Below are 72,089 nucleotides of genomic sequence, written 5' to 3'. Positions count from 1 at the left end.
CAGGATGGAAGCACCTCAGTGGATCAATTCAACTAAAAAAAAAATCTGTCTTTGGGTGTATGTATTGATTTTAATTGCAGATAATAGTCCAAGTTGAAAAATGTGGTAGTCTGACCTACATATGTTTTATTTTGTTTAATTCATTCGATGTGTGTGGTCATTGTACTTCCAAAATACAGTCCAAGTTGAAATGTGTGCCATTGTGACCGAACTCTGTTTTTCTTTTATTGAAACCATTGTTTGTGGTTCAAGTTGACTTTTTTGGTATTGTTACCTACTTATGTTTCATTATACTGAAAACATTCGATATGTGTGGCCATTTTATTTCAAGATAATAGTCCAAGTTGATATTTGTGGTGTTGTCACCTATTTATGTTTCATTAAAATGAAATCATTCGATATGTGTGGCAATTTTACTTCATAATAATAGTCCAAGTTGAAAGTTGTGGTATTATGACGTACTTATGTTTTATTTTATTCAAATCATTCGATGTGTGTGGTCATTGTACTTCAAGACAATAGTCCAAGTTGACATTTGTGGTATTATCACCTAAGCAGTGTTTGATTCTATTAAAACCACTGGATGTGTGGTCATTTTAATTAAAAATAAGACAAAATTGAAATGTGTTCTACTGTAACCCAACCCATGTTTGATTGTATGAGAATATTGACTATATCAGAGATAAAACGCTCTGGATGTTTCCAGAATGTCTTGTTTTAAACTCTTAATGCCACACAAAAGGTGATCTTGTTTTGAAAGTAAAGCTCAGACTAACCCTCTGTAACTATTTTTAAAACCCCTGCAGTCTTCTAAAGGCATTTCGCTAGACTGAAATTGTGTCTAACGATAGCTGAATGTGATATGACAGAATTCGAAGGTACCAGTCGAGTAGTTCGCGAGCACTCCTGAACAACCTATTGATCTGTTGCCCACAGTCATTTTTATTCCTGATATATGTGGACACTTGACTTCCATGATTGCTATTTTTTCTAATATGACGTAAGCCATGTTAGGTTTTATTTAAGTTACTGAATACATGATTTTTTGTAATTACCACCTGATCGGTTTTATCATTGATTTTTCATTTTATTTATAATCTAATACTATTGAAATCCTAGCCGTATGAAAATAATGAAATATGTTTTTTTTAAATATGTAATCAATTTGTTGAAAATACGTTTTCTTCTTCTTTTCATTCCATACTCATTGGTTTTGAACGAATTCAAATATATTTTTTTAATAATTCAGCATTTTATTTTTCATTTTCCCCCATAGACTTTCCGACAGTCTAAATTAGAATGATTGCTATTTTTTCTAATATGACGTAAACAATGTTAGATTTTATTTAAATCATCGAATACATGTTTTTATGCAATTCCCAACTGTTTTAACAATGATTTTTAATTTTATTTACAATCTAGTATTACTGAAATCCTAGCCGTATGAAATTTGACTACATACGCTTTAAAAATACGTTATAGAATCAATAAACAACGGTTTGTTGAAGAGAATAATGTATTTGTTTTTTTCTTTTCATTCGATTCTGACGGAATCCGAATAGAAACTAATAATCCAGCACTATCTTTTTTTTTCCATTCCATCATGACCTACTTTTTAGAAATAAGATCCGCCCGTAAACGAACAAATATAATTGGACTGTCCTAAGAATGACCTTAGCCCTTGTCCTGCACAAGTAGCCCAGGTAGCTGATATGCATGTCTAATAAATAAGTGTAGGAAAATGCATACACGATACCTCTTACTGGTATTCAGGGGCGGGATGTAGCCCAGTGGTAAAGCACTCGCTTGACGCGCGGTCAGTAGGTGGGCCCATTTGCCTATTTCTTGTTGCAGCAAGTGCACCACGACTAGTATATTAAAGGCCGTGGTATGTGTTATCATGTCTGTTGGTGGTGCACATAAAATATCCCTTGCTACTAATGGAAAAAAAATGTAGTTGGTTTCCTCTCTAAGACTATATGTAAAAATTCCCAAATGTTTGACATCCAGTGGCCGATAATTAATAAATCAATGTGCTCTAGTGGTGTCGTTAAAGAAAAAACAAAAACAAAAACAAAACCAACACACTGTATTAGTATTCAGTAGGTTCAGCCTATTTGGAGGCAGCATGGTTCTTCTCTGACAATGTAAACCAGTCACCTATATTGTATTATTTGCAAGTATTAATCTCTTCTTAACACTCCCCCCACCCATAATTTAATATTACAGCTGAAAATTACATTAGCGTTGTGATGCTCAGCATATATTATCTGCAATAAAACATGTTTTCAATCCCTCTAACGAAGTGTAAGTATATCTTAGACTCCAAACAGCTAAAATTTAAAATTCGCCAAGTCATGTTTGAAAATAAATATTCCTTTTGTGTACATAATTTGTATTTAGGATCGATTACCGTCGGTGGGCCCATTGGGCTATTTCTCGTTCCAGCCAGCGCTCCACAACTGATCTAACAAAGGCCGTGGTATGTACTGCCCTGTCTGTGGGATACTACATATAAAAGATCCTTTGCTGCTAATCGAAAAAAGTAGCCCATGAAGTGGCGACAGCGGGTTTCCTCTCTCAATATCTGTGTGGTCCTTAACCATATGTCCGACGCCATATTACCGTATATAAAATGTGTTGAGTGCGTCGTTAAATAAAACATTTCCTTCCTTCCATAATTTGTTTGTCTTATAGTCTATGATCAGACTAAACTGAAATATAATGATCTCAGTACAATTTAGTACAAGTTTTTTCTCTCTTCTTTTGAAGCTTAAAAACCCCACGGCTATGCAACCACCTTTCAAGTATGCAACGATTCCGAACGGAAGTACGGAGACGAACATTAAAAACAACCACAAGGATATCTACCGATACATGAAGAAGTTTAACCTGCCCACTGTGGAGGAAGGAATCCTTGCGTTAAAACACCAGTAAGAGCGCTTGGTTATTTTAAACAATTACTGTATTGTACTGTATATTATGAAACAATTTTTTTATGAAACAATTATTGTATACAAGTGTTTCTATATATTTGTGAAACTTAAAGTAAATGAAGAGCTTTGTAGAATGTCGTCAAGGACTGAATTAAAAATACACATTGGCTATTGGATGTGAAACACAGATACACAGGCTATGAATATGATTACACACACACACACACACACACACACACACACACGCGCACGCACGCACACACACACACACACACGCACGCGCGCACACACACACACACATTTATATAACACATATTAAACTTTAAAATTAATTCTGGATGAAATATAAATTACTTTATTACATTTCTGTTTAATCTATTCATCCACATTGTACACATACACATGCCCATGCGAACTATTTGACTGGTTTCCGACGTGGCCATTTTGTTTAATGTGATGCGAACGTAGGCTTGACTGAACTTGTCCCAGATATATACACGAGGTATAATATTATATTTGACCCAACTATTTGTTATTTGTTGGAAGGGTTTTGCTTTACTTATTAACTTCCAGCGATGCAAATTGCCTCACCACTTCATATACTTAATATGTGTTATCCTACAGAAAAATCCACGCGTTTATCTACGACGCCACTGTGTTGGAGTACTACGTGGGTAAAGACAAGGGCTGTCGTCTGCGGACCGTGGGCAGCTGGTACGCGATGACCGGGTACGGCGTCGCCTTTCCGCGCGGGTCGCCGTGGGTCAACAAAGTCAACAGAGTTCTACTACAGCTCCAGAATGATGGTAAGTAACCAGGCCCCGTTCTTCTAACAAATAAACCTCCGCTGTCCTGGAAGGAGAAGCCGATGAAGGTCGACACCTGCGCCCATGACAGGCGTGTGCTAAAAGAGCTTGCTCTGATTGTGCACGTTAAATCCTATGATCTGACCTGACCTTAATAGTCTCAGCGCTCGCTTGAGGCGCGGTCGGTCTGGAATCGATCCCCGTCGGTGGGCGCATTCAGCCATTTCTCGTTCCAGCCAGTGCACCACGACTGTTATATCAAAAGCCATGGGATACGCTATTATGTCTGTGGAATATCAAAATAACCAAATATTAGACATACAATAGCCGATGATTAATAAATAAATGTACTTCAGTGGTGTCGTAAAAGAAAACACAACTTTAACTATTAACTTAATAGTTTCAGTGCTTAGGATTTGAACATCGATGGTGAGCAAGAAATGTTCTCCTGAAATTATGGTATGTGGGTGGGGGGTGGGGGGGGGTGGGGGGGGGGGGGGGGGGGGGTGGTGGTGGGGACTGCTCTCGGTGTATACATTCACAGTAATTTTTGACAAGGTGGGCTGTGTTTTGTTTGCAAACGCAGAAATAGTTTTGCTCGAGTAATTGCTTGCATCAAACCATTTCATTTCATTCAACTTATTTCCGTGCTTATATCCAATTACGTTTCAAGCACGTTGTCCTGGCACACACCTTAGCTATCTGGGCTGTATGTCAAGGACAGTCGGCTAGTTGTTAGTGAGAGAGAAGAGGGTGTAGTGGTCTTAAAAACTCGCTATGGGTGGGAGCCGGTACCAGGCTGCGAACCCTGTATCTATCAGCCTTATGTCCGATGGCTTAACGATAACACCACCGAGGCCATAAGGACTGGAATCTGAGAATACCAATTGTATCCGTTTGATATCATCAGGGTTTTGCATCTAAAAAGTAAAGTTTTATAAGCACGGGTCCAGGCGCGTCAGGGGTGAGGGTTGTGGGTGGGGTGCAGGGGTATATTTTACGATGTCTTTTAATCCCTTTTATGTGACAAAAATACAATTCTAATAAAAACAGTTATTGGTAATTGCAGCTAATATCGATTATCAAAAGAAACTTGAGATCATATTTTGAAAATGTCATTTATTTTTCTATTGCAGGTGAAATGGAGAGACTTCAGAAATTTTGGCTTGCTGGTGCATGCCACAAAATGAAAGAAAAGAAGGGGGTCTCAAGCCACACTTTAGGGATATTGAATTTCACAAGTGCTTTCATTTTACTGGCGTGTGGCATGGTGCTAGGTGGGATTCTCTTTAGCACTGGAACACTGCTATTTTAAGTTCGGGCGAGACTGCATGCGCAAATGTAACAAGTCTGGATGCTGCACGTTGATTAGTTTGGTAAGTAGTATTCTACATTGCAGTAGCTTTTGATGGGAAGTGAGGAGTGCTGCGTAGATTGGGTGGACAATGTTTTGTTTGTTTCAAGACACCACTAGAGCCCATTGATTAGTTAATCATCGGCTATTGGATGTCAAAGATTTGGTAATTCTGACACATAGCCATCAGAAGTAACCCAATACATTTTCCTACTGCAGCAAGGCATGTTTTATGTGCACTTTCCCACAGACAGGAAAACACATTCCACGGCCTTTGACCAGTTGTGGTGCACAGGTTGGAATGAGAAAAAAATAAGTTGAATGAATCCACTAAGGTGGTTCGATCCTGCGACGCAAGCATCTCAAGCGAGCACTCAATTGACTGAGCTAAATCCCGTCCCCGATGGGTGTGTGTGTGTGGGGGGGGGGGGGGGGGGGGCAAAGAATGAGACACGCAGAACATGGGAAGTTTGAAAGCAGATCTGTGAGGATAGTCAGTGATTAATAAACCAACGTGTTCTAACGGTGTCGTTAAACAAAACAAAGCTTAACCTTGTTTATGAACCTGCCATGATTGACACCATGTCGTGTCTAGGTGAGTTTACAATGTATGTTTAACGACACCCCGGCTCAACACTAGAGATCGGCTATTGGGTATCAAACAAAGGTAAGTTTACACACAAAAGCATTTAGCTGCTATTGGATGTACATCAGGAGTGTTTTTATTGGTCGAATGAAAGGTCATCAGGATACCAGATACTACTGACTTTGGTCAGATGTTTTTGTACTTTTGTACTGGAATATAGTGGTAACAAAACCACAATAATTAATTGAAAACGTAATATTAACTTTGTTAGAAAATTAACAAAAGTATACACAGTTTTGTTTTATATTTCAGAGTCTAGGAAAATCTCTAACTTTTGAACAGTCTGTGATGGAAGCTATAGATCTTCATAAGAAGACCCGATGTAAGAATGCTATGTGTGAGACCCAGATGTGGAAACTGAGACATGAACTCGACCTGGCCCTTCTCAAGATAGACAATCTACAAAACTCAATAAGGTACACAGAAATCAGTCCGTCCAAATTGAACGAATATATCTTTAATGAGATCCCAGCACAAACAAAAAACTCCATCCAAAGATATGCCAATCTGCAAATCCTTAACCTGTAGTTAATCTGAATGACAAAACTATTAACATTTTGGGAATTGATTCTCTGCACATGAATGTTTCTCGCAAAACCATTACTGAATTAGGTCTATGGTGCGATATTCCACTATTAGGAAGACTGCCAACCATAAGATTGGTTAGACAAGTCTAAACATACACAGAACATTACAGAATGTTTTGAAGGAGCGGATCTTTGGAGTTAACGTCGTTTGGATTCAAGAGACACGTATGGGTTTTTTTTCGCATTAACAATGATATTTATGCATTCGAAATAAAATAAAATATCAAATCATTATATATGGGTTACATGCCTGCAACAAATACGATTCTGGACTGTGGTATTGGAGTCAAGTAAATGCTTACAATAATAACAGAGGCGGACCAAGCACGTCTCTAGGGAGGGAACGCAATTCTTTTAAAATGACACATACAGTATTATCAAGTAGTAACATGCATTATATGTAGCATTAGATCTTATCCAGAAACGCCAGCTAAATAAAATACACCAGTAAAAGAAAAACAACAGGGTTTTTCATGGTAGTTTCAAGTTCGGGAAGGAGTGCCCACCCCAGAACCCATTCTCCGGATCCGCGACTGAATAGTTTTATTAATATAGACAGTTAAAAGAAAAGTGACACACACGCACCCCCACTCCCCACACTCACACGTATATCTTAATGACGCATTTTAAACGTACGGCTATCTAGGTGTGTAACAGAATGGTTATTTCGACACTTGGTCTTAATGGTGGGAGTGGACACCTACTACTTCCATCATATCAGCTATTTGTACCCAGTACCAAGAAGCAAGTCCATTAGAACAGATTAGGGGTGGTGAGTAGTCCAATCTGATGTCACTACACCGTCTATTCTCTCAAAATAGGCCCACTGGAATCGGGATGGGGATTGAGGTGTATTTCTGTCATAAACATATCGTTCGATATACATGAACGTCACAGTGTATGGTTTGTTCCATTTTCAGAAAAGAAGAAGACAACGACGACGAAGACAACAACAGGGACATTATTTTAAGAAGCAAGCAGCAGCAGCAGCAGCAGAGACCACGTCAGCCCAATGGAGTCCCAGGACGTCGTGTGCACTACGACGACGACAACAGAGTGGACCGCCACCCCGTCACCGGGGCGTACCACGTGAAAAGAGCCAACCCTTCTAAGAGGGACAACCTTAATTTAGTCAACAGACGCAGCCCAACCACAAGAAGCAACTACGATCCTTCCAACGGCATCGACTGGTCTGGTCCTCACAGATCCCCATTGTTAGAACCTGCCAACAGACATACTCTAAGCGACGTGTCGCCAACCTCCAAAGCTAATTTTAGGCGCTCACCAAGTTATGTGTCGGCGATTAGTGAAGACAGCCCAAACTCTGAAAGTGCGGATTTACAAAATAGAACTAGAGTGTATGACGGTAAACTATACTTTGGTGTGGATTGTAGTGACAATAATTGTGAGGCTGAAAGTGAATTTTAAAGTGTTACTGTTGACATTTCTATTGTTAGTATTAGTAGCCGAAAAAACTCCCGATTTTGTTCTTCAAGAAGAAAAGTATTCATTATCGTGTGTTTATACAATCACATATTTGTAAATAAAGTTAGTACTGAGACAACGTTTCTGTTTATAAGGAAAGGTGAGTTCGTATTTATGTGTACAGACGATGAATTTTGTTATAATATTCACAATATGCAGGGGATATTTGTGATATAAGTCAGTAATATGACAACAGCCTACAATGACCAGACTTGAGTCCAGAGCGTTCCCAGTGAATACACATAGGGCATCATCAAGCAACATCTTCTGGCCAGTCTTGAGTCTAGAGCTTTCCCCATCGAATACATGATGGACATCATTAGGCAACATCTTCAGTAACATGCAGAGTTAGGCGCCGTGGTATAGAATTGTGACAAGGGGATTCTGCATATACTGTAAATCAAGCCTGGCTTGACAGAATCAACGCTATTGACATCTACGTGTATACTGTTCTAGTTTGGTAACCACAGAACAATGACAGAATCAACGCTGTTGATATATACGTGTATACTGTTCTAGTTTGGTAACCACAGAACACTGACAGAATCAACGCTATTGGCATCTACATGTATACTGTTCTAGTTTGGTAAGCACAGAACACTGACAGAATCAACGCTATTGACATCTACGTGTATACTGTTCTAGTTTGGTAACCACAGAACACTGACCGAATATTGGACTTGAGGGTCAATCTCGACCCGGACCCGAGTACCCGACATTTACTAGACCTTATAATGATAAAGAGACTAAGGAATACATTAAACCAGCATTATGCATCTTAATTCCAGAGCTGAACATGAATGCCAAATCATGCCATTGTATTTAGAAACCAGTTGATACGTTCAGTATTGTGATGGATAGCCAGATTAAAAAAAGAAATTAGCACATGATCATATAATGATTAGTTACTGCTGAAATGCATGTCCTATATACTGTCTCACTTGTACGGGTACTCGAGTCCTACAAACGGACACGACCCGAAAACTGCTACTGGATGATACCACGCGTTTCTAATGTATTAATCGCATAATTGCCCCCACCTCCCTCCCCCAAGCATCAGTCTTCCATCCTATCTTGGTCTGGTTCAGGTGTATCTTTATATCCTGGCATAAACATTTGATGACCATGTCATGTCACATCATTGTTTCAGCTTTGCTATTAAATACAATTATTTAAGATACGACTTTGTTCCTATTGCTTATACTATATTTGAATATTCCCTAGTTTCTTTCAACATTATAATAATCAACCCTGGCCATTAAGCAAATGGCAGCTGCACAAACTACTGTGAAAAACAACTGCCATGGCAGGTTTACGATTACTATTTAAGAGGTTTTTAATTTTGTCGATAATACCAAAAAAAAAAAAAAAAAATTGAAAGAAAAAAAAAAGGTGGCATAAAAAACTGAATGTTTCACGGCAAATAAATGCCGCGAAAATTAAAAAAAAAACGCGGCAGTCTCCACGGCATTGCTGATTGCTGTTGTTAATTGCCAGGGTTGTAATAATATTCCCCCCAACCCCACGTGTTTGATCCTTTTTACCTAGTACATGTCTCCAATAAGCCTAATCGTATATTCGGTGTGGGCTGAAACAAGTACTGTAATGGCAACCACCACCACCAACATAGTCCTCACCATTGGTCAATGTGGGTTGGGTCCGATACTGACACTCGAAATCAGCACCCGCTAGCCATTTATACAGATAACTCTGATACTGTCTGACCGGCCTCGGTGGCGTCGTGGCAGGCCATCGGTCTACAGGCTGGTAGGTACTGGGTTCGGATCCCAGTCGAGGCATGGGATTTTTAATCCAGATACCGACTCCAAACCCTGAGTGAGTGCTCCGCAAGGCTCAATGGGTAGGTGTAAACCACTTGCACCGACCAGTGATCCATAACTGGTTCAACAAAGGCCTTGGTTTGTGCTATCCTGCCTGTGGGAAGTGCAAATAAAAGATCCCTTGCTGCCAATCGGAAGAGTAGCCCATGTAATGGCGACAGCGGGTTTCCTCTCAAAATCTGTGTGGTCCTTAACCATATGTCTGACGCCATATAACCGTAAATAAAATGTGTTGAGTGCGTCGTTAAATAAAACATTTCTTTCTTTCTGATACTGTCTGCTTCACCTTTTTTTAGAAACTAACTGCAAGGTGTTTTGTGTCATTTTTATATAAAGCGAACATCCTAAGATTGTGGAACGAAGCCCTTCCCCTCCCACCAGGACAGGCTCTTTATCAATTACTACACTTTTCTGTATGACCTTTATAATAATGTGGGTTACATCCATCAAAACCTAATCTGAGTAAAAACGACAGCTGTGATTGCAAGCACGAATTATGTACAGCAATTGACGTTGCCTTTGTGTAAGTTGCTGGGTCTCATTTATCAACGTCACCGACCTACATTATATTAATTTACATTATATTTCAAATCCTAGATCCGATACAGGCACATGGATTGGTAGTATGCAATATGCGTGTTATTACATTTTTTTTTTTAAAAGGCTCATGTTAAAGGAACATTCCTGAGTTTGCTGCATTGTAAGATGTTTCCGACTAATAAAATATTTCTACGATTAAACTAACATATTAAATATATTTTCTTGTTTAGAATATCAGTGTCTGTATATTCAATGTGTTTCAGGTCGTCTTAATATTTGTAAGAAGCCCAAACTGGATTTGACATCAAATAATTTCGTACGTACGAAAACATATTTTTGGAAATAAAATTAAATCTAACCTAGTACAAATATTAGAACGATCAGAAACACGTTTAATATACAGCCACTATTATGTTATGCAGAAAAATATATTTGATATGTAATTACAATCGTTAAAAAGTCTCTGTTAGTCGATAACATATTAAAAATTGCAGCAAACTCAGGAATGTCCCTTTAACGGGATGCGGCGCACGCGTGCTGTCCAACTGTTGCGTCTGATGGATCTGCGGGTTTCGTTTTGGTTATATACACCATATACGATTATTTCATAGCGGCTGGTCGCATGGGATTTCAGCGGCACGCAACGCACGCAGTCCAGTCTAGACACTGTCATTGTAACTAATGTATTTAGATTAATTTGTAGCGGGACCGCACGCATGCGCCGCATCTAGACTATATGAGCCTTAAAGGTGCAGTTCCAGTTATCAATGCTGAACAAAGATACATGTATTGAGTGTACAGTTGTTATGTCATTTTGGAATCAGTATAGGATGCAATTGAAAAAACAAACTAATAATAAAAATAAAATAAAAAAACAGCTAGTTAAATTTGTATTTTTTTCCAATAATTTTTTTTAATATCAGTGAAACCTAGAAGAGAGGAGATAATTCTGAATATACTGGAGATGAAGCCTGGCTTGATAGAATGAACGTTACTGACATCATTACTGTTCCAGTTTAGAATCCATGGAACCGGTGAGCAAATCAGGACAGAGGGAGTTGAGCATGTTATGTACAACTTAGGATGTTATGGGAAGTTTCTTCATAATGAATATGTCTGTTCAGGAATACATAGAGAGAGAAAAGTTAAAGTTTTGTTTTGTTTACGACTCCACTAGAGCACATTGATTTATTAATCATCGGCTACTGGATGTCAAACATTTGGTAATTTTGACATATATACATAGAGAACAAATCCGCAAATGTTTTTGATTAGTGGCAAGGGATTTTTTATATGCATTATCCCACATACAGGATAGCACATACCACGGTCTTTGATATACCAGTCGTGGTGCACTGGCTAGGACCAGAAATAGATCAGTGGGCCCACCGTTGGAGATCGATCCTAGACGGACCGTGAATCACGTGAGCGCTTTACCACTGTGCTACATCCAGCCCTCTACATGGAGAGAATGCAAAACCAAACAACAATTGGTGGTCCCCTTGCTCACTGGCTCTCTCCACAGAATTCAACTTCCACTTCCGCGTTTCCAGGGTAACAAGTACACATTTGATCCAGAGATAACTCTGTTTACTTTATGACACTACTCTGAAAAATTCTCCAACACTTTTTTTCAGTTAAAACAACCCCACACAGCTACACCTACACATACAGCCTGTCTGAGGTAATATGGAAATCAAAAATGCACATCCCCACGTACTAGGTGAGTAAAGGGTGCATAAGTCCAACATATGACAGCAACGTCAAAGATGTTCACTTAGAACATTTTCGAGTCACAATATTAAGATAATAACCACTCACACGTCAAAACATTATTCTCCAGTTCAAAATCACAGATAAAATCGAAAACACAACCCACTGAACACTTTGGCAGGTAATGTGCATATGTATTTTGGTATTACCCACTTGCCAGGCGACCTAAGCTGTTACTATTCGGACAAGGCAACAAAAGCTCTTAATAGAAACTGCGACTTACATTAATAAACGTAATGATCACCCACAAGACGTGCTTCATGATCATGATAAAAGAGAAGTCAGTGGACATTATCTTATAAATCTAGTTCTTGAGAACCCTATCCGCCAATGCATATAATTATATCCTGTTTTAATTCATTTGTGTGTGTGTGTGTGTGTGTGTGTGTGTGTGTGTGTGTGTGTGTGTGTGTGTAAACATCACATTTTCTGTTTGTTTTACAAAGTTTTATATCGATTTAGCTTTGCTGCCATATACACCAACATAATATATTAATGTGAGCAGAAAGAATTAAGAAAGAAGAAAGAAAAATTACAAACGCAAATATCATTTTCTACGAAAATAGTGTAGCTAGTATAATATTCATTGTTAAAATTTGCAAAAAATAAACATATAATTGTTTCCAATAGAAATTGATTCTGCATACACTGTAAATCAAGCCTGGCTTGACAGAATCAACGCTATTGGCATCTACGTGTATACTGTTCTAGTTTGGTATAGACAGGAATGAAGTGGCGAGGATTATGTCAGGATTACTGCACAAAGCTCTAAATCTGAATGAAAAAACCGTTATTCATGGTCAAAAACGTATCTCTTCATGTATCTAAATACATTTCCCTAGTTCAATAACCACAGGGTTACATCTGAACACACAGCCCACCAACGACGATACAGAGGGACAATTCACCGATTAATGGATGCTTATGTTTCTGTTTCTGTTGTTGTTTTGGTTTTGTTTGTTTGTGTCATTATGAGAACAATCTTTTCTATTGGTTTCCCGGAGTTTTATGTAGATGAAACTTTGCTACCTAGTTTATCAATAGACATATTCGCGCAAAATAATGACTTGCATTAATGAATGATTTAATGAATGATTTAATTTATATCATTAATGTATTTGTATTAATTTAAAGTGATACACAAATAATGTTGCTAATAAAATAGTGTTACCTTACATGCTCTGTTTTGTACGGAGCCCCGGAGATGACAGACGAGAAAATAATTTCATTATGTTCCCTCGTAATAACATTATGTTCCCTCATAATAACATTATGTTCCCTCATAATAATATTATGTTCCTTCACAATAAATATTGTGTTCCCTCATAATAACATTGCGTTCCCTCATAATCATATTATGTTCCCTCATAATCATATTATGTTCCCTCATAATAAATATTGTGTATCCTCATAATAATATCATGTTCCGTCGTAATAATATTGTACTTCTATAACGCGATTGGTCCAGGTGGGTATACCCATTTATTGCAATTACTTACTGGTCTATGTATCATGTAGACACATACGACAAAACAGGCACGCGCACACGCACACACACACATATTATATATATATATATATATAAGTGGTGTTTCGATTAATCGAGTTTGTCGTGCATTACTCACTACTCTGCATGTTCGGCATTCTAGTCAAAATTAGGCCATTCTGCTACCTTGTAATAAATATGTACATTTATTTTCATTCAGGTTGATGAAAATGTACTGGTAGTTATTTCTGATGAAGATCTGGCAAAATATTTGCCTAAATATGGTGACAGACTAGCATCAGGCAATTTCGCCAGAATACATTTTACAAAGGACATGCCCCAAAGGAATCAAAGGATGAAAAAGCTGGTGAAACGTCTACCAGATGCGCTAGATGGTACACACAAAAAAACACCGCAGAACATAAAGAAAGATTTAATTCAAAAATTTGAAATATACTCTTCAAAAGAAGAAACGCAAAACCACATTGTCGTAACATTTGGAGAATTGATTTAATTATTGAATGGTGAGTCCGATAATTACCAAATGTTGCAGGATTGTTGACAATTCACTCTAGTCCATTGTGAGTAAGTGATAGGACACACCACCAAGGTCAAGGTCATCTGGAGTCAATACCGGGTGTGGCCTCCGCGTGTGTTGACAACTGCCTGGCACCGCCTGCCCATTGAAGCAACCAGAGTACGGATGACGTCCCGGGGGATGGTGGCCCACTCGGCCTGCAAGGCTGCTGCCAGCTCGGGCAGGGTCTGGGGCTGTGGTTGTCGCTGTCGGAGGCGTCGGTCCAACTCGTCCCATAGATGCTCAATTGGGTTCAAATCCGGTGATATCGATGGCCAAGGAAGGACATTAATGTTGTTGTTCTGTAGGAAAGCCGTTGTGAGACGTGCTGTGTGAGGCCTGGCGTTGTCATGTTGGAACACTGCGTTGGCGTTGGCCATAACTGGAACGATGTGTGGCCGGAGGATCTGGTCAATGTAGCCCTGTGCATTCAGGTTGCCCTGCACGTGGACCAGGTCAGTTCTGCCAGTGTGTGAGATGGCTGCCCACACCATGACACTACCCCCGCCGAATCTGTCCACTTCCTGCACGCAGTTTGCCGCATAACGTTCACCACGACGCCTATACACGCGACATCTTCCATCATGACGTCGGAGCAGAAATCGGGACTCGTCACTGAACCACACCTGTCTCCATCGCAGTTGAGGCCATTGTCGATGAATCTGGCACCACTGCAGTCGGAGTCGACGGTGTTGTGGTGTTAAGATGACACCTCGAACTGGACGTCTGGCACGAATTCCTACCTCACGTAGGCGGTTCCGTACGGTCTGGTCGGATATCCTGCGCAAACCTGGTATTGCTGCGGCTGTGGAGGTGGCAGTAGTCAATCGTTCTCGAAGGTGGCGTACCCGGATGTAGCGGTCCTGCCCGGGGGTAGTGACCCGTGGTCGACCGGATCTAGGGAGGTCACGTGTTGATCCATGTTGCTGGTAACGGTCCCACAGTCTGGAGATGGTGCTTGGGGACACATGGAATGCCCTGGCAACGGCCGTTCTGGATTCGCCTGCGTCTAGTCGGCCGATGGCATTGTTTCTCTGCGGTTCACTGAGACGTGGCATGTCCTGGATTGTCAACTGTCGGCCAGATACAGAGGCCAGGCAAGCGAACACCCTGCACTTTTATACTGTCGGTGTTCATGTTGCACGTGCAGACAACGCACGTGCAGTGGTGACATGGTTTGCACGTGGCTGCGTTTTTGCGAATATTCACATTTTGGAACTTTATTGTACAGTAGCTGCGTTTTATCGAATGTAACCGTGGGAATGTGTTTGGGACATGCAATGACCTTATATTCACAAAGCATGAACCGGTAGGAAACATAAAATCGGAGTTATAACCCATTTGTACCCTTTTGCGTTTCTGTTTTTGAAGAGTATATATACACAAAACGAGAACACAGGCGTATAGAACTGGGCTGGATGGATTACAGTGAAGATATGTCGGACTACAAACAAGGTCGCAGCCAAAAGGGTGGGGGTACTCGGCAACGCACCGTAGCTATATGAAAACGAGCCATAGATTTACTCAAGGAAGCAAAAGAGTAGTTGTTTCCCTGGAGGAACGTCTACAAAAGGACCCGAAGGTAACTTTGAATGTCATATTACTGACTTTTGTAAACGAAAAATCGACGATGAGATCACTGTTGGTTAATTATATGAGAATACAAGAGTCAAAATGCTACGGTTATACATGTGTACACAGAAACAGCCAGGAGGACATTCACAGGACAATGCCATGACTATAGAATGTGGACCAGTTCCCAATGCAACACAATAAACACCTTGAATGACACAATACCTTTGCAACAGCCAGTCACCGAAGTAGTACATACAATAGAAATGAATTTCATGAGTTACCGAAAGAAGAAATTTGGAAAGAGTTGCCAGAAATATTGAATTGCACTGCAAGAGAAAGCTGTACGCCTAACAGTACCATTATCAGCACTGAAATCGAACACATAAAGTTGGCGCAGATGCATCCGTCGTGTCACGTGAGGTATACACAGCGTTTTGGAAAGAGTTCATTGAGGTACAGACTGAAAGGGAAGGCATTCGCGTGCCAGCACTATCTCCAAAGTCGCAGTCAGAAGAGTGGATGGTGCTAGGACGAATATTACTGAAGGGATTTCTTGATCACAAGTTTTTCCCTCTACGCCTTGCTTCAGCATTTATTTGTGCTGTCGTTTTTGGTGAGGATGCTGTGCCGAGTGACCTACTACTGAAGAGTTTATTGGACAGAGAACTACTTGAGAAGTCAATGTCTGGAAACCTCATAGAAAATGAATCCGATGAGATGATTGATTTCTTTGACCAGATGAACTACAGAGGTATCCCAACTAAAGAAAATGTCAAAAATGTTCTTTTGCAAATTGCCCATGAGCAGTTCAAACAAAAAACAAAATATGCATTATACTCCATAGCAGCTGTATTCCAAACTCCACTAACAAAGAACCACTTTAAAACTGTGCAAGAGCTCAAATCATTCCTCGAAGAAAGGAAACCTACAGTCCCACGGGTGATAAATCTATTTAAACCAACACTAAAGAGCCCTTGCGAAATAACAACGTTTCGATATTTAACTCATTATGTGAAAGCTCAAGACAAAAAAGGTTTGGCACGGGTTTTGACATTCTTCACAGGTGTGAAACACATTGAAATTAATTTTTGCCCAACAGACGGCCTTGAAAGACGTGTCATAGCACACACTTGTGGACCACTTATGGAAATACCAATCACCTACTCATCCTACAGGGAGTTTCGAAACGAAATGGACAATATTCTAAAGTCTGAAGAAGCTTTGAAAATGAACATTGTATGAGTTCAGTTGTGGACTGTGTGCAGTAACGTTTGCGTTTCTTCATTATATACTACTTAATTTATTTTCGAGTCACCACAAAGCAGGTGGTAGCTGTGCATATACCTTTTGATAAATGGATCATCGGTAAACTTTACGTTGGAACACATGTCATTTACAAATTAAGAGAAGATACTTCAGTTCATTTCAGTAGGCACTGGTATTTAGGTTCATTTTTTAGAAGTCGGCCTAATTACATTTGAAGTTGTAAACTTATGCTCCTTAAAATGGCTTAATGTTATCAGTTTTTCTCTCGTTTCATTTCCCTTCATGCTGTTTAAAATTATATAAATTAGTCAAGCGCTCTATTTTTCAATATGTGGGTGACTGGTTCTCTTGAATCAATTGTATTCAGGTTTACACGAGCAAGTTACTACGCTTAAATAAACAAAATTTTAGTTTTCTTCTTTTAATAAATATTTTGTTTCTATTTAATTATGTTAATTCAAACACAGAGCGAGTTTCAACGGCTCAGTGGTTAGGTGTGTGACCACTACAACTACTTATCTCTCACTAACCACTAACAGCTAAACCAATGTCCAGCGGCAATAACGGGCTCCAAGATAATATTAGCCACCTATAGGCAACAAAGATAAAAAAAAAAAAAGTTTTCTTTGTTCGTAATGTCTGGTGATAATTTTGTTGTTGGGTTTGTTGGAAGAGAAATTATTATAAACACTTACAATTAGCAAAACTTAATTAGGCATAGTGAAAAACATACAAGTACATGTTTTTGTTACCAATATCCATGTTTGAGATGCTCAATTTGCATTGGTCAATGCTGACAGAACCAACCATGTTGAACAAAGATTCCTTTCCTTTTAATACATTTATGAATTATGCTCTATTAAAAGAAGGATATTTCATGAATGGTTAATTAAGTTACTGTTTCTGAACTATGACCCTGACCCTGCCACTGATTAAGTATTATGCGAATTGTCATTAAAACATTCCTTGCCTTTTAAAATCCAAGGTGGCCACCATATGCTTCATCCTTTGAACTTTCAATTAGAAAATAATGAACTCTGCATACCCAACAACATATATGTACATGTTTTGGCACTAAAATCTGTAATGTTCGAGATGCTCAGTTTTCATGGTCGATGAGCAAACATTCCTTTCCTTTGAAAATAATATCGGTAGTCTGTTTGAAAGCTAATGTGTCTGAACTTTGATCTTCTCAATGTAGCTGGTGAAATAGTATAATAGTAACTGTAGTGTCTTTAAACTATTTTTTTTTCCTTTTTATAAATTGATGCATATGCAAAGAAAGTGTTTCTCATCTCATCCATTTTGCAGCTGAAGAAACAATGTGCTGGTTTGCCTTTCCTTTTTATAAATGCATGTATATGGTAAAATATAACAACTTGCTGGCTCTTTTAACCTTTGACATTTCCAGTGACAGGAGCGTTGACAAGTATAAACAATTGCTGAGCGTACAACATTCATGTGGCCAAAAACCGTGTATGCGTTTATACAGACAACACCATCACCGACTGTGACTGGATTCGAACTGAAGACGCCCATCTACAATTGCCTCAGAAAACGTGAACGCTAACCAAATGACGGAATTACGGCACAAGCGGATAAAAGGTGTCTAATAGATGAAACAGTTTATTTGTCATACCACATTTCGGACGCGGAACAATTATTTCAAGCACTGTATACAAACTACCTTAACAAGTTTATTCTCTAGACACGAGGACGTGTCATTTCGTCGGGCGGTGGATAACTGTCACAGTCCTAAACTTCAGTTTTATAACAATACGGATTATATCTTTATTTTTACAAGTGCATGACTTAGAATTAGTTACTTGATAATCTGACGTCTGCCATGGAATTCCACTTAGTGACTTGTCAATCAAAGCAATTAGTGTCAATACCTAATTAAATATGTAACGAGCAATGTGAGACAATCCAATTTAATTGTTGCCACCAGCTTATCAGCTAAGGACTAAAACCCATGGCAATTACGAGTCAACAAACATATCTATCTTATAAATATTCGTTTTTCCATACATGAATATATAGAGACCCATAGACAGAGACCGTAAAGGGAAGACCCTTGGGGTCTCAGTCGCAGTGTCAACTCTATCGTTCACCTAAGAGCTTAGAAATATATATTTTATCTGTATCACCATGTAATTCACTTGTTAATCATGTATCATGTTGGAAAAGAAAATACAACAACCTACATTACCAACTTGCGATTTCTGTTATTTCATTTAACATTCATAAGAAAAACTACGCTGTGTTAATATAATCTACACGCCAGGTGGATTATGATACACTTCAGATTTATTATAATACATATAATCTACACTCCACATGCTTTATTATACACATGATTTACACACTTTTCTTTTATTATACATACAATATATATATAATCTACAATGCACATTCATTACTATATATTTATATATAAACGGAATGTGTTGTCTATAATAGTGAATGGGGAGTGTAGATTATACGTATAATAATGAATGTGGTGTGCATATTACGTACAATAATGAATGGGGTGTGTACATTATATGAATAATAATGAACGGGAAATGGAGATTATGTGTATATCAATAAATGTAAGGTGTAGATTATATGTATAGGGGCCTAATATTTAATGGGGAGTGTACATTATATGTGTACTAATTTATGGGTAGTATAGAATGTTTGTCTAATAATGAACATAGTGTAGAGTATGTATTTAAGAACTGACCGCAATGATTTTTTGGTTCATGCAAGTATGAACCGAAAAAACGATTTGCACACTGTATGATCCCGCGTAGGCGTGGCTTAATTTGTTTTGGTTCATCGAGATATGAACGGAAAAAAAAGCACCTCTGGACCAATGATATTGCCGTAAAGTGTATAGACGCAAAGAAAATTTAATTATATAATAATGAATGGGGTGTGTATATTATACGTATACTAATTAATGGATAGTGTGGTGTGTATAGTAATGAATAATTAGTGTAGGTTATATGTATAATAATGAATGCTGAGTGTATATTATATCTATTATAATGGATGGGTAGTATAGATTATATCTATAATAAAGAACGCGGAGTGTATATTACATTATTAATATGTATAATAATAGATGTAGAATATATCTATATTAATGAATGTAGAATGTAGATTATGTGTATAACAGTGGATTACACTATAATAATGAATGGGGAGTGGATATTATATGTATAATAATGAATGTGGAGTGCAGATGGTGTGTATAGCAATGAATGAGCAGTGTAGGTTATGTGTATAATAATGAATGGGGAGTGCAGATTATATGTATAGCACTGAATGTTGAGGGTAGGTTACATGTATAATAATGAATATGGGGTTTAGATTATGTGTATAATAATGAATGGGTAGTGTAGATTATATGTATAATAATGAACATGGAGTATAGACTTAATACTAATAGATGTGTAACAATTAATGTGAATTCCAGGTTATGTGTATAATAATGATATATTTATTATCACGCACTGAACTTAATAAATCGTGTAGCATCAACTCACTGTTCCTAGAGTTGTGTAATCTTTAAAAAAGTGTTTAAGGACACGACTAGAGGACACTGATGTATTAATTATGGAATACAGGATGTCGAACACTTCGTAATTTTGACAGTCTTAGATTTAGCAAACCTGCTACATTTTTCGATTAGTGGATGTTTATGGTGCACTGGCTAGAACGAAAAATAGCCGATTGGGCCCACCGACGAGGATCGATCCTAGTCCGACCGCGCATCAGGCGAACGCTTTACCCCTTGTGCATCGAGATAATCATGAATGTATACGTTATACATGTAAATTGTATACATGATTAGTATCGTTACTTACAACTATAGTATAGAACTATGGCATGTGTATATTATTGTTTTATACGCCGATATTCATATATGAACATGCACCAAAATTAACACTCTAATTTAAAATTAGCTCCACTGGTTAATTACTATTACCTGTGGATCTAACAGCACCCCGATGGAGATCATGTCCAGTTGATCTTTCATTCGACCAATCAAAACCTTACTTCCAAAATTATGCCAGTGATTTGAAAAGAATTTGAAAACATTCGGGATTATGCCGAGGATATACGAAATGATGAAGTATGCCGGAAACTAATTTCAATATAACATTTTATATAAAATTCGTTTCAAGGCGAAAAATAAAACCCGTGATGGTATAGTAATAAAATCTGTTTATACTAGTATACAATCCAGAGTTTATTACTGCACTTTTCCCCCTGTTCTTTAATGTTGAAATACACCAACAAGTTCGCTTATTGCATAAATAGCCTCGCCCGGTATTTTTAGAATTTGTATGCTCCCGAATAACGCTATAAAAGGCGAGGTTTAATTCGTCGATATTGGTCGATATGCAGATTTCCCACTAATCCTCTGAAATCGGATACTATAGATGTTGCCAGGCCATATTTTATGAGCATGTGTCTGCGCAATGTTGATAATGGATCCAGATAGGCCATTAAGATTGTTCTGTGCATTTTACCATAGACAATATGTGCGTCTTATATGATCCATTATCCACAGTGAGATACCGACATTGGCAGAGTGGTGTAGTGGTTAACCCATCAGATTTGGTAGGTACTGTGTTCGACTCAATGGGTAGGTGTAAGACAACTACACCGACTTCTTTCTCACTAACCACTAACCCATTGTCCTGAACAGACAGCCTAGATAGCTGATGTGTGTGCCTAGGACAGCGTGCTTTAACGTTAATTAGATATAAGGACAAAAATAAGTTGATATGAATGAATGAATGAATGAATGAATGAATAAATGAATGAACAAAGATATAATGCCTAAAATAATTTTGACCTACCCATGATATATCGATTTCTAATTCATCACCACTCCAAAATGCTACAGTATTTCAAAACTTAACCACCCACCCACCTCCCGAATTACCTTTTAATGCAATTTGTTCTCCAATTTGAATGGATTTCATTGAAAAAATATTACCTAGTTAAATCGGCAATTGCAATTGTTTGATAGCGTCGCCGCCATATAGACACAAAAACTTGACACTTTATTTCCGTACACTCAGGCCGTCGAATGACATCATCTGAGGAATGATTGTACAGTGGGTATTTACAGTGACAAGATAACAGGAGCTCGTCGTAGAATATATACATACATAATTTAAAATAGTTATATACACATTTTAAAATGAAGACACATGGTATTGTTAACATCACAGGATATTGTTCTAATATTAATCTTTGTTTAATAGTATGGAGTAAATGTAAGCACTTGTGACCCGTGTCATTTGGCTGAAGAACATTTAAACGCTCTACAACAAATAACATGTCACTCCTAAAATGGTCATTATCAATTTCTTCTCTTTGTTTTCTTTTGTTTAACGACACCACTAGAGTTCACTGATTTATTAATCATTGGATGTCTAAGATTTGGTAATTTTGACATAAAGTCATAGAGAGGAAACCCGCTACATTTTTCATTAGTAGCATGGGATCTTTTATTTGCATCATCCCAAAGACAGGACAGCATATTGATATACCAGTCGTGGTGCACTGGCTGGAACGAGAAATAGCCCAATGGGCCCACCGACGGGGATCAACCCTAGACCGGTATGCACTCTCCACTACTATGTCGAATACTGAATACATTGTCTCTTACAACAATTTTGGGTTGATAATAATTTATGTGCTCTTCAATAAATACAATCTACATTCATTATTAGTCCCCAAGCACACCTCTTCTTTGTTTTTCAAACCACATTATTTATGTTTGTCTGTCGCCATATTAACAAGGGGCCGGGTCGTAGTTCAGTGGTACAGCGCTCTCTTGATGCACGACCGATCCCCGTCGGTGGGCTAGTTTTTATTCCAGCCAGTACTCCACTACTGGTGTAACAAAGGCCGTGGTATGTAATATCCTGTCTGTGGGATGGGACTGTTTTGCTGCTAATTGAAAAGAGTAACATATGAAGGGGCTGCATCGGGTTTCCTGTCTCATTATCTGTGTGTTCGACGTCATATAACCGTGAATAAAATGTGCTGAGTGCGTCCTTATATACAATATTACCTTCCTGCCTTCCTTCCCTATTAAAAGTCTCAAAACAACGTCACTGTAGGCCTATTCTGGATGACACGGTTTTTCTATAGCGGTCGCGATATCACTATTACGCTAATACGCTGTTCACATCAGAAGATAGAGAATGGTTTAGCTAAAATTTCAGCCGCTTGCAAATTGTATTAGCCTTCCTTTTTTTTTCTTTTTTTTTTTTTAATTAGCCAATTAGCCAGCTTGAGCTTTTTTAACATGCCCATATACAACTAAGATTTCAGGCATGTCCATCCCGGGTCCTGTCTCAGGATAGCCAAGAACTTGACTCGGGACTTAAGGCATTCTGTCACGGATTTAAGGACCTTATTTCTCTAAAAATGGATAGTAACTAAAAATTACATTAATTGTTGGAAACCAAATCTAGCTATTGCATCACCTTAACTGAATCATGATGGAATGAAATCCATGTCAACCCTCTCGGCAATTTTAGTTTCTGATTTATGGACCATTGCCATAATTCAATTATTTTTACAAAATATCATTAATAAATGGAGTATGGTGGTTATGAAGATGGTTGAATAGAGTACATTTAGTGACAAATCAAATTATTTTTGTTCAGGTAATACTTTGTTAGACCATTAAATAGGTCAGTGGTCTGTGACAATATGCCTTTAAGAGGAGAATTTGGAATATTACTTCAAAAAATGCTACCGACAGCCAGAGGCCTGAATGTGGTTGACCCTCTATGACATTGTGATCCTCCACCAACATAAAATCCTGGCTACGCCAATGGGAACAAACGTGAGGTGAATACAATTTTAAACGAAATGCAAGGTAAATGGTATCTAACACGAGAGCTGAAGACACGAGTGTAGTATTATTTTTCTTACATATCTTTATTTTTAAAATACAGATTTAAGAGAAATTAAAAAACAAATTTGTTTAACGACACCATTAGAGCACATTGATTAATCATCGGCTATTGGATGTCAAACATTTGGTAATCAGAGGAAACTTGTTTCATTGTTCTTAATGCAGCAAGGGATCTTTTGTATACACTTTCCCATAGAGAGGATAGCACATACCACGGCATTTGACCAGTTGTGGTACACTGGTTGGAACGAGAAAAACCCAATCAGTTGATGTGATTCATCGAGGTGCTTCGAACATGCGACGGAAAGTTCTCAGGCGAGCACTCAACAAGAGAAATTAATGTGACAGAACCTAGTTTTTAAACACTACGACGCAATTTTCACTATTAGAAATGTTTTATTTAACGACGCACTCAACACATTTTATTTACGGTTATATGGCGTCAGACATGTGGTTAAGGACCACACAGATTTTGAGAGGAAACCCGCTGTCGCCACTACGTGGGCTACTCTTTCCGATTAGCAGCAAGGGATCTTTTATTTGCGCTTCCCACAGGCAGGATAGCACAAACCATGGCCTTTGTTGAACCAGTTATGGATCACTGGTCAGTGCAAGTGGTTTACACCTACCCATTGAGCCTTGCGGAGAACTCACTCAGGGTTTGAAGTCGGTATCTGGATTAAAAATCCCATGCCTCGACTGGGATCCGAACCCAGTACCTACCAGCCTGTAGACCGATGACCTAACCACGACACCACGGAGGCCATTTTCACTATTAAAACCATTTTTGATAATTTAAATTACATTTTATTATTTAGAATGTTCATTTTTGTATACCTAAAGTGGCTGTTGTCATCCGGGATGTGGACATCCAGGTTTTAGTAAAACCCCAAAACACATTTTTCATAATTATCTAGTTATTTTTTTTATGGTATTTTCATGTTTAAACATCACAAACTTCAGCTTCTCTCTGTTATAAACCTTATCCAAATGTCTTGCAGGTTTGTAGATTAACTAAACTTAGTGTCCATTTATACAGGCTGAAACTAGGGTCTGCGCCTTTAAAACGTATTTTGAACCAAATTATATAGGACGCTCGCGTTTACGTTATATACAGTGTTGACTTACAAGTACGTCATCTGACAATATACGGCGCTCGCGTTTACCTAATATACACTGTTGACTTACAAGAACGTCATCTGACAATAGACGGCGCTCGCGTTTACCTAATATACACTGTTGACTTATAAGTACGTCATCTGACAATATACGGAGCTCGCGTTTACGTTATATACAGTTGACTTACAAGTACGTCATCTAACAACATAAGTCGACGTGTCTTTAAATTGATATCCAACATGTATCATATCTTCGTGTGATAACATCTTACGCTCTTGCCTAAAACATTTTACGCTGAGGTACGTTTAGTGATTACTGTAAACAATTCACATTTGTTTAGTGCATTGGACACTGTTCTTTTGCCATTCTTCGTGATTATAGTTAGGTCTATAAACCTTCAGACTACTGAACCTTCAGATTATTGAACCTTCTGACCATTGAACCTTCGAACCATTGAACCTTCGGACTATTGAACCGTCGGACCATTGAACCTTCGGACTACTGAGCTGTAACCCATCTGCCAATGTGTATCCTTATGTGTAGTTTTATTTCACCTATTAATATATATATATATATATATATATATATATATATATATATATATATATAATATATTTATCATATAATATCTTACATTTTCAGTGCAATCAAAGTATGTGATATTTTTCAGATTACATACTTTAAGAATTTGATAACTTTGCAAAATAGATGTAAATTAATCGAGGTCACGGCACTAAGTTTATTGACATTTAAGGAAACGTACTTGTGTGACACTCCATAAATGACGTATGTATTCATAGTCATGAAATAAAAACATTTCAATAGCAATTTTACACTGAAAGCTGTCCAGCGTTCAGAAAAATAAATAAAAAAATAACGTTATGCAGTAGTTTATTTTGATGTAAAGACATCCAAAATGACGTTATTCGGGTTTGACGTAATTTCCATTCAACAAGACACCGCGCCACATATTCTTACGTATTTGAATATCTAGCAATGGCAAACTGAAATTAAAGTTTCGTGTACAGTGTATAGTATTAAGCTTGAGATTATAAGATAAAGATATTAGTACCCTCGTGTGTTTCGGTGTGGTCAATATCGCATAATACAATTTTTATTCCTAATATATGATATTGACGATACCCCCAAAACACTGGTAATAACATCTACATCTCTCAATCTCTCTCTCTCTCTCTCTCTCTCTCTCTCTCTCTCTCTCTCTCTCTCTCTCTCTCTCTCTCTCTCTCTCTCTCTCTCTCTCTGTGTGTGTGTGTGTGTGTGTATATATATATATATATATATATATATGGTTCATTCCACAGTAAAGGGTGTTGAGTGCGTCGTTAAATAAAACACTTCTTTCTTTTTCCACAGTAAAGATAACAAATCATGATGATTTTGTCCCCATCCATTTATTCAGTAAAAATTACTTCACTTTTATCTTTTATATGAAAATAAATGTTGTGGATGATGCTTTAGCAAGGGCATAAACATCCATCATTTCAATGATAATTATTTCGCCGAAACTGATAGTCAAAAACTAAATAATAATAATAAAATGAAAAAAGTTAATATATATATCTCCCCACCCCACACCGAATTCTGACCAGGGATGCCAGTTATGTTTGTTCAATAGTTGACCTGTGCAAATGCAAATACATTCCTACTTCAGAGTTCTGACTTCTGTAGAGTCAAGTTAAATATGAAATATTGGTCAACACTATTCTTACTCAAACTACATAATAAATAGCTCAACCAACACTGAATTGACTGTTGATGTATATTCTTATGTATAATCCCATGGGTTGTTGTTGATTTGTCCACTCCTGATCATTATTGTACTACTACAAATTAAGGATATTCGTGCATCTTTGCTTTACATGTATTTGGCTGTATTTTTGTACAATTCAGTGTTCAACTAGGTATCATAAAGTAGTATAATGACATTACTTTTCAGGTGGAGTACATTCTTTCTCAACAATAAGGACATTTATGGGTATATTTATGAAGATTGTTTGTCTCCATCCCAAATCAACCCTTAATGGTAGTTTGCATCAACAAACTGACACAAGAAATAATATATGGTTTTGTCATTTGAAGTAAACATGTAAATTTAACAAAAGTGTAATGGCATGTAGTTCAATTTTGTATTTGTTATATTGGTACATCAGAGTTTCTACCAGAGGGTAAAATGAGTATGGCGCCATACCCACATTTTTTAGTAGATTTTTTTGTTTTTTAAAGTTAACCATTTGACAAAATTTATTTTTATTATCATTACCGTATGATTTTCTTAACCCTAACCCTAAACGTAACCCATTTTCTTTCTGGAGGAGGCCCCCCGCACTGTGGTTGCATTCAATTCCATAGCGCCATACCCACAAATGTCTTTCTGGCAGAAGCACTGTCCATGAAACATAATTGTTTGAATCCAAATTGCCAATATGGTATTCATGCTGATGTGTATTTAATAATTCATTTACTCACTTGGATTAAATGTGTAACAGTTAAGATTTAGAATGCTATTTACTGTCAATTCCGATTGAATCATTTACATCTGATGATGACCTCACATCAGTAAAATAATTATTTGTCTGTATTTAGACATATGACATTGTTACTCATTTTTATTACTGTATCAGTCTGTATAGATAATCAGAGTTTTTACTGTAAGTCAGTTATTTCATTAGATGGTTATTGTCAGTAACTTAGTGGAAGTTAAACCTGGTCTACTATGTTACCGCATGTCCACTAGGTTACTTTCATGAACAAATGTATTTTTTAAAATGAAAATGTATGTTGTTAATGGATATTAGCATATATTTACAAGGGCAGTAAAAGGCTGTGCTGGTTGATATATAGTAAAACTACTTCTTGCAACATATAGGAAATATTTTCCAAATTATAAGTGATAGTTTGTAAGAAAAATATATGATAAGAGTAAACATTTAGACGATTACATAAGATATAATCTTATTTTGTAACAAAGTGATATTAATTCATACATAGGGACCGCTTGCCTAAATTTTGGTACCATATATTTGTGTATGTTTAGTGCAATGTGTGATATTGCTGTTGTCCATAACTTAGTGGACACTATTTCTTACCGATGACAGTTTTACAAAACACATACAAACTGAAATGGCTATTAGCGTGCCAAACCATCATTTCATGTGCAGAAATATATTTTGAATACAGTGCTGTAAATAAAAAAATTAATTGAAGTTGTTTCATTTTTAAGAAAAATAAAATCTGAATTTATATATATATATATATATATATATATATATATATATATATATATATATATATATATATATATGTATGTATGCATGCATGTATGTATGTATGTATTGATGTATGAATATCTATATATATTGTATTTATTTCGAGGTTGACTGTTACATACATAGATATTAACGCACTGGCACAGGGGATAATTAAATCCTTTCTGGCCTCACAAATTGTCCCATGCCGTTGCTTGGACTCGAACCTGTGGCACCGAATCGCCTGCAAATTGCGAGACTAACCACGACGCGCTCTGAGCTATCGAGGCATCCATAAAAAAGATGCTCTTTAACTCAGCCACATGCATGGGGCCTACAATCTACGCGGTCGATCCCGCTTACGTGCACGAAACAGCGGGCAGACCTGGCACTGGCTAGTATGTATTGATGTATGAATATCTATATATTGTATGTATGTCGAGGTTGACTGTTACATACATAGATATTAACGCACTGGCACAGGGGATAATTAAATCCTTTCTGGCCTCACAGATTGTCCCATGCCGTTGCTGGGGCTCAAACCTGTGGCATCGAATCGCCCTCAAATTGCGAGACTAACCACGATGCGCTCTGAGCTATCGAGGCATCCATAAAAAGGATGTTCTTTAACTCGGCCACATGCATGGGGCCTACAATATACGCGGTCGATCCCGCTTACGTGCACGAAACAGTGGGTAGACCTGGCACTGGCTAGTATGTATTTATGTGTGAATATCTATATATTGTATGTATGTCGAGGTTGACTGTTACATACATAGATATTAACGCACTGGCACAGGGGATAATTAAATCCTTTCTGGCCTCACAAATTGTCCCATGCCGTTGCTGGGATTCGAACCTGTGGCATCGAATCGCCTGCAAATTGCGAGACTAACCACGATGCGCTCTGAGCTATCGAGGCATCCATAAAAAGATGCTCTTTAACTCGGCCACATGCATGGGGCCTACAATCTACGCGGTGGTATGTATGTATATTATAGGTATATATATATATACATGCACATATACATGTACATATACATACACACACACACACACACACACACACACACACACACACACACATATATATATATATATATATATATATATATATATATATATATATATATATATTAAAGGAAGAATCACATCTTCTATTTGTTTTCAAGTATTATGTGGATCCAACTTTACTGCCAAATCTACAGAACAATATAGGTGTGCTCAGAATAATAATTTGCATTAGTCAGTGATGAATATGGTTCAATAAAATATTCTGTACATGCACATTGTCAAAAAACAAAACAAATTGTTAACGATATCAGTGAAGACTAGTTTTGTAAGACCACGAGAGATTGTTCCATATGCAATGAACACAAGCCTGGCTTCACAGAGAGCCAATATACATGTAGTAATGTGATCATCAAACGTTTGGTTTTTGCATTCTCTCCATATAGCCGTGAACTAATTCATCACCAACAATTTGATTTTGCATAATATGCTGGACTGCCACTGTTCTGATTTCATCACATAACAACCTGAAACATTTACTCTTCCAAGTTCCCAAGGTGACAACTACACCAGAGTTATATCTAACACTGGCACATATGATCCAGAGATACCTTTAGAAAACGATAGCGAGCATTATGTTACGATTGCTACACAAAGCTCAGACATTTCTGCATCGCTATCCCCAGATCAAAGCGCACAGCTAGACCCTAACACACAGCGAACTGAAAACAATTCAGCGATATATCTTAACATGCTCCTATACCACTACGGTTTCGAGCATCTGAACTTAATTCAGCAGGTAATTTATCAACTTTGCACACGCCAACGTATCAGGTAAGAAAGGTCACATTTCGATGGTTATCTGTTAGGAAACACGTGTGATTCGTATGACTTTTATTAACTCAGTTATATTTAACCATGTGAATAATAGTAAAAAACAAACATTATCCACATGGTTCAACATAGCCGAGGTAATAAAAAACGCACGAACCACACGTGTAATAACAAATAATCACATGACCAACCAAAGACTTAATTTTAAAATGGCTTTGCTTATCCAGTCTTAGCTCTGTATATATGAAATTTGTTATTATATTTTATATTTCATTAAATAAATCAGTATCAATTGTAACTTTATTTTGTTTCTATAAAGGGAAGATGAGTTACTTACGAACATAACATCATTTCTAAAAAAAATTACGTCATTTCATCGTTAATAATAATAATAATAATAATAATAATAATAATACGATGGTTAACAAAGAGATTATTACACGCGCACGTGAGTATTCATGTACATGTACAAAAATTCTCACACTCGTTTGGTAACATCAGTATCAGATTATTATACACACGACCATATAATAATCTCTATTTATTAACCGTCACGCACTTTAACACAATGTTATGAAAACGTTACTCTCAGATGCACAAGTCATGTTGGCTTGTAAACAAATGATCTATTGATAGCAAAGCGATTATTATAGGAGCTTGCTAGCGTATTGATTTTGGCAAACGTACGCCTAATCCTTTTATTGTTTATGCAATAAAATGTTTTCAATCAATCACTAACTTAACCAGTACCTACCAATATATGGTACCAGACGAAGACATTACAATTATTTGAAATTAATATTTTAAATGCTGGTCAAAAATACCACAATAAATACAAATAGTGCATGTACTTTTTCAACTGTACTGGTTTTTTTCATGAGATATTAATAAGCATATTATGAAGTGCTTATTTATCTATTTATTTATTTATTTATGGTGTTGTTTTTGTGTTTTTTGCAATAACACATTGTATTAAGACTGAGAGTTAAATAAGAGAGGAAAGTAAAGGAAAATATCGGGTTTTATTTAACCACTCTCAGTGGACGAGAGAGAGACTCATTACGAACGTAGCACGGCAACCTGTCACTTTTCTGGAACAATCCCAAGTGCCATTAATAATGACTTTGATGTGGTGTTATTTTAGGATACCATCACACTACGGTCGAGTGTTAAATATATCTGTACCATTCATATGTTCTGCATTACAGCAGGACATCGTCGTTTTACATTATTACAGTGCGTCCATGTTCTAAACCCGAACCAGAAAATACCGGTCTGACAATAGATTCTTGCTAATGACAGCGCGGCTTGCAAATAGGTTAATAGTATGAGAGTAAAGTAAAACGTTTGAGTAAATGTTATTTTAGCGATATAATGTACGTGCATTTATTTTAAGTCACCAATTTAGCATGCGATAAACAAAGGAGCGGGTATTAAAGGATGGTGGGTTACGGTTTAAAGCTAAATCCCCCCAAACTACCGACGATATAAAATATAGAGTAGGATATTAAACTTCCACTGTGGACAAAAAAAGTCAAATACTGAAGGTAGGTAAGTTTAAAGTTTAATCAATCCAATCATTGAATGTGTGTATTGATGATCAATTTCTATATAAAATTTCGTCAGGTAACAAAAATCTCAGGTAAGAGAATTATTTTGTCTCATAACACCATAAGGAAGGAAATGTTTTATTTAACGACGCACTCAACACATTTTATTTACGGTTATATGGCGTCAGACATATGGTTAAAGACCACACAGATATTGAGAGAGGAAACCCGCTGTCGCCATTTTATGGGCTACTCTTTTCGATTAGCAGCAAGGGATCTTTAATATGCACCATCCCACAGACAGGGTAGTACATACTACGGCATTTGTTATACCAGTCGTGGTGCACTGGCTGTAACGAGAAATAGCCCAATGGGCCCACCGACGGGGATCGATCCCAGATCGATCGCGCATCGAGCAAGCGCTTTACCACCGGGCTACGCCCCGCCCACTGACACCATTAGAGCATATTGATTAATTTATCCATCGGCTATTGGATGTTGGATGTTTGACAATTTCAACACGTCTTCGGAGGAATCCTGCTACATGTTTCCAGTAAGACAGCAGACAGGACACCACATACCACGGAATTCGGTATACCATTTGTCAGGTTCAGGATGAGACGGAGGGAAGAAAACCAACCAGTCTGACGAGGGCTTTGTCCTACGACCAAAGCACCGTAAGTGAAGGTTCTGACGACGCAGATAGTAATTAAAAACCAGGAATAAAACCCCAGGGTACTGTGGATCGTGGTGCAGAATTGGCAACATTTTCGTGGTTTTCTTTGTGAATAGCAAAAATAAGCACATACTCTACGTTATTTCGTACACAATTTATAATCTATTGTATAAGCATCTGTGATGTTTTCAAATCTATGTATGTTTTTCGTTATGTATTGATTTATTAGTTCAATACAGGTTTTGTTTGCCACAGTACCATAGAGATTAAATATATATATATATATATATATATATATATATATATATATATATATATATATATATATGTTTATATATAGTATGCTATGTTGATTTACGCCATAAATGTGACGCTTTCACAGCTGTTTACAGTGCTTTATTGATAATTTGATAAACAGACGTTGTTCGTTATTTACATGTGTTGAACACACATTAACTAGTGTTGTTTTCGTCATCAATACAATTCATTCATTAATTTATTCAAAACCGGAAATCTTTTAAATGTTTAGGTCTACTGAGTATGATCGAAATGATTCCACAACCTGCATGTTTTATGTGTAGAAACCTAATAGTGCTGCGAAATAATAGAACCGCTAGGAGTGCCAACTGAGAGCTTAATGCACGCTCGATGTAACACGATATTTAATAGACCATTATCTTGAACCATATGGAGTGCCTGAACACAACGATGATACAGGTACACTTAGTCTAATTCTATTCATTTGCTAACAAAGCAGGTATGTACAGACAATGGAATTTTACAGAGCTGCGCAATATTGATATAAATAAATCTACTCGAAATTACCAAAGCGTCATTAGCAAAATGCTTTCTATTCTCCATGTAGGATACGATTTGATATTGAATGGACAAAAGTTATGGTACCAGATATAATGGAACTTGTGCGACAATGGCCTGGGGGTTAAAAGAAGAAACATGCCGTCACTAAAGAGATGTATGGCCGTGTTAAATTTACTTTCTCGCAGACGATCCAGGATTTTTAGAAGAGGTTTCTACATGCAACTACTTGAATGGAAGTTGTGTATTAGCGGTAAATGCTCTTTAAAATAAGTGGGAAAACTTGGTTTCGTCGTAAGCAGGGATGTGTGTGGTCTCTCTCTCTCTCTCTCTCTCTCTCTCTCTCTCTCTCTCTCTCTCTCTCTCTCTCTCTCTCTCTGTGTGTGTGTGTGTGTGTGTGTGTGTGTGTGCAGACTTTCTTGACCTACCAAGATTTCGATACACCAGTCTTTCAGCAAGAATTGGAAACGATTCCACGGAGTCTAGGAAAGAAGATCCATGCTACTACATCTTGCACGTAAACCAGATTACCCACCACTTGTAGTGCAGCTATTCGTGTGCGGGGAAGGACGTAGCTCAATGGTAAAACGCTCGTCTGATGCACAGTCGATCTAGGATCGATCACCGTTGATGGCCCATTTGGGCTATTTCTCGTTCCAGCCAGTGCACCACGACTGGTATATCAATTCCGTAGTATGCGCATATAAAAGATATAATAGCCCAATGAGCCCACCGACGGGGATCGATCCTAGACTGACCGTGCATCAAGCGAGCGCTTTACCACTGGCCTACGTCCCGCCCTGATGTACATATTAAGATGAGATGTTAAGAAAATGTCCTGTCTTGTTTATCTATAGTTTTTCTTTCTTGTTACAGAATCACGTACACAATGGCGTGTGGTGGACTGGTTCTGTTTCTAACAGTTTGCTGCCTCCAGTTTGGAAAAGTGCACACACTGAATGTCAACCTGCCTGACAGGATCCCTTTCTTCGTGCTGCACTGCAACGTGTACTGCAACGGCACCGAGAAGAAGTACATCAAAGCACAGACCAAAATCACACCATGGTGCATGGACTGCAACTGTGACAAAAACTGCGACATCTACGGCAACTGCTGCCCGGATATCTTCGGAAATATTCGCTCTTTGAAGAACAACGGCGTTAGGTGCGTGGCAACCCATGCGCAAAACAGTGAAACTCTTTACGACAATTCTGGTCATTTCATGATATCGACGTGCCCCAAATCTTGCCACCGCCCTAGTTCGAGCGGACAAAAGGACTTGGGTCATAACGACAACCCGGTTACATCCTTGGTGAACCACGCGGTGTACAAAAACGCACGCATCGCTAAATGCAACCATCAGTTGACTTTCACTGCATGGACGAAAGAAGTCATCTGCGATGGGGTTAATTTGACGGGAAATGCGACACACCCTGACCTTTCTGCCTGCACTGCATCCTACCAACCACCCACCAGCATCTCAAGCACCTTGCGGAAATGCGACGTCCTAATGAATGCCGAAAACGTCATCTCGGAGTGCAATGTTACCGGGAAATGGCGCTACTACCACGACGCCATAGCCTACAACTGCAAATACCTCAACTTCCCCGTCAGCGACCGACACGGACAGTTCCGCAATATCTACTGCTATATGTGTAACGGATTCAGGGTCGAGAAAAGCGGCTACGTTCGAATGACGCCAAAGTACACGTGGAGTTCTGTGTACGACATTCTGCTGTGCACGAGATGCGATCAGACATCCGTGTCGTGTACCACAGACCAGTGGTACGATCCTGTGAGGGTTAGTATAGTAGTCTTTGTTCAAGGTTCACCTACTCCAAATCAGTTCCCACTGCCAATGTTATTAAAATGTTCTAACTAACCCGATATAATGAAAAGAAAAAAGTTTGTTTTCTTTAACGACACCACTAGAGCACATTGATTTATGAATCATCGGCTATTTCATGATTTTGACAGTCTTAGAGAGGAAACCCTCTACATTTTTCCATTAGTAGCAAGGGATCTTTTATTTGCACCATCCCACAGGCAGGATAGCACATACCACGGCCTTTGATGTACCAGTCGTGGTGCACTGGCCGATAACAGCAGTGCACCAACACATCTAGGTAGTGCACATACTGTTCATTCATTCATACTTGTATCTAATTAAGGTTCAAGCACGCTGTCCTGGGCACACAGCTCAGCTATCTGGGCTGTCTGTCCAGGACACATACATCACCTACCTGGTATGTCTGTTCAGGACGGTGGGTTAGAGGTTAGTGAGAGAGAAGCTGGTATAGTAGGCTTAAACCTACACACTGAGTCATTAAACCTCGCCCTTTGTGGTAGGCGGTACCGGACTGCGAACCCATTGCCTACCAGTCTTATTCCCGATAGCGTAACCACGGCATCACCGAGGCCGATGCACATCGTGTACCTTTAAAAAACATAAATAAAATAAAACTGCATTCACCCTACTCTTTCAGCAATAATGTTATTTTATTATTTCAAATTAGTGACTGATTCCTAAAATAATCCATCAATTTTACATAAAAACCAAACCTTTTAAGTGTACTCTTGCAGCAATTAAATAATCATCTGCATTAACAGCAATATTAACAACTGGAATAAGAATAATAAATGAAATGTAACAGAGTACGTAAGTATCAAAGTATTATTTATAGAACTATATCTGGGCTATTAAACAACCACAAACATGGATTATTATTTTAATTTTTTTTTTGGGGGTGGGGGGGAACTCACCTTTTAATATGTTTACTGATTGTAGTTGGGTTTGATTTACAATATTCCACATTAAATACCAATTAGAGAATTGAGAATTGAATATTTACATTTTGTGTTCTTTTTCTTTTCTTTTTTTCCAGAAAATATGCCGAAATATTTACTGCGGTGAGGGTAAGCTATTAAAGAAAGGGAAATGTGATCTGATACATCTGACGACAAACGTAACTGGATACAGCTTCAAAGCCATGGTCGTCTTTGATGAAAACTCAGCGAGCGACATATGCGACCAGTTCATAACTGCCATGGCTAACGAATGGGCAAAGTTTCTTGCAAGTCTGAAAGTATGTCAGTACGCCATGGTTTTCCAGCAACTGAGTTCAAATGTGAAGACGAATGGACAAGCACTAAGCTTGGTTTTACAGTTTAAAGTCCGGTCGAATACTTCGAGAAAACATTTCGAGGAATATCTTTACGGCGCGTTTACCGACCACTGGAACATCACTTTCAACGAAACGCAGTACCGATTCTCGCTGTCGGATTTCGCTCGTCACCAGTATGACATAGACTATACAAAGACCTTCATATCCTACCCCAGTAACGGTTCGTGTTGCCACACTATCCCTGGCATTGCGAATTTGCCGAATTCCTCCATGGACTCCGGATTTCTTATCGACATCACTCAAGTGTATTTCTGTGCATCAGTTAAACTCAACTCTTCAGATTTCAACTGGACAGACGATGGCTCTGTGGTATTACATTATGCCAACGTAAAGCTGTCCACTGGGAAGTTCTACTATTATCAAAAACATGAAATATTTGTCTGTATAGAACAGCTTCAAAATATCTACAGAACACTGCTTGAACCGAGTGACTTTGACATCGCGAAGAAATACATTTCGCTCATTTGTACCTTACTGTCGATGGCATGCCTGATGTTGACCTTTTTTACCTTCTGCACGTTTCCTTCTTTGAGGACAAACGCGTCAATAAATACCGTACATCTAGTGATATTTCTCTTCTTAGCCCAAGGATTTCTACAGTTCGGCCTGCCAGCTAGCGACAATGACGTGCTCTGTAAGGTAATAGGTATTTTAATCCATTATTTCTGGCTGTCTGCTCTCTTATGGATGAACGTCTGTTCTTACCAGATGTTTAGCGTGTTTGTCCTGGACGCGTCCAAGCCTATTAACATAATAACTAACAGAGGTCGGCTAACCAAGTACAGAATTTACGCAAATGGAACATCGGCGATGATCGTTGCTGCCAACGTGGCTTTCAGTCTTCTGGACTCTGAAGGCGCAGAGATAGGATATGGAATCGGTCGATGTTACCTCTCGTCGTATCTTCGTATCGCCATAGCGTTCGTACTGCCTTTAGCTTTGGTAGTCACGTCAAACATTGTCTTTTTCGTGCTCAGTGTCTGCACTATTTCTAAAATCAGCAGGCTTGGAGAAAGCCTAAATAATGGGAGGGAAAACATAGTCATTTACGGAAAGCTGTCTGTGTTTACCGGTATGTTCTGGATCTTTGCCCTGATTTCTGAGGTCTCGAACGAAGGAAGAAATATTCTTTCTCTCTTGTCCATCCTTCTCAATGCAACGCAGGGCGTTTTCATTTTTCTATCGTACACTGCCAACCGACGAGTGTTTGAATTGTGGAAATGGAAGCTGACAGTCCGTTTGCCAGTCCGCAACCAATCAAGAAGCACCCTGAATAGCACATTATAATCCGAAGGAAAACGAAATGATCAACTGTTAAAGTTAAACAGTTTCCTTCTAAGTTGTTCTTGTTTGTACAAGGTATAGTATAATATAGCTCGAGTGTCCAAGTGTAGACCACAGCTGGAGAACAAAATCTATGTAATAACAGCGGAATTGTGGACAACCAAATGGTCGTGAGCTACTCTATCAAAAATACATATTTCTTCCTAAATCTGATTATTCTTGAGTCGAACCATACTATTAAATTTACATGTTGTTAACCAGTACCAACGCTACACGAAGAAACCCAATGCGGTTTGGTAGTAATGCTAATATGAATACATGTTGTGATCCACATTCGGGCATTTTTGTTTCATTCAGGCAAAAGCCAGTCTGCCCCCTACATAAAAGCTAGAGGACACTCGAGCTAAGTATAGTACAGTACAGTACAGTACAGTACAGTACAGTACAGTATAGTACAATAGTATAGTATCATCTTTGTAGAAGTACATTTAAATACTTCTTTGTTTTTAAATCAATAAATAAAATAAAAAAAATTCTTGCAGCTATGTGATGATAGCCATATACCAAAAATAAACTTAGTAGTTAGATAAATTCACAGCACAGTGGTTCTTTGTTAAGTGCACTCATATGATTCTAATTCAGGCAGTATGAAATGGTTTTGGCTAATCCGACCGTTTTGTTGTTCAGGGAGTCGTTGTTTACTTGTTTTTATTTAAATTATCAATTTTGGTTTTGCTAAATCCAATGTGTTTCTTCCTAGCGGAAAAAATAAATACACCTTAAGAGTTAGCTTTATCTAGTCTTATAATGACTGCAAAATATATGTGCTCTGTGTTTTTGTGGTCCCTTAAAGGGACATACCCTAGTTTTTAAACACTAAGGCACATGTTTTACTATTAGAGCCGTTATTGACAACTAAAAACTTACTTTACTTAGATTTTATTGTTTAGATTATCCATTTCCGTACATTCGAAGTGTTTTTGGTCATCCTGGTGTTTTTAATATCACAAAATGCATTTCTCATATTTTAAAAAACGCATGTGCGTCTGAAAAGTAACAGTTATGGAGTCGAGTTTTAGTCTATTTTAGAGGGTATTTTACCATTTCAAAGTCAGAGACTCATGTTTCACTCAATTGTAACTTTATCCAAATGTGTTACAGGTTTGTAGATTATCTAAACTTAGTGTGCATTTTCATGGGCTGAAACTGGGGTCGGTCCCTTTAAAGATTTATGTATTGCATTTGCACGTAGTAAAATCATTAGGAATGGGATATAAAAAAAAGTATCTGTCATTAATACAGTGAAGAAGAAAACATATAGACAGTGTCATCAACTATATGAGGAATCAATATCATGTACCACGATGTAAAACCCGCTTAAGCTTTTAAATTGCTACATCATCGGTGACTTAGCTTTATATGCAATACATTTTCTCGTCTATTATCAATCGAATAAATATGATGGGACATGATGCTTTAATGTCGTAGAGATTAAACAACTCATTGGCAACGCTACATCAATCAGCCGTATCTAACTTGAAATAAATGGGATGGCAATATATATATATATATATATATAGAGAGATATATAGAGAGAGAGAGAGAGAGAGAGAGAGAGAGAGAGAGAGAGAGAGAGAGAGAGAGAGAGAGAGAGAGAGAGAGAGAGAGAGAAAAAAGAAGTAAAGTTTGTTTTATTTAACGACGCGACTAGAGCACATTGATTTTTTTATCTTATCATCGGCTATTGGACGTCAAACATATGGTCATTCTGACACTGTTTTTTAGAGGAAACCCGCTGTCGCCACATAGGCTACTCTTTTACGACAGGCAGCAAGGGATCTTTTATTTGCGCTTCCCACAGGCAGGATAGCACAAACCATGGCCTTTATTGAACCAGTTATGGATCACTGGTCGGTGCAAGTGGTTTACACCTACCCATTGAGCCTTGCGGAGCACTCACTCAGGGTTTGGAGTCGGTATCTGGATTAAAAATCCCATGCCTCAACTGGGATCCGAACCCAGTACCAACCAGCCTGTAGACCGATGGCCAGAGAGAGAGAGAGAGAGAGAGAGAGAGAGAGAGAGAGAGAGAGAGAGAGAGAGAGAGAGAGAGAGAGAGAGAGAGAGAGAGAGAGAGAGAGAGATTTACACTTTAATACATTTATAGTTGGTTTTGAAACACAATTTAACACGTTTCCACATTGGTTATGTCAATAGTAAAAATAAAAATGGTTGCAAAGGCTATCTGTTTAAATCTCAGTAAACCGGCCATTTTATTCGGTTTGTTATATATATATATTTATATAAACAATTAGAGCACATTGAAAAAGGGTCCTTTTCCATTTAGGACCTATTTAAATAGAAAGAAATGGAGCACTTAACAAAATATTGTTCTGAGGGAAAAACTGCCGCTTTGCCACAGCCCACTAGGTACGACCCTAGGCTAAATGGAAGCAGCATTTCGAAATCAAAGCTTGAGCACGTTTCAGCTGTCTGCAGTCAATGCAAGCAGGTCGTCATTATGAACGTGACAGAACAAGTATAGTATTATTGGTGTGGGCGGAAATGCGTAAAAAGCGACCAACGTTACACAAGGGAACGTGATTTCATTTATTGACGCAACATTTTTTTATTTATTAACAGACGTTGGAATCGGCGTGGGTTGGTAGCTGGGCGGGGCATTGTCTCCATGTTCTGAAGATAATACACCCCAACTCCATGCACTGTAGGTGGGTGGAGGAGCGTTCGTCTTTTGACATGCTACTTCATAACCGGTCTCAGTGGTTGAACTTAAGAATGGTGGGTACTTGGTTCGCATTACGGTCACTGGATCCCACCGAGCGTGTTTTAAAGGCACTTCGTCCTTAGAACTAAAGTCCCCACCCCCAAGAAAATTGAAGATGAAGGCGTTAATTTATTTACCAGTAATACACTAAAATAAACATCGTTTCTAAAGCGTTTAATAGAAGCTGGCATTCATGATGATTCGAATCTACCATTAGAATAATCTAAACGGGATCGCTGCACAATACTTATTCCAAAAGATATTATAAAGTTATGAGTGTCTGTAACTACGAATCACTGTCTTAGCTCTAAGGTCACCTTGAGTACATAACGTTATTCTGCACTTAAGGTGACATTAGGTCTAAGATCGCTTCGTAGAAGGGGGCCCTTTGTCTACAGCGCAGCTGAGTGCGCACAAACGTGCATAAAATACTATTTCAAGCAAAGTACTGAAATGTATACTTACAAAAATATTGATCAAATTATTTTGAATGAAGAACGACACTCAAGCATAAAAAAAACAACATCGAATTTTGGATGTCAAACTAAGGTGTGTAAATCAAATGATAATTAACATCAATATAGAAATTCAACAGTAAAATTAAAACTCGGTGTTAAGATCTGTGTAGAAATAGAAATATAGATAAGTACAATTAGCACTTATACATTTCAACATGGAAATGATTCCATCACATTTCTCCTATCAAACATATCTTTCCTCTTTTGCTTAAGATGATTGCACCCCACCAACATGTGACATACAGTCAGAATACACTGACAGTGCTCACACTGATGTGGAGGATCCTTCGTCAGAATAAATGAATGTATAAAATATGTAATACCGATAGTACACAAGATGATTTCATCCTTGCTTGACAAAATGAAGAGTATTCGCAAATCATGTTGCCAAGTGAAAAAGTTGAATTGGTTAATGTCATGCTTAAACTCAATGTAGGGAACACCAACCCGGATTGAGGCAAATCTAAAGAAGACTTGGCAGCTGAGTCTGCCTTTTCATTGCCCCCGATGCCAAAACAACTGGTGTTCATTGGCAATCAATAAAAAGACGCACTTTCGTATCACCATCCCAATTAAGTGGTGTTGAATATACAAAAATAATATATTTGGATGCAAGAGAATCCTTTATTTCCTCCAATGCTTTAATTATTGCCTCACATTTCAGAAATAAATATGGATGCCGGATTGGGCATTCTCATGGAAATAATTGCGTCTTATGGAAGGCGAAGTACCTTTAACGGGTTTATAGCACAATAAAAAGAGGCGGGCCAGCCAAGGACAGCTTGCTTGAACCGTTTAATGGATATAACCACGGACATCAAGTTAAAATGATAGATCGTAGTACCTATCACGGACAACAGTCAATTAGCTATATGTTTAAAAATAGTTTACACGGTCATGTTATCCATAAAGCAGCTTTCCCTCGAAATACTGTCAATATTTCTATCAATTACAGTACCTTGCTGGAAGAGGTACCTTACCGCTATTCTTGCAATGTCATAACGTTTGATCCCTATCCTGTGAAGATTCGATATGCTAATGGAAACAAGGTAAACTTCTATTATTATTTTGTACATTGTCTAGGTGTATTAGTGGTTAGTATGTTAACTGTAAACACATTTGTGTCATTCATCTTCACGCACAAAACAACTTCCGTATTGAGGGCGAAATCCCTTTAATCTGTTTGTTCACCTGTCATAAATTAATTAACTATCTCTCGCTTCCTTTGTATCCCAGTGTCCACCTCGTTAGAAGCTATGATGTCCGAATACAGTCACGTTGAACGTTTTATTCCGGACCACTAGAGTACAGTAACAAAAACAAAACCCAATAAAACTTGTAAGGTATTTTTTATAAAGATTCATACTTTTTTTTAAATCAAAATGTTTCATAGTGGTTACAACGGGACCAGTTATTTTACAAAATCGACCAGAACATTCACCCAAGAGGTAAATGCATAATTTCATTTTGAAAGATCAATTAAACGTTCGCCTTTTAATAGTCTTTTGTAGTTACCTCAAATAGCCAAACCAAATAACTCAAACACTGATGCTTGCTGTTGTATTCTTTGCATTGTTTCTACTAGATCTTTGAAATATATTCGTGCATGCCCCTTTCCACAGGGGCATGACACGCCTGTTTAATGCGTAGCACACGAATAACAGCAATCCTTGACTTCCATTCAAAGCAATGGCTATATACGACAGTGCCTCTACATCCACATATTCAGACAGTATGGACACGGTCCAAAACATTCCCGTCAGGGTAGACAATTTAACATACACATAAACATTCCGACGGTCTTTTCCTGTCTGGCGTTCGATTTGTTCTGTATTTGATATGAAATAAACGGTGACTGCGAAGAACAATATATTTGAACACAGAACGATAGAAAGGGGTAGCACGAATGCAAATCCCACACGAACTGGGCTAGACAAATAACAGGCGTGTCCACCGTAACCAAGATCTTGACCTTGCGAGATGACCATAGACACTCCGACAGTGACTCCTATTATAAGCAAGGACACCACTTCTGTGTAAGCCACATAGCGAAGAATATAGTTGGACGGAGATAACGAACAAGAGGGTCGACCAGGCGTGAGGACGAACACTCTGAACATATGGAACGAACACACATTCATCCACAAGACGACTTTCAGCCACTGGTAGTGGATGACTATTCCAATGATGACGCAGACCAATTTGTGTTCCGTGTGCCCAATTCCAAACTGAAACAGCAGCTGCGCAAGGAAGAGGTTCGCTATGAGAAACATGTTGTTCTTGGCCGGTAGAGTTCGGAGGCTTGGGAACACGCAGTAAGTGAGGAACGTACAGGCCAGGCACAACAGTGAAACGGTCACACATATGAAGGACAGCATGTTCTGCACCACGACAACGCTGTCTACTTCTAGAGAAATGTTGTCGAAACCAGATCCATTATAAGCCGTCATCAACGTGTCGATGCACACTCCCACCTCTCCTGACCGAAAAAATGAAACGTGCATCTTGGGAAGAGAAACATTAGCATAAAGTAGCTCTATCCATCCACTGGTGTGATGTACAATGTCAATAGCGTCCAGTTTGACGTATGGACAACCAAAGTTCTCGGTAACTGTTATAGTGTTAGGAGTAAGGGTCATATTCAAGGGCTTCAGTTCGAAGGAGTTGGACACCAAATTACAGCACATACCCGACACTGGGTCTGACCAATAGGTAGCTTTGTCCTTGAAACTGTAATCATTTTCAGCTGAAATGGATGACGCAAACAGGTAATATTCACCCATGAAGGTTGTTTCCCACTCGCCAGACACTAGAGTTAGCAATCGTTCTTCTAGATCCATTCTGTCCGTGTGTTCTGTGACCAACAGTTTACAGGATAGTCTCAGAATTAAATAGGAATCCACCGAGAAAGTGAAAACGTAATTCGTTGAACGCAGTTCGGACATCTTGATTTGGAAGTATGACATCATAATCTCCGTGAGAAGTGTCCACTCTCGAGCTGCATTTTTAGTCTGATGGTCACGTGGCCTTAGGATGACGTCAAAGCTATATATATCACCAAAAGCATCAGTACTGACGGGCAAACACTCGTTGTTTTTCAAAATTCTTCCATTCCGGCAGTAAAGCTGGCGACACATTTTCTGGAAGAATAAAAGGAAAGTAAACTATATTTCTTACACTGTAATAACACATATTGAGATTGCTAATTTTATTGCCTACGTGGTAAATTTAAAAACAAATTTTATATATCGAAAGCATGTCTTGTGTCAATTTACATCCCAGTGCCCGGTTTGGTAGAGTTGTTATAAAGGAAATGAATTAAATGTTTTATTTAACGACGCACTCAACACATTTTATTTACTGTTATATGGTGTCAGACATATGATTAAGGACCACACAGATATTGAGAGAGGAAACCCGCTGTCGACACTTCATGCGCTACTCTTTTCAATTAACAGCAAGGGATTTTTTATATGCACCATCCCATAAACAGGATAGCACATACTATGGCCTTTGATGTACCAGTCGTGATGCACTGGCTAGAGCGAGAAATAGCGCAATGGGCCCACTGACGGGGATCGATCCCAAATCGACCGCGCATCAACTTATTTGCCGAGGGCACATGAACAAATTACCTAGGAGAACGTTTGATTCACGCTCCATAGTTAATTGCCATTGTTAGTTGATACATATTTACGGTTTCATTTGTTTTTCCATAGGATACATTAAATATTGATGTAAAGATAGTGTCGCTTGCTGTCAATGTTTCATTATCGTCTCTATACAGAGAACATCAATTGTAGCATTCTATCTCCACAAACTCGATACGGTTATTTGCGAAGTATGAGCCACATGGTCAAAACTTGGTGGCGCTTAATGTCCAGGTGTGTATGTGTGTGTGTGTGTGTATATATATATGTGTATGTGTGTGTGTGTTTATGTGTATGTGTGTATGTGTGTGTTTGTTTGTGTGTGTGTATTTGTGTGTTTGTTTATGTATGTGTGCGTGTGTTGTGTGTGTGCATGTGTGTGTTTGTGTGTCTGTCACGGGGATTCTATAATTCCCGTAACCGAATAAAACACGATTATCAAAATGTCTCTCCTACTTGTATATCTATTAGATCTCTCTGTAACAGGCTGTTAAACCCTAGTATGGCTCATCTCTAGGTATGATCAGAGATACGATCTTATATAAGGTATATATTATTATAGCACGTTAGTTCTCTAGAAACACAACAAAAACACAATACACTTTGGAATCTGTATTAATCTACGCTGACAAATGTACAGCCGTAGTAGTAAATTAATAACAGCAATAATAACAACCCAGAACTGATCACTTAATTAGTTAATCTCTAGGTGTCTAGTTACACAATATGCGAATCACTTCACCGTTACACCACACCCACACGTGTGATAATTGAGAAACGCTTACAGGAGAAGTTAATTAATAAAGGAATTACAACACCATTCCTAACTGGTTAATTTTTAATTAACCCTTACTACTCGTTCCGTAACGTGTGATAATTTAGAAACGCTTGCAGGGGAACTTAATTAATAAAGGAATTACAGCTCTATTCCTAACGGATTAATTTTTAATTAACCCTAACTACTCATTCAGTAACCTTGTAACACAGAATTAATACTTATCACAATAAAGACAATAACCTACAGTTTACCTAGGGTCTTCTAGGATGACTGGCTAAGCTTTATATTACCAAATACTCATATAATGTTAGAACAAGAAGTCTACGATTTACTTCGTCAGATGACCGAAGACACTGTCTAAAGAATATTGGTATAATACAGTATTAAAATATTTAAAGTCACATCAATCACATCAAGGTTATACACAGAGCAGAAATGATATTTACCAAGTCCTAACGGACTACGTTAGTGATCCCCTGGAGCCGTCCTAATTCGTTCTCCTAGATATCTCTAAATTCTAGCTATTTATTATAAATTCAGAATTGGCCTGGGAGTACAAGGCGGTACCTCACGTATCATCTCATAGTCTGACTCTACTAGAGTCGGTATTATTTCTCTCTGATCGTCAGACTTACTGACGCCATCGTAGCCAAAATCACGGTTGTAAAACCGCACTCGCAGAGGTATTACGTAACTACTCGCCACATGGCCTCCACAGCGGGACTAAGTGCATATTGGAATGTCCGATCGTGCGAAGTATTACGTAACAAGTTGCCCATCTGGGCTACGGGCAATAAACTGCACACGGCCCTCTAACACAATAAAAATCGCCACAATTTTAAGAGCATGTTCCGTGACACACCCCCACCTCAAAAAGGATATTTCCTCTACTCTAGGAATAGGGAAATATACTACATTAAAACAAAAAGGTGCGTTAACCGACGCATACGGGCATTTATAACACATGTAATAATAAGGTGACTACCAGTCATCACACTGAGTCTCTGAGTCCCTGGTATACAAATAAAATGTATATAAACAAAACAGAAATAAAGAATGTCAACACATTATCATAACGTTCAACTTCGGGACAGGGCATCAGCGATTACATTGGATGTGCCCTTGATATGTTCGATGGTAATTGGGTATTCTTGCAGAAGAAGACCCCATCTCAAAACTCTCTGGTTGGAGGCTTTCATTAGGATGGTCCAGTCCGTCTTCGTCTTCTGGGAACAGCACAGCTCCAGCACCCACGTCACTGGCACCCACAGCTAGCTTGAACGGCATTCGGTAGTCTCGTGCTGCCATCACGGGAGACGAGTAGCGCATCTGCTTGATACGGTCGAATGACTTCTCGCATTCACCTGACCAATGGAACTTCGTTTCCTTCCTTTTCAGCGTCGTACGTTTTCCAGGTTTTCTCCGATAGGCATGCTGTCGAATCGGTGTAGCGTTGGGTTCCAAGCGCACATCTTGGCTTAATGTATTGGTAACCGTTGGAAGGTCCCGACAAATGGAAACATTGTCTTGTATCAAAGTAGTCAGCTTTGCTCGCTGGGGGTTCAAGTCTGCTAGAATCTGGCCGTTGGCCAACTTGACCTCTGCAGTCTTGACGTCATCACAGGAAATTGAGTGTCTCTCAATTTGGACCGGTCTCTCTGGAACTCTCGGCAGTCTGTCAAAATAACCTTTTAGCAAATTGATGTGACAATACCTACTTTTCCTAACCCTATCAGGAGTGTTTATCACATACCCTGTCTCATTAACCCGTTTGTGCACAACATAGGGACCGAAATACCTGTTCTGTAATGAACCCCGTTTAATGGGAAGGTACAGCAGCACCTTATCCCCTGGTTTAAATTCCCGACTCCTAGTCTTCCTATCAAACTCTGATTTTATTTTGCTCTGAGCATGGCTCAGTTGCTTCCTAGCCTTCCTATCAAACTCTGATTTTATTTTGTTCTGAGCATGGCTCAGTGGCGTCCTAGCTAGTTCGGTCGCCGGCAACCTCCGATCTCTAACTCTCTTATTTATTAATACTCTCTCAGTTAACAATGTAGTGCGAACTGCCAACAATTTTGGATCAGCCCCTTGCTCTAGAATTAACTCTTGTCTATTACAAGATAAATCTCCTCTATCAAAGACAACTGGTTCAATTCCCCTCTGCGGGAGATCAACAGGTTCCACCACATTTAATTCCTCAGTTGACTTATCTACCATATTACTGATAACCTCATCCACTCCAATATCATGGCTAACACACGTATCAGACAAATCACAAATATCCTCTGCGTCTTGTGCTAACCTACTGGTCATATCCCTAGTCATTACACACGCAGGATATTTAATCTCATCAACCTCACACTCTTCTATTGGTAACGTGCTGTCTTTAATTAACAGTTGATCACATTTCGGCTGACAACACTGACTAGTCAAATCATTTCCCAACAAAACTCCTATGTTTTCAACAGGCAAGTCCTTCACAACACCCATAATGACTGGTCCCGTCACAAACTTCGAACACAAGAAAACCTTATGTAACCTGACAACCATATTTTCTCCAGTAACCGAGGTTAAGGCCAAACTACGTCCTATGTCTGAATTTTCAATACCAGCTAAACACTCTTGCGTTATCAGACTCTGACTACACCCGGTATCTCTATAGATTGATATAGCCTTAGGCCTCAATTCTTGTTTCACATCACAAACCATACCAGTGGACACATACGGGTTTATTTTCTCTGCCATGGGACTAACCATTAACTCTCTCGCTAACGGAGCTGACCTCACTAAACCGACCACTTGCGCATTATCGCGTTTCCTTTTAAAACAGTCCCCGATAAGATGGTTATCCTTTTTACAGTAACTGCAATGTGGACGAAAAGTTCGTGCATTGGCTGATAAAGCAGGTCTATCCTTACTTTGCCCACCAGGTGCATTCCTGGCCTGACTAGCTGACCAACTAGATGACTCTCCCCGATAGTTACTTTCCCGGGAAAAACCTGGCTGAAATTTCTTCTTATCACCCTGTTGTAAAGAACTACCCTGTACTGCCTGAGCTTTGTGTATTAACACGTAATCATCTGCCACTATGCCTGCCTCCTCTATCTTTTTGACATCACGATCCTCTAAATGAATACGTAAGCTAACTGGTAATCCATTTTTAATGTCCTGTAAGATCAACAACTCCCGTAACTCGGTATATGACTCTACCTGATGAGAAACAACCCATTTATCAAACATCCCTGCCTTCTTAGCCACAAACTCACTATAAGACTGACCCTGCGTTTTTCTCAACTCGCTATACCGTAAACGATAATCCTCAGGTCGTAATTCATAAGCCCTCAACACTGCAGCCTTAACTAAGTCGTACTGACTTGCTCGCTCATCACTCATTGAATTATAAGCTATACTAGCCTTCCCCTTAAACTTAGACACGGCTAACAATGTCCACTTAAGACTCCGGCCAATTTAGCTGCTTAGCGGCCCGTTCAAATAGTTGAAAGAACATGTCTACCTCCTGATCATCAAATACCGGCACTGATCTATAAGCCTCCGACATGTTAAACCCATTTCCGGCTTCTCGTCTGACTTCTTCAGTATTCAACTTTAACTCATGTTCCACTTTTAATTTTTCTAACTGGAATTCTCTATCCCTGTCTATCTTCTCTATGCCTCTCTTCTCTTTCTGTCTTCTCTATCCCTATCTCTATCTTCTTTTTCTCTCTCTCTCTCTCTCTCTATCTAATGCACGTTCTTCTCTTTCTCTTCTCTATCCCTATCTCTATCTCTCTTCTCTCTCTCTATCTAACTCAAGCTTTTTAAAAGCTAATTGTTGTTCCACACTTAACTCATTTATCTCTATCTCTGGAACAATCTCACTGTCTTCCATAACAGGCCTATCACCAAAAACTTCCTGGATAATAATTGTCTTTATATCACCTAAAGTTTTAGCTGATGTTAAATCAATTTCTCGCTCACCCGCGATTTCAACTAACTCGGCCTTACGTGCTCGCTTAATCTCCACTACACTGAGCGTAGGCCTATCCAGCAAATTCTTATCCATGTTTAGATATGACGCACTTATTATTAATTAATTTTCTAGTGAACAACGTGCTACTTCTGGTTAATTTGTAAAATTAATTTATAAAGCCCCCATTTACAAACAATACCTTTTTAAATATGCATGTCCCGTTTCAGATCCGGGACGAGCGCCCCAATTTTCTACTCCTGTCACGGGGATTCTATAATTCCCGTAACCGAATAAAACACGATTATCAAAATGTCTCTCCTACTTGTATATCTATTAGATCTCTCTGTAACAGGCTGTTAAACCCTAGTATGGCTCGTCTCTAGGTATGATCAGAGATACGATCTTATATAAGGTATATATTATTATAGCACGTTAGTTCTCTAGAAACACAACAAAAACACAATACACTTTGGAATCTGTATTAATCTACGCTGACAAATGTACAGCCGTAGTAGTAAATTAATAACAGCAATAATAACAACCCAGAACTGATCACTTAATTAGTTAATCTCTAGGTGTCTAGTTACACAATATGCGAATCACTTCACCGTTACACCACACCCACACGTGTGATAATTGAGAAACGCTTACAGGAGAAGTTAATTAATAAAGGAATTACAACACCATTCCTAACTGGTTAATTTTTAATTAACCCTTACTACTCGTTCCGTAACGTGTGATAATTTAGAAACGCTTGCAGGGGAACTTAATTAATAAAGGAATTACAGCTCTATTCCTAACGGATTAATTTTTAATTAACCCTAACTACTCATTCAGTAACCTTGTAACACAGAATTAATACTTATCACAATAAAGACAATAACCTACAGTTTACCTAGGGTCTTCTAGGATGACTGGCTAAGCTTTATATTACCAAATACTCATATAATGTTAGAACAAGAAGTCTACGATTTACTTCGTCAGATGACCGAAGACACTGTCTAAAGAATATTGGTATAATACAGTATTAAAATATTTAAAGTCACATCAATCACATCAAGGTTATACACAGAGCAGAAATGATATTTACCAAGTCCTAACGGACTACGTTAGTGATCCCCTGGAGCCGTCCTAATTCGTTCTCCTAGATATCTCTAAATTCTAGCTATTTATTATAAATTCAGAATTGGCCTGGGAGTACAAGGCGGTACCTCACGTATCATCTCATAGTCTGACTCTACTAGAGTCGGTATTATTTCTCTCTGATCGTCAGACTTACTGACGCCATCGTAGCCAAAATCACGGTTGTAAAACCGCACTCGCAGAGGTATTACGTAACTACTCGCCACATGGCCTCCACAGCGGGACTAAGTGCATATTGGAATGTCCGATCGTGCGAAGTATTACGTAACAAGTTGCCCATCTGGGCTACGGGCAATAAACAGCACACAGCCCTCTAACAATAAAAATCGCCACAGGCGAAACAAATTTTAAGAGCATGTTCCGTGACAGTGTGTGTGTATTTGTGTGTTTGTTTATGTATGTGTGTATGCATGTGTGTGTGTGTGTGTGTGTGTGTGTGTGTGTGTGTGTGTGTGTGTGTGTGTGCATAGCGGTTATTACCAGAGCGTGTTTCGGTATGCAAGGCTTTGACATGGCCTCAATTAAGTTGCAGTTAAAAATTCTTAAAGTATGTAAATATCACATATTTTGATTACACTGGATATGCTAGCTATGCTATGATAAATATATATGTATTATATAGTAGGTGTCGTATTCAATGTTATATATTATAAGACACGTATACTCACCTTTGCAGGATCCCACAAACTATTTCTTTTACAAGCTGTCTGTTCACTGAATGGGTCTATGACAGGCCATTGTTTAAACCGCGTTAGTATGGTTATTCTTGGGAACGTTGGTATGCCATCTAAAAATTTAGTGCCGGTGATCACCATCCGAGGTTTTAGTCCATTGCAGAGAAAACAAAATATGTTTCTGTAAACCGTGTTTCCCAACCCAACTGGATAATACACGCTATGGCAATAGGTAACCAAATCAGGATCAAACTCAATCCACAGTCCACTCATATTGCACGTGTCAACAGCCTCCGAATAGATAATCGGATCGCAAAGTCGTAGGGCTGTGCCCCTTTTCAGATAGAACGCGTACTGGCAGACGTTTTCGTCAACGTCGTCGGGAGACCCAAATCCACTACCAGCGTGAAATCCACTACCAGCGCCAGATGAACAGTCCTCCTCCTCGTCCCAGAGAACAAAAGAATTCTCTCCATTGCATTTGGCAATATGCTGGTTGTAGTAACTCATGTTTGTCACTAACGAAGTGACAGGGGCTAGTTCACGTCTGTCCTCGACACTCGCCCCTGGAATGTCTTCAATATCAGGAGATCCAATGGTTCCTGGACACGACAGCAGCATTGCTATTCCATACAGATTATTCATCACCTTGACGTCACGACTGTTCTGCACACAGGTATGGCGTTTGATACTGTCGTCTGATGGTTGGCCCGTTCGAAAGTGTCCATGAATATCAGGACAGCAGTCTCCGAAGAGTTCACAGTATTCGTCACAGCTGCAGAAGAGGCACCAAGGAATCGGCTGAAACCTGCGTGTCCTGGTCGTTCTCTTCAGCAGTCCATCACAATACACGTTACAGTACTTGACAATAAAAGAGGAATCATTTTGATAGCTTCCGAGCTGTATGTATTCACGGTCTACTACAGGCAAAATGGTCGAAGGAAATTCAAAGTCATCTGTGCTGACTAGTGTTATACAGATGCTGAGCAGGACAACCATACCGCATTTTCGTAGATATTTCATTAGGCTCGTCATCTTCTGTAAAGACAAAGATACGTACAGTTAATGGCATTTTTACATAAAAACAAATAAGCGATGATAAATACGGCGCTCCGCCAGACAGATCTACCCCTGTTTATATCCCCTCCCCCACGACAAGTCACGACTAAATATATTTACTGACCAGTAAATTGTTTTGAGAAGTATATAACCATTTATATCATAACTTGCCTGTTTGAAGCGCATTCGTTATTATTTCAAAACGACGAAATGCCTTTTAGCTTCATTTTAACAGCTAAATTTTTTTATTTTTTAATGCTAGAAACGATTATTTCTAAGGTGCCCACGAAAGTGGGAATTTTACCTTAACGTTCCATTCAGTTCCGGGTTTTACCAGCAGCCTTTCCTCATGCCAAACCTGGCATACGAGAAAACTCTAGCACCTCTAGCCCAAATATGGCACAGTATCAGCCCGTTCGACTGAATAGACAAACGAAATAACATTCCAGTCATCATAACTATCTGAACTGGTATCGCAATGTACGAAATGCTACCTGACATGTTTTCACCAGTAGATTGACATATTTATGACACGCGGATAACAGTGTGAATATAAAACCATAAAAGGTCGACACTATGTATGTAATAGAATGATCTCAATGGCTATTTATAGATCCGGATGCAGGGGGTTTCAAAACAGACTCCACCCACCCCTTTATTTTTACACGCATCTCAGTTCATGACGTAGGCGTTAGTTGAAGTGATTAACCTCTTGTTCCTACTATCAGTTGTGTGTGGATGACAATATAACGAAAATAAAGCTCTGATAGCATTAGTTTCGATTTTTTTGTTTTTTTGTTATCCCACTACCCCCTTTCCTTTCTCTCCTTTGAATTTCATCTCATTTCTTCCCGACCTGGCAACTCCTATCTTTCAACTTCTTTAACTGTCCACCTCCACATCCCAGTCCTTGTCTCTCCAACCGCGACAGGTGCTTGTCTCGTGTGGCTATCTGTGCCACACACCTGTCATTCCCTATCAGCTTTTAACCAGTTATGGATCACTGGTCGCTGCAGGTGGTTTACACCTATCTATTGAGCCTTGCGGATGCATTGTTAAGAGGCACTTGTAACCACCTACTATGCATCCCTACTACCGGCGGTCGTTGGTTAGTGCCGTGGTCAGACCATCTCTCTTAGCGGCAGAGGATGCCAGGTGGGTACAGGGACGTACACTGAGACTGCACCCGTGGAGGAAGTTGAGACAGGTAGGCGATGGTGTGGACAGCTCGGAGGAAACTACCAGAAAGGGTTGAAACAGATTAAAATTGTGGGAGAAATTGGAAAGTTTTTTCGTATTAAGATAATGAGAATGATAGGCAGAGGGCGATAGATGAAAGATGAATTTTGGTATTTTAGTACAGTCAGTGCATTCGAAATGAATGCTGATGGCTCCAGGAAAGAGCAAAGTTACACAAAATGAATGACTTTATATTTCACGACATCCTAGCTCGAGTGGTGTCCTCTAGCTGTGGTTTTACACAACGATACCCCAACACAAATTCCACTGCATTTCAACTTAGTTTCGTGATTATATCCAGTTAAGGTTCGAGCACGCTGTCCTGAGCACACACCTCAGTTGTTAGTGAAAGAGAAGAGGGTGTAGTGGTGTTACACCAACCCACTGAGTCGTTAAAACTGGCTTTGGGTGGAGGCCGGTGTAACAGCCCAATATATACTCCCCGCCCAACTATACCCGGGGTTAAAGTAGGCTAGTCTATTTTATACCCCTAACCCTAATTTGTTTTTATTACTAACCTGTATACAAAATAAATAAATAACCTAGACTAGAAAGGCATATTCTGGGCTAGCTAGTTTTATACCCTGGGGTATATTCTGGGCTAGTCCAGTTTATACCCTGGGTATAGTTTGGCGGGGGTATATTCTGGGCTATTACACCGGTACCGACTTGCGAACCCAGTCCGACGACTTAACCACGACACATAAATTCGGATGTTTTTAATGATGAACCGGAAAAGACATATCACTATGAAGTCATTCTTCAATAAGAAATATATGGTCTTAGAGAGGAAACCCGCTACATTCTTCCATTATTAGCGCATTTACCAGAATAATCTGACGGTAAATGAGCTAGACGGATATTTGGACAGACAGCGTGATAACTGTCCAAATTTCCCGCCTAGCTCTCTTACCGTCAGAGTAGTGGGGCTATAGCAAGGTATATGTTATATGCACCGTCCCATAGATAGGATAGCACACACCACGGTTAGTAATATATTAGTTGTGGAACACTAGTTCAAACGAGAAATAGCCCAATGGTCCTACCTGCTGGGATCGATCCTAGGCCGACCGCGCATCAGGCAAACGTTTTGCCATAGGTAATACAAAAGAAATTATTAAATTAAAGGTATGTGTACTATATATGTTATTGCTTGTGGTAGTCAGTATCAGCACATTGTCCGGCGATTCATTCAAATTAATCCTGCATGACGTGCTTAGAATGAATGCATGTTTAAAGGCACCCAATCTGATTAAAATGAGCTCTACTGGGTCTTCCAGTTCACAGATTACAAATATTTAACATAGTAACCACTAATGCACGCACTACACGAAGAAACTCGACAGCACCCCCATTTCGATAATGATCTGGTTAAATACGTAGGTACTGACGGGTTTCTTCCTGTAGTGTGTGTATTAGTGGTGAATAAGCGAAATATTTGTTATCAGCGGATTCGAAAATTATCAATGTAAAGGTAGCGCCAAACTTAGAATTTGTGTTGTATTAGAGCGGGGAAACTACCGTGTGGTAGTCGGTCATTTCGCGTTTTCACTATAGAGTAATCTCTGACAGAGAGCTTCCATAACCGTACACATGTCCGTCCGTTTAGCTCCCGAACGGCAGAGTACTCGGGCTAGGCAGTATACTTGTACATTAAACAAAGCTTAAGTTTTCTACACACTGATGAATTCTTACCTCCTTAAACATCACCGATGGAAAACTTTATATTCGTCCTTATGTATAAATAGTCCATAATCGAATAACAAATTCACATATTCGTTCTCGTGTACAAATAGTCCATAATCGAATAACAAATTCACATATTCGTTCTCGTGTACAAATAGTCCTTAATCGAGTAACAAATTAACATATTCGTTCTCGTGTACAAATAGTCCATAAATGAACAACAAATTCTAGAACCAATATGGAACAAATGAAGATTGTCTTCACTAAAGTCTATTAATTTTGAGTCAAAATAAAATACTGAGCGAGGCGTAAATACATGTCGGCTCAATTCTGTCCACACAACACGGACTTCTATTCCAATAAACGTGGCCTGTTTTATTAGCGACACTGTGTACATATCTACTGAATTATGACCAAAGGGCAAGATAAGAGGCGACTTCAATTTGGTTGTTTGCTTTCGGGTCGTTTTATTGCGTGCATTGGCAACGTATATGTAAACACGTACGTTTGTTATTTGAAACCCACGAGCGTGAACCTGAATATACCCCCAACTCCTTGCGTCATTCTCTGCATTCTTAATTTAACTTTAAACAACTAGTGCTGGTGCGAGGGTATTTTATACTCTATACACAATGAATAGGTGTATTTTATCGACACACTACGGTTGAACACTCGGCGTCACCCAAAGGTTAATATTAATACAAACAACGATACAAATTCAATATTTATACAAACGGCCTCTGTGGTGTGGTGGGCAAACCATTGAACATTTAGTCTGGTAAGCACTGGGTTCGCACCATGGTACCGGATCCAATTTAGAGCGAGTTTTACTGGCTCATTTGATTATGTTTATGATCACTACACCAATTAACACACTGACAAGGACAGTGTGCTTGAACCTTAAATGCATATAAACATGAAAATAAATTGAAATGAAATAACAAAAGAGCTATGAACCTTTCTGGGGTCATATTTCGATCGCTGATTAAAAGCTTTGCAAGTATCATCAAAACATTTATTTACACGTTTTTGGTACTGTCGAAGGAAATGGTTTATTTAACGAAGCACTCAACACATTTTATTTACGATTATATGGCATCAGAAATATGGTTAAGGACCACACAAATATTGAGGGAGGAAACCCGCTGTCGCCACTTCATGGGCTACTCTTTTCGATTAGCAGCAAGGGATCTTTTATATGCACCATCCTATAGACAGGATAGCACATACCACGGCTGGAGCGAGAAATAGCGCAATGGGCCCACTGACGGGGATCGATTCCAAACCGACCGCGCATCAAACGAGCGCTTTACCAACGGGCTATGTCTCGCCCTGATATTGTCGAAGTCTGGGGAAAGGTTTCATTTACAATATATTTCAACATAGAAGTAAACAAAAGACATGGGATCACCACCATCGGTTACAACAGTGAGTTGTAGATGAGTACTACAATAATGCTGAAACAGACCACAGTTTGGTCTAGATTTCTTCCTTTCTATACAATGATTCACGGCCAATTAATGAATAAATCACTGAATGTCAAAGTTAAGTATATGAATATAATTATGTCTATTAAAAATAATTATTATATAATTATATAAAAACAGTGTAAAGAGCTGGGGGAGGGGAATACAAAACAAATATCGAGGCAAATATATTTTAAAATTTTGTATAGAAATAAAAACAATTTAATTTAAAAGATTGTTTTATATCTCTATTATCAAATATATCTTTTTTTCATCAGCTCTGATTACACTTCACCTAAATATGGCGCACTAAGTATACACAGGCAATATTCAGACTGAGGAAGGGTGTTTTTTTGTTTTCAAAATAAATAAATGCCGTAATTGTACATGGCCGATGGGCAATGCTATAAATGTGGCTAATACGATGTTTACAATAGTCCTATCAGTCTCTATGTTGGGGCGGCTTCTCTATGGAGGAATTGCAGGATGCTCTTCGGCTCATAAGCGTACGAGACGGGGCAGGGGGAAAACCTCAAATTCGGGCAAAAATGATAGAGGTATTCGGACAAAATGTGCTAACCGGAGATCGTTTTACCATGTATTTCCATCATTCTACTCTCAAAATTAGTTACAATCGATGTAAAAATGCGTAGTGATTCGTGTTCACATCGATACAGCTGTAGGTAGTAATGCTAATATTAATAAATGTTGTTGTTTTTTATCCAGATTCAAGCATTTTCATTTAATTCGGGCAAAAATCAGCCTGTAAACCCCCCCCCCCCTCCCCCCACCACCACAAAAATGGGAGCCGAAAAATATTATTTATATAATTATGTAAAACTACAGTGGAGCTGTAAGGAAAAGTATAATACATAATACATAAATCATGGTAAGTATATTTCAAACTTTGTATTGAAAAGAAAGTGTTTTAAAGGCACACTTTCGTATCGTATTGGATGCTCCAATTTCACGTACTGTAGAAATTGGAGACAAGAAAGTGAGTCTGTAAAAATAATGTAGTTGGATGCACATGAATCCTTAATCTGTTCCAGGGCCCCGTTCCACGAAACGATCTTAGCCCTAAGATCAACTTTAGTGCATAGAGTAGCTATGCGCCTACGGTAATCTTGGGGCTAAGATCAACTTTAGTGCATAGAGTAGCTATGCGCCTACGGTAATCTTGGGGCTAAGATCAACTTTAGTGCATACAGTAGCTATGCGCCTACGGTAATCTTAGGACTAAGATCAACTTTAGTGCATAGAGTAGCTATGCGCCTACGGTAATCTTAGGGCTAAGATCGCTTCGTGGAACGGGGCCCAGGGCTTTAATGATTGTCCAGGTTTCCATCAAATGTTAATAAACAACTGCATTTGTGCAATCTTTCTTTAGATGCACAATATCGAATATACTTTTCGGTGTTTTGATACACACCAGGGTGGCAAAATAAAATATGAAGACGTTTCCAAAATGTCGGGTAAATCAATGTTGGAAACATAAAAACTGCTTAATCATAATGCGAAGACCAAATGTTCGAAGGCATTCAGCTTCGCATGAAATAACTTCATATATTGTTATCAAACACCGCATTATGTGCAAGATGTTTTGGCATTGATTTAAACTTTGTAGAATACTGCAGAGAAAGCTTTGCACGTCTAGCACCCAAACTAGGTTCGTGTGCATCGACGTACAAGCTCTCCACAGATGTTTTGAAAGCACCAAGACAACGCCTAAAACCCTGATTGTGTATAGGATCTAGCATTTCAAAATAAGACTTACGTGCTGACCCATGATACACAATGCACCCATAATCAATTTTGGACCTAACTAAAGATCCATAAAGTCGAAGCATAACCTTTCGATCTGCTCTCCATTCAGTCTTGCCAATAACTTTTAAAATATTGAGGGTCTTTAAGCCTTTCTTTTTCACATACTGTAAATGAGGAACAAAAGATAACCCCAAGACATTTGGTCTGCTCCACAAATGGAACCGAATTTTTGTCCAGATACAGTTGAGGATCTAAATGGTGACCTAGTTTCTGGCAGATATGCATACAGACGGTTTTTGACTGACAATTGAAATCCATTGTCCGTTGCCCATTGTTGAAGTTTATTCAAACAAAGCTGCAACTGACATTCAATGATACTCATACTGGACGACCTGTAGCAAATATGAAAATCATCGACATATAACGAGCTGTTAACACCAGGTTTTAAACACTGGGTGATGCTGTTCATTTGTATAAAAAATATAGTTACTGACTGAATGCTACCTTGAGGCACACCCATCTCCCACCCCGAAAGACCTATTCTTTAAGACATTTGAGATAAATTCAGGCATACGGCCTCTTAGATCCATGCCATGTAGGTCTTTCAAAATCCCACACTTCCAAGTGGTATCATAAGCTTTCGCGAGGTAAAAAAAAGACCGATATTAGATGCTGGTTATGGATGAAAGCATCCCTACAAAACGTTTTAAATCAAACAAGATGATCGACCGTGCTATGTCTAGAATGGAACATTAGTAAGCAATTTGTGGGAGTCAAGATACCAGACAAATCTACGGTTGATCATTCTTTCCATAGTTTTACAAATGCAACTTGTCAAAGCAATAGGGCGATAACTAGTAGGATTTGTTGGATCCTTACTAGGCTTAGGAATAGGAATGACAATGGCTTTTCTCCAGTCAGAAGGAAAGTTACTAGGAATACAGATTTTGTTAAATATATTTAATAGAACCATTAAAGATGATTCAGGTAAGTGTTTTAAGAGTTGATAGTGTATTTCATCTGGAGTATCATGGACTCTACGTAGAGCGTCCTGCAACTCCTCCAAAGAGACGTGCCTGCTGTATACTTCAGCATTTTCAGATGAAAAGTTAATAGGTTGCTTTCCAGCTTTATTTCTACCAGATCTAAAAGCATCTGTACTAAAAGAAGAAGAGTTATGAGAGACATTGTCTGCCAATGCATTGGCAATATCACGATGAGATGTCACATCCGTGTCATTGACAGACAAATGGCGGACTGTATTATTAGATTCTTTTCCCTTGATTTTACGTATCCTATTCCAGACAGATTTCACAGATGTCTGAGAACTCAACTTGGAGACATAATTTCTCCAAGATGATTTCTTACTCTGTCTGATGGTGACGTTGGCATGGGAGAAGTCTGGCGGGAAATGCGAAGCCCGGTGATTTGCTGGAAGGTCTGCAGGGACTCATCTGGGAGACAGAGGCTCTGGATACGCTCTATTGCGCTTTGGATATCATTGACATTAAACGCAAATATATCACAACATTTGAGGTAAGTAATCAGTCGGTGTGATCAATACTATTATATATCTCGGCAATCACAACATGACTATTGTTTAGATAATTTAGGATATTATTTAAATATACTAGGGTATAGTCTGAATTAAAAAAATAGTGGTTTCCTTAAATATTAGCTTATTATATTTATTAATTACTAATTCCCGGCATTTACGTCTTAGTGCTATTTTTAACTTGACATTATTGCCTCGTTATATAGTGTGCGCTATTTATAACGTGACCTTCTTTGCCGTATTGGAGGGATCGTTATTTTTATCGTGACCTTTATTACCTTATATGTAATATTTCTATTCAACCTTTTTACCCAAATAAGGGGTTGGTACGGGATATAAAATCAGTGACGTCATGACGGTTGGCGTTCAGTCTCTCTGACCATACAGATTTTATAGAAATAAAAACTAGAGAGCTCCAAAGGTAACAGCAAATAAAGAAATATTACATACAAATCAAGATACAGTATTTAAAGATTACAGATTTTCACAGCGTTAGGTTCACGGTAAAGTTACGTCCCTCTCCGTGACGTAGTGACAGTTCACGTACTGAGTGAGGGTAAGATATAACTTAGAATTGTGTAAATAAGTATAAATAAATGAACTATATGAGTAATTTGAAAGTTAATAATGAAATTATAATTCATTTCTAAATTGATGTATTTTGTGTAGTTAATCTATTGTGATTATTATACTGTTGTTGTTAATGTTATTAATCGTTTACAAGAATACATTTCTTGCGTTTACCTGAATTTGTTCTTCTTTCATTTAGTTTCTTCATATTATACGCTACTCCGACAGTTACTGTAACAATTACTCTTTATTTATCTTGCTCTTTGTGTACCTCCCATCTACGTCTCTCAAATTTATTAAATTATTTTCTGTTGACAACTTGTGTTGTGAATTAAGGCCACTGTAACTAAACATATTTAAGTATTTACAGAATACAGATTAACAGATTAAAGAGATATAGTACAGGAAAGAAATACAGATTAATTGTAGAGAAGTAATGTACAGGAACAAGATAGATGAATGAATGGATGTTTAACGACACCCCTGCACAAAAATACACATCGGCTATTGGGTGTCACAAATGGTAAATATATGAAAATATTATTTATATAATGTAAAATCACAGTGATATAGACTCAGAAAATAAATTAAATTTCTAGGCCATGTATAAATAGGAGAAAAATAGGGTCATTCTAAAAAAAAACTTTAAAAAAAATCTGCACAATCACATTGACAGAGTACAGAGGTATTTGGATTTTGGTATAAACGCATATGTTCCTATAGGTATTACTAAACCAAATAACTTCCGGCTGGATCAAAGTTCGAATGAATGAATGAATGTTTAACGACACCCCAGCACGAAAAATACATCGGTTATTGGGTGTCAAACTATGGTAAAATGAAACAAGTGTGATGAGCATCATCAATATAAAAATTCAACAGTTAAATAAAAACACAGTGTAAAGGACCGTGTAAAAATGCAAATATCACATATATATATATATATATAATTAAAATTTTGAATAAAATTCAGTATCACGTAAAAATTGTAAAATAAGTTCTGGATGGAATCGAAAGGATTCCATCACAGTTCGTAGTCCAAATATATCTTTTCGAATCGCTTTCAGATGGGTACACTCCACCAAAATGTGTCGCACAGTCAGAAGACACTGACAGTGCTCACACTGAGGTGGAGGATCTTTCTTTAAGATAAATGAATGGGTTAAATATGTATGCCCGATGCGGGAACGACACAAGACTATTTCATCCTTCCTGCACTGTCTATAGGAGGACTGCCACTCTCCCAAGACTGGCTTGATAGCATGAAGCTTGTTCGCAACCTCACCGTCCCAATCACGTTGCCAAATCGAAAAGATAAATTTGTTAATACCATATTTAAAATCAGTATACGGTACACCAACCCTGGCATGAGGCAAATCCAAAGCAGACTTGGCAGCTAAATCTGCCTTTTCATTACCCCTGATGCCAACATGGCTGGGTACCCAACAAAATACAATGTCTTTATTGGCAATAGATAAAAAGACACACTTTCGTATCACCATCCCAATTAAGGGATGGTCCAGCTTCATATTACGTAAAGCTTGGAGACACGAAAGTGAGTCAGTAAAAATAATAAATTTGGATGCACTAGAATCCTTTATTTCTTCTAAGGCTTTAATGACTGCCCAAACTTCAGCACTAAAGATCGATGCTGAGTCAGGCAGTCGCATGGAAAGTATTGTGTCTGATGGAAAAACTGTAGCACAAGCCACAGAATTCCCATCCCGTGATCCATCTGTATACACAGGAATGTAATCACGGTACTTGTCCTGAATTTCCATGAAAAACTGTTTGTACACAACAGCATCTGTACGATCTTTCTTTAGATGCGAAAGATGAAACACAATTTTAGGTGGAGTAATACACCAAGGTGGTAAAACAAAATATGAAGGAGTTTCCAAAGTGTCAGTTAAATCAATGTTGGAAAGCGACAAAAAACGCTTAATGCGAAGACCAAATGTACGAATAGCATTTAGCCTTGCATCAAACAACTTCATATATTTGTTGTCAAACACCGCATCATGAGTTGGATGTGTTGGTAAGGATTTAATCTTGGCAGCATACTGTAGAGAAAGCTTGGCACGTCTAGCACCCAAACAAGGTTCGTGTGCATCAACGTACAGGCTCTCTACAGGAGATGTTCTGAACGCACCAAGACAAAGCCTAAGTCCCTGATTGTGTATAGGATCTAGCATCTGCAAGTAAGACTTGCGTGCCGACCCATACACAATGCATCCATAATCTAGTTTTGATCTGACTAAAGATCTATACAGACAGAGCATAACCTTTCGGTCTGCTCCCCATTCTGTATTACCAATAACTTTTAAAATATTAAGAGCTTTTAAGCCCTTCTTTTTTTACATATTTAAGATGGGGCACAAAAGATAGTTTCCTGTCAAATATCACCCCCAGAAATTTAGTCTCCTCCACAACTGGAATTGGATTTTTGTCCAAAAACAACTGTGGATCTAAGTGGAGACCTCTTTTCTGGCAGATATGCATACAAACCGTTTTTGCTTTTGAGAATCTAAAGCCATTGTCAGTTGCCCATTGATGAAGTTTATTCAAACAAAGCTGCAACTTACGTTCAATGATACTCATATTGGACGATCTGTAACAAATCTGAAAATCATCGACATATAACGAGCAATCCACACCAGGTGTTAAACACTGGGAGATGCTGTTAATTTTCACAGAAAATAAAGTTACAGACAGGATACTACCTTGAGGCACACCCATCTCCTGTGGGTGAATGTCGGACAATGTCGACCCCACCCGAACTTTAAAAGATCTATCTTTTAAAAATTGTGAAATAAAAACTGGAAGTCGACCTCTCAGGCCCATGCCATGGAGGTCGTTTAAAATCCCATACTTCCACGTGGTATCGTAAGCTTTCTCCAAATCAAAAAACACTGAAACCAAGTGCTGATTATGGATGAAAGCTTCCCTACAAAACGTTTCAAATCTAACAAGATGATCAACCGTGCTACGTCTAGATCTGAACCCACATTGCACGTTAGTAAGCAATTTGTGAGATTCAAGATACCAGACAAGTCTACGATTGATCATTCGTTCCATGGTTTTACAAATGCAACTTGTCAAAGCGATAGGGCGATAACTAGTAGGATTGGTTGGATCCTTACCAGGCTTGGGAATAGGAATAATAATAGCTTTCCTCCAATCAGAAGGAAAGTCTCCAGAAATCCAGATGTTATTAAAAGTATTCAATAGAACCATCAAAGATGATTCAGGTAAATGTTTCAATAACTGATAATGAATTTCATCCGGTCCTACTGAAGTATCATGGGCTCGACGAAGAGCATCCTGCAATTCCTCCATAGAGAAATGCCTGTTGTATACTTCAGCATTTTCGGATGAAAAATTAATGGACTGCTTTTCAGCTTTAGTTCGGACAGATGTAAAAGCATCTGTACTGAAAGCAGGAGATGAATTATGAGAAAAGTTATCTGCCAATGCATTGGCAATGTCACGATGAGACGTGACATCCGTGTCATTGACAGACAAATGATGAACTGTATTACTGGATTCTTTACCTTTGATTTTACGGATCCTATTCCAGACAGATTTTACTGATGTTTGTGAATTCAACTTGGAGACAAAAGTTCTCCAAGATGATTTCTTACTCTGTCTAATCTCTCTGCGAGCCTTAGCCCTAGCAATACGAAATGCATCCAGGTTGTCTGCTGTAGGTTCACGTTTGAACCGCTCAAGCAACCTGTTTCGCTCTTTGAATGCATCTTTGCACGTATCATTAAACCATGGTTTATTGAAACGCTTTGGCACTGCCGAAGTCTTAGGAATAGTTTCATCTGCAATGTCCTTCAAGATGGAAGTGAACAAAGACATGGGATCATCAGCATCAGTAATGGCAAATTGTTGCAGACGAGTGCTGCACAGATGCTGAAACTGACCCCAATTTGCCTTCGCCAACTTCCACCTTTGAACCCTTTCAAGTGATGGTGGTCCATCATTCTCCAAAATAATGGGAAAGTGGTCACTACCACAAAGGTCTGAACCAACTTTCCAGGAGAAATCAAGAAAAAGTGATGGACTACAAAGAGTTAAATCTATGGAAGTAAAAGATCCACTTGCAGAATGAAAATATGTACGACTTTTATCATTAAATAAAAGTAAGTCATTTTTGAGAATTAAGTCTTCCAATTGTTTACCTCTAATATTTACATCCTCACATCCCCACAAAGTGTGGTGACCATTAAAATCTCCCATAATAATAAAGGGAGTAGGGAGCTGATCAATAAGACATTGAAAGTCCCTAGGATGAAAACTAAAATGGTTTCGAGGTGGCAAGTAAACCGAACACAGAGTTATAGTTTTATGAGCCGTGACCTTTACAGCCACAGCTTGTAGATTTGTAATTAATGCTACTATACTCTGAGGAATGTTTTCATTAACAAGAATGGAAACACCCCCAGATGCTCTATTTTCAGTTTCTTGAAATTTATGATAGAGGTTAAATCCTCTCATAGTAATATGATCAGTGTCCTTCAAGAACGTTTCCTGAAGACACACTGCAAGAGGATTATGTTTTTGAATTAAAAGACTTAATTCATCAAAATTGGGCCTAAGCCCACGGCAGTTCCATTGGATGACTTTATTTTCCATCGGGAGGAAGTATGGGCTTTATCTTTGGCTTTGCTGGTGGTCTTTGTGATCGGCAATGATCTGGAGATGAATCCTCCATATCATCATCACCAATATCAGCCAAAGTTTCGTACATATTGCTGATCGGGACCGAACGCAGTTCGATCTTTTTCAGCCGACCTGAAAGTACTTCTTTTGTTTTCTTTGTGTCATTATCTGTCTTAGGGAGACTAGTGCTCGACCTATTTGGTGGATTTGTAACATCCAATGACACTTGGGTTTCCATTTCTTTGTGCTGGGGAGTAACTTTGTTTTTTTTTGTGATGCTTTGTGCACCTGTTTTTGAGCCTTCTCAATGTCAGACAGTTTTTTGTATTTGGCATCATCACAATGCCAGGTTAATTCTGTGTTAACTCCAACACTTTTAGTGGCGACTTTGGCAGCAACTGCAGCTGCATATGACTTGCCAACCACTGTTGGTGTTGCTGTTTCCACCAACCTCCTGGCATCCATGAAAGATAACTTATTTTGTACCTTTACCTGCTGAACCCGTTTTTCCAGTTTCCACCGTGGACACTCTCGCGAGTATGCACAGTGGTTGCCCTTGCAGTTAAGACAAAGTATATCGTTTGTACACGTCTTGCTATCATGGTCAAAAAGACCACATCGGCCACATGTAAGTTTCCCACGACACGTGTTCTGACCATGGCCAAACCTCTGGCATTTGAAGCAACGCAAGGGGTTTGGAATAAAGGGTTCAATAGGAATACTAAGGTAACCAGCCTTGACAGATTGGGGAAGGGTAGGGATGTTAAATGTTAGGATAAAAGTATTCGTCGGTAACAATTCATTGCTCCGACGAACCTTTATCCTCCTCACAGCAGTAACACCCTGCGAACATAGATTTTGGCATATCTCATCCTCACTAACTCCTTCCAGATCCCTGTATCTGATCACTCCCTTAGACGAGTTAAGGGAGGTATGCGGAGTGACCTTAATGGATAAGGTACAAAAAACTGTAGACTTGAGAAGACAATTTGAGTGTTTTTCGGTTGAACATTCAACCAATAGTCCATTCTTAATTTTTTTTTACTGATTTAGGCTCACCAGCCAAGCCAACAATTGCCTTTTGAATGGCAAACGGGGATAATTTGTTCAAGGCCCCATCATCAGTAGAACTGATGACAAGAAACCTTGGCCAATTTTGTGAAGAAATCACTTTGGATTTCTTCACATTTGTTCTTGACGCCATGGACTCCTCGTCCGAAGACAAGAAGTCCGAAACTTCGGTGTGGACCCTTTTCAGGGTCCCATCAGGATTTGGAATTAAATTTTGGATGATATCCATATTAATAATTCAAATGTTCATCAACCATGCCCCCCACCCACCACCGAGTCCAACAAATGGGACATGGTGCTGCGGATAACCAGCAGACAGCCATGCCAGGGATACATGATTGATATACTTGGGCAATATACAAACAATAAATCACCCAATTGACCCTAGCCACCGCCCCAAGAGCAACAAATACACATGGTAAATTAAACAATGCTTGCTCTTGGCTAGATGAAAGAAACAAAGGTTGTTTGCTCTTGAGCTTGACATGACCAGCCGATTGATCAGGTCGGGCCTCCCTAACCACCTGTCTGGCTGAACTCCAGGCCAAAGTGGTGTGTTGCCAGAAAACATACCCGCAGATATGCACCCAACTCAACCACCAGGATCCCATCATCCAGCATTACGGGATGCACCTCACGGCCAACAAGGTGCCTCATACGAGGAGTTGTGCATTTATTGGCCATTCTATAAAAAGAATGTTCACCCCTGCACCACGGTGAGGTTAATGCACACGCAGGGGCAAAGTTCGAAGTGCACCGAACGTTTGATAGAGACGTTAACACCACAAGTCCTGTGTTTGGTGATAAATGTGAGTGTGCTGGTTGTAAAACAAAAAAATATTTTCATCTGGGCAAAAAAAGTATGCAATTTTATTTCACCTAGTGCCTTGAAACATGTATGGGACACCTGTAATAACTAAAGTACTCAAATTATGTGCGGAACTAGGGTAGTCATAGACCCTACCTGTTATCTCTGAAATTAGCATCTTGACCCCCATTTTTTTTTCGATTCACTTTAAGGGTGAGAGGTGGTAGTATTTCTATTGTGGTGTGTATGTCAATTGATATGCTGCAGGTAGGAGTTTTAGCCACATATGTTACTATTGCCGTCTATGGGATTTGATTTGGTAGTATACACCCTATAGGCAACTGATACTACACAAAAAAGGTAAACGTCTGTTTTGTTTAACGACACAACTAGAACACAGAGTAATTAATCATCGGCTATTGGATGTCAAACATTTGGTAATTCTGACAAGTTGTCAGCAGAGGAAACATTTTTCGTAATGTACCAAGGGATACTTTATATGCACTTTTGCCACACAAAAAAGCATATACCATGGCCTTTGACCAGTTGTGGTGCACTAGTTGGAACGAGAAGAAACCCTCAATCAGTTGAATGGAAAGAACCACACAGATATTGAGAGAGGAAACCCGCTGTCGCCACTTCGATTAGCAGCAAGGGATCTTTTATATGCATCATCCCATAGACAGGATAGCACATACATGTACCACGACCTTTGATATAGCAATCGTGGTGCACTGGCTGTAGCAAGAAATAGCCCAATGGGCCCACTGACAGGGATCGATCCCAAACCAACCGCGCATCAAGCGAACGCTTTAGCACTGGGCTACGTATCGCCCCTCACAGAGGTGGGTTCGATCGTACGACGCAAGCACCTCAACCTCCGAGGTAAACCCCGGCCCTGATACTACAGGAAGGAAGACAAGCCATCAACTCGTACGTGTTAAATTCACTGAGAAAGGAAAGAATGAATGAATGTTTAACGACACCGCATCACAAAAATACACATCGGCTATTGGGCGTCATAAAAAGGTAAGTATATGGAAATGTTATTGATACAATTATGTAAAAACACAGTGTAAAGAGCTGTGTGGAAAATACAATACAATACAAATATTAAGGTAAGTATATTTTAAAAATTTGTATACAAATAAAAGTGTTGGTGCAGTAGACGCCACAAGAACAAAAATATACTTCACATGAGCCGTTAGAGCAGCTAAGAAAGAAAAAAAAGAGAGTATTATTTCATTTTCAGTTGGATCAACTACTTATAAATAAAAATGTTGTTAATTGCTGTCACATTTGTAATGTTACATGTATAAATACATAGCTATATACAATAACATTTAGCTTGGTTTTTCTTATATGGATATTCTTTTTTATTTATTATTTATTTATTTTTTATTTGTTTTGGGAGGATCATGTCTATGTTCCGTCAGCTAACCCTAACCCTGAGAGAACAGAGCTGACCCCCATCTTGTTTTTAAAACTCACATTAATTTGTATTAATACATGTATACATACTCAGCAATGTAACCAATAATGTGCCCACTGTTCTGGACAGACAGCCCAGATAGCTGAGGTGTATGCCCAAAACAGCGTGTTTGAACCTTAATTGGATATAAGCACGACCATAAGTTGAAATGAAATAAATACATTCAACAGCTACGACACACATAAATTAAAATGTAAATCTGTATTATATCGTAGTTAGCATTACTGCAATTTAGAATTTAGAAAAACACCTTACAAACACTTTGCATGTATCACGAAGTGCATTCTGACGTTTAGATTTTCAACTTCATCATACTTTAATACCCCAGTATACAATTTGTTGGTTTTCTACAATACAATTTCAAGCCTTGTAAGCTTTCTTTTGGACGTTAGTATATAAACAGATTCCCACGGAACCGCCCATACAATGATTCGTGTGCTTCTTGAAAACCCGTTAAATGACACTCAAAACTTGTAATTTAAAGCCTGGATATGAACACAAAACGGCGTTACTTACATTACATGTAAACATCTAAGGTCGAACGATAACTTGCGTGAAAACGTCTATATAACATCAGTGACTCCAATGTCTATCCTTATAAAACACTTGTTTTGTTTCTAGTAGCTGGAGTAAAACGAAGATGAAATGAAATGTCATCCTACCAGAATCCATCTGCATTCTTTTATGGGAGAATAATGGTTCACAGTTATGTTGTCCTCATTTATACCTCACGTGGCATTTAGTTCCTGTATCGGGTTCACAGTAATTGTTACATCGTGGGGTTATTTTTCTCGACATTTGACAGTCAGTAATATAGATTGATGCCGGTGAAACAATTAAGAGTTGTAACACGACCTTTTCTCACCATAGAACCAGAGGACGAGCAGGGCATTTAAATATACGAGCAATAAATGTACAGTTTGCGTATATTTTTATTGTCGATATTATCTTTGTCCTACATCATAATTCAGATATCGCGGATTATTTTTATATAGTTCATCAAATACCTTTTTCTTTCTTAACGAGGTCCCAGTAAGGGGGAAAAAAACACGATAATAAAAATAAATTAAAGAAATTTATTTGTATTGATTTATGAGTCTATGCTTGGGGCTTATTTCGTTTGCCACGTGGTGATTATCACTTACGAAGTGCCCATATATATATATATATATATATATATATATATATATATATATATATATATATATATATATATATATATATATATATATATATATATGAAAGTTTAGCAAATATCTTTTATGACGTCTAAATTTGCCATAGCTGAATAAACTTAAAAGAAAACCAGGTCCTCCTATTGTGTTAAGGCAAAGGTTGATGAATTTATGTCGTTTGTAAATGGTAAACATTTCAGATGTGAATACTAATTAATAAAAATAGGTTCATTTATAAATAATTCCATTTTATAATTACTGTTTTGTATTAGGCGTCTTGATTGGTTAAAATGCTACCACGTGATCTAAAAAAAAAAAACGTTCATTCTTCCATGAACGTGAAAACTGCACTTTTTCGGTTAACAAGGGAATCCCCGAGAATTCCATCGTTTCTATTTTTATCCCAATTTCGTCTGCACTGTGAGTGAAGATGACAATTCAGGTTTTAAACGACTCCGGTTTTGAACTGAGACACATAATATATATAACAGGCCACAAAAACGAAGTTTCTATTAGAATATATAGCAGAGAATGCTCAACAAATCAAAAGAGAAGACATGAGCGCAGATCTGTTACATTTGACAAAAACACCAAATCGACAACTTACATGCGCGAAAACACATACTCCTTCGTGCACAATTATGCGACCTGTCCTTTCCGAGAATAATATCACACAATCACAAACTTCCTCTGAAATCTACACACACAGTAACACTGAAAACGCTTTATCGCTTCCAAGTCAGTGTTCACATTCACGTTTTACTAATTAAACTTTTAATTAAAATTTATAAAACCTAAATCATTATAATGAATCGGAGATTTGACGGAAAAAAAACACGAATGTAACTTTCTAAGGGAATTCCCTTATTTGTGTATTGATACAGTTGTAAATCATTGTTCGATTGGGTTTTTTAAATATAGTTTTGTATAATGGCAATATTAATGCATTTGGAAATATAAGAATTGAACGTTATATTTTTTTATAATAACGCGCTACACCATTTATACAGTGTGTAAAACGGTTTTGGTGTTTATCATCGCATGAACGTCAAAAATATAACGTTCAATTCTTAAATGTTATGCTAAACTTTAGTTATATTTATCATACATCTTACATTTTCAGTGCAATCAAAGTGTGCTATTTTTCAGATCACATACTTTAAAGGGACATTCCTGAGTTTGCTGCAATTTTTAAGATATTATCGACTAACAGAGACTTTTTAACGACTATAATTACATATCAAATATATTTGTCTGCATAAAATATTAGTGGCTGTATATTAAACGTGTTTCTGATCGTTCTAATATTTATATTAGGTTAAATTTCATTTTATTTCCTAAAATTTTATTTTTTCGTACGTACGAAATTATTTGAAGACAAAATCCAGTTTGGGCTTCTTACAAATATTAAGACGACCAGAAACACATTTAATATACAGACACTGATATTCTAAACAAGAAAATATATTTAATATGTAAGTTTAATCGTAGAAATATTTTATTAGCCGGAAACATCTTACAATGCAGCAAACTCGGGAATGTCCCTTTAAGAACTTGTAACTTTTCAAACTAGATGTAAATTAATCGAGGTCACAGCACTAGGTTTATTGACATTAAAGCAAACGTACTAGGGTGACACTACATAATTGACGTATGCATTCACAGCCATCAAATAAAAACATTCCAATAGCAATGGTCTTTTAATTAAAATATATAAAAATAATTCCAAAAACGAACCAAAATAATACTTACCCGTACACAAATGATCTTTATTTTATTTATTTATCAAGTTTGACAGTGAACATATGTCAAAAGGTGTGTGTGGGGGGGGGGGGGGGGGGGGGGGCGTGTAGGGGGGGGGCGTGTGGGGGGGAGAGGCGTGTGGGGGGGGGGAGGGCAATGATCATGGTCGTTATTAAGTTAGGTAGTTCGTATCGGTTGTTAGTTTGAGTTACAAAAGCAGTGCAACAAGATACTAACTAACTAACAATCGATATGAAAAAGTTTGAGTGAAGATACATCAGACTAACCCCGAGGGTGTGCAGTATACAGTGTAACAATTAAGAAAATTTAAGAGTAGGCCATGGGCGTACGACCCCCAAATTCGGGCAAAACAGTGGGGAAAATTCGGGCAAAGCAAGAAGAAGAAAAACTTGGTAAAGAAAGCTAAAAGATAAACAAATTATAGTCTGTCCCAGCCCCCCCCCCCCCCCCCCCCCCCCCCCCCACCCCCCCCCCCCCCAAAAAAAAAAAAAAAAAAAAAACCCCGTGTTTTTCCTAAATAATTTCGGTCAGGGTTAACGTAGAAGAAAAGTAAAGTTGTTTTAAAAATAACAAAAGTGCACTATTTTTCTTAACCATTTATAAAACAATCGGTTTATAAATAAATATAATACAACATTTCTGGATTTCCGATAACGGCCGGGGTTTTTTTTGGTTTAACGCTGGGTGGTTCC

The 72,089-nt window shown here is 38.4% G+C and overlaps 3 protein-coding genes across 4 annotated transcripts in view; 2 read left to right on the top strand and 1 right to left on the bottom strand.

The window, feature by feature from the left end:
* LOC121378585 (glutamate receptor ionotropic, NMDA 2B-like) overlaps nucleotides 1-8,994 on the top strand; it is a 149,479-nt gene extending 140,485 nt beyond the window's left edge. The window contains 6 exon segments of the mRNA XM_041506832.1: nucleotides 2,773-2,933; nucleotides 3,561-3,742; nucleotides 4,879-5,030; nucleotides 5,032-5,118; nucleotides 5,995-6,158; nucleotides 7,250-8,994. Of these exon segments, the coding sequence (XP_041362766.1) occupies nucleotides 2,773-2,933; nucleotides 3,561-3,742; nucleotides 4,879-5,030; nucleotides 5,032-5,118; nucleotides 5,995-6,158; nucleotides 7,250-7,757 (1,254 nt within the window). The 3' untranslated portion in view covers nucleotides 7,758-8,994.
* A 27,006-nt stretch (nucleotides 8,995-36,000) lies between these two features.
* On the top strand, nucleotides 36,001-37,934 carry LOC121379993 (adhesion G protein-coupled receptor E4-like). Its single transcript, XM_041508701.1, has one exon. It carries the CDS (start codon nucleotides 36,075-36,077, stop codon nucleotides 37,554-37,556), a length of 1,482 nt encoding a protein of 493 aa, XP_041364635.1. The 5' UTR covers nucleotides 36,001-36,074; the 3' UTR covers nucleotides 37,557-37,934.
* Nucleotides 37,935-42,192: 4,258 nt separating this feature from the next.
* LOC121379164 lies at nucleotides 42,193-69,067 on the bottom strand. Of its 2 annotated transcripts, none has more exons than XM_041507660.1 (3): nucleotides 68,975-69,067; nucleotides 51,069-52,112; nucleotides 42,193-43,996 (listed from the first exon to the last, which is right to left on the bottom strand). In XM_041507660.1, the coding sequence occupies exons 1-3, from the start codon at nucleotides 68,987-68,989 to the stop codon at nucleotides 42,395-42,397; spliced, it is 2,661 nt and encodes an 886-aa protein (XP_041363594.1). In that variant the 5' UTR covers nucleotides 68,990-69,067; the 3' UTR covers nucleotides 42,193-42,394. The 2 variants fall into 2 exon arrangements, with proteins under 2 accessions (XP_041363594.1, XP_041363595.1); XM_041507661.1 differs by lacking the exon at nucleotides 68,975-69,067 and adding an exon at nucleotides 52,438-52,538.
* Between the last annotated feature and the right edge of the window lie 3,022 nt (nucleotides 69,068-72,089).

The sequence above is a fragment of the Gigantopelta aegis genome, chromosome 8 (genome assembly GCF_016097555.1).
Source record: "Gigantopelta aegis isolate Gae_Host chromosome 8, Gae_host_genome, whole genome shotgun sequence".
NCBI classification, from domain to species: Eukaryota; Metazoa; Mollusca; class Gastropoda; order Neomphalida; family Peltospiridae; genus Gigantopelta; species Gigantopelta aegis.
This window is presented reverse-complemented; position numbering and strand designations above follow the sequence as displayed.

What these genes read in the sequence shown, in the direction of transcription:
- LOC121379164 (XM_041507660.1), bottom strand. An exon ending in GTTTGTGGGATCCTGCAAAG is followed by an intron (nt 43,997 to 51,068) that starts GTGAGTATACGT and finishes TTATTCTTCCAG; the next exon opens with AAAATGTGTCGCCAGCTTTA.
- LOC121379993 (XM_041508701.1), top strand. Translation starts at nt 36,075, where the DNA reads ATGGTCGTCTTTGATGAAAACTCAGCGAGCGACATATGCGACCAGTTC.